Source organism: Pyrus communis, chromosome 1, assembly GCF_963583255.1.
Source record: "Pyrus communis chromosome 1, drPyrComm1.1, whole genome shotgun sequence".
Classification (NCBI taxonomy): Eukaryota; Viridiplantae; Streptophyta; class Magnoliopsida; order Rosales; family Rosaceae; genus Pyrus; species Pyrus communis.
The window spans coordinates 913,751-979,780 of record NC_084803.1 but is presented as its reverse complement, the minus strand read 5'-3'; the positions used below and the strand labels follow the sequence as shown (position 1 = coordinate 979,780).

The window sequence follows — 66,030 nt, the reverse complement described above, 5'->3', positions numbered from 1 at the left end:
GCCATGGGATCTTCTGCTTCTGAATCTGATGAGCAGTTGTCATCAAAATTCCTCATCAATGATCTGCCTGATGGCGTATTGGTCGAAATCCTTTGCCGACTTCCATACAAATACGCTCGTCTAAATAAGCGTGTGTGCAAGCGGTGGTTGGCTCTCATCTCTGATTCTTATTTTGCTGGCCGCTTTCTTTGCATGCAAATTGATAAGAACAAACCCATTACGCTGCTGCGTACTCTCTTGTTCTCGACCCCTACCGCTAAACCTTCCCCTGCCGGTTTCACCTATCGTCTTGCCGTCTCCGATGCTCTGCTTTGGAAAACAAGCATTATAGCTCTTCACTTCATCCCGCCGTTTGAAGACGTAAAAGAAAAGCTAGTGGTGGCCATGTATAATGACTTGGTTTTGTGCTGCCTGACCAAGGATGATCCACATAAATACTACATATGCAATCCAAACTCCATGCAATGTCTTGCTCTTCCTCCCGCCCCTCCACGCCACAAGATCGCACAAGTGGGATTCATCTGCCAATCCTACTATGCCAGCCAAGAACAAGTTAGCGGTGGCGGTACTAGTACTAGTATAACCATCAATGACGAGTATCGGTGCAGGGTTGTACGAATTATTCAACTTGGAGACAATTTATCTCAATTCAAGGTGGACATATTCTCTTCAGAAACTGGTGAATGGAGAGAATCAGTTGTATCATGTCCACAACAAAGTATTAGTTTTGGTTTCACTTTCAACCGTCCAGGCATTGCTTACAACGGCATGTTGTATTGGCCGAGTTACGGTGGCGTTATCGGGTTTGATCCGTTTGCACCCAACAGCAGTAACTATGGGTGTAGCTTCATTCAGTTTGATGAGCCTTTGGACCATACAACAACGGTTGCGTGTCTAGGGGTTTGCCGAGGGCGCCTGCGGATGTTCCAATTGCAGACGTGGATGCCACCGGAAACAGTTCGTAATCCCCATCATGACGGTCGCCCTCTCATTGTATGTGTTTCGGAGTTGAAAGAAGATGAGGCAGCTGGAGGAGGAAGAGTTAAATGGTGTTTGATACACAAGGCTTCCTTGGACGAAATGGATGTGGGGAAATATGATTTCATCAACGATTGTATAAGGTTGCGCTACAAGATTCGGGTGCTAGCAGTGGACCCGAATGCTGGTGATATTTTATACTTGGAGATGGGTGGATACATAATCAAGTGCAACATTCAAGCAAGAACATTAGAGAAATCTGAAAATCAAATGCATGCTCGTACCACACGTGATTTTTGGCCTTGGAAAGACGTCTGGACATATGTGATTCCATGTTGGCCAACGCCATTACCTAGAGTTGGACTGCCGCCGCTGTCAGAAAAAGAAGAAGGGAGGAAAAATAGACTGCCATAGTTTCCTAGCTAATTTATTTTGATAACTGTATTTTCTGCCAAGTGATTTTGATTTGGTCTTTTCAATTTTTCGGTCACATCATCACGTATTAAACTAAACTGTTTTTGTTGGATTGTGTTGGAATGATTTGTTTGTCTACTTGTGCTATTTTGTTAAACATGTTTTGGCCATTCTCGTTCGTAGGGATTCGATGAACACTAAGATTATGCTTATTTCAACATCTTGTAAGTGTAAAGTTGAAAACCCGGGTCAACAATCTCTTTCAGTTTTTGATCCATTCTAATCATAAGTTTTTGATCCTACTACGAATAAAGATTTGTATGACACGAGTACATCATAATTATAATGTTTAAATAACATAATGTCATGTGTAAATTTCTCTCTGCAAAATAATGTATCGATAGCACCAATATTGTATTAAACGGTGTACTGTATTACGGAAGCTGCTCTAGTGTATTTGGTTTCTGACCCTCATTTCACTTAATTCCATTACTAAAATATCAATGCTTTACTGAGTTCATATCTATGATATAGCAAGCTAATTTTCAAAGGGAGCAGAATACTCTCTTCCTTTTTCTTTTGTTTTCTGTGTGTGAGAGAGAGAGGACTCAGTGGAGTATGCAAAGTATACCAATAACTGCAAACCACTGCAGCAAACACCAACTCCGATGCTGCCACGACAATGAGATGGCGTGTAACTCCGCCTCTTCTTTCTCACTCATCTTCTCTCTCACGTCGCCCAATGGATACACGGAGACTTGAAGACTTGAAGTCCACCTTTGACAGCAATTCTTTTCTCCCATATTCTCTCCTCTCTTCTTTCTCTTTCTCTGTAACTCCTCCTCTTCCTTCTCACTCATCTTCTCTCTCACGTTGCCCAGTGGATACGCGTAGACTTGGAGTCCACCTTTGATAGCAATTCAACATGGATTGATCATTGAATCTGCACCTTTTGATCGATCTGCCACAAATTGCGCTCGATCTACTTCCCACAACTTTAGCTTTATTTTTTTGCGTTCTGCGGCTGGTGAACAAATTGCTTCGCATTCTGCTGTTGGACCTCATTATGTTGTTTGGAGTTCCCACAACTTTGCCATGTCCGCATTCTCGCCGCCATCACCTTTGAAAATGATTTCCACCGCATTATCCGTCTGACAACCTCTACTAGAAGGTAACGAATACCCCCAAAGTGGAACTGCCGGTATCTCACAACTTCCTACCTCTAATCAGATGGGGAGAACCCGTTGCAATTGCTATTGATATCTACATTTTAGTATTTTAGTGAGAAGAAGTAAGCTAAGTTTCACAATGGACAAGTAATAATATGGTTTAAATTCGTTTTTAGCGAGAATCGAATCTAGACCTCTTACTTACAAGTGCAAAGAAATATCATTAGACTGTAGTACCAAGTAATAGATATCATGCATTGTTAATATAACTATATATCATTATGCGTTGGTTTTTTTCATTCAAACCTATAAATTACTATCCGTCAGTTTGTAAGCATACGTTGATTAAGTAATAGATATCATGCACTGTTAATATAACCATATATCATTATGCGTTGGTTTTTTCATTCAAACCTATAAATTACTATCCGTTAATTTGTAAGCATATGTTGATTAATGTAAAAGGAATTTTAATGAAAAACTCTCGGTACTGTTACTTTAACAAAAAATTACATTTTTATACTAAAAAGTCAATCCTGGTAGACCTAGCATTTTGGACCCGACCCATTAACCTGACCCGTTAACAACTCGTTAAATAACGGGTCACTTTGGGTCAACCCGTTAGACCAGTTAGTTGATGATGTTTTAGTAATTTTAGTCAAGTCTTAACAACAAAAAATAAACTCTATGCAAAAAAAAAAAATAATAATAATAATTGTTAACGGATGAAACGGGTGACCCGTTAGCTTAATGGGTCGGGTTCGGATGACCCGTTAACTTAACGGGTCGGGTTTAACCCGACCTATTTACATGTCTAAATCCTGATACTATTTATTTTACCTTTTATTTTGTTTTTGTCGTTAAAACTTAAAGTTTTCAAACTTTTTTCATTAGTTTTTCTTAATGTAAAAGGACATACACTTTGTGTTCAGAATTTACTAATTAGATCAATAAATTACTAAGAGTCACGCACAACGTTTATGGTAGAAAAAGGCATAGACGAGTCTGAGAAAAACTCAAATGAAATATGAAAAAGTGAAACAATCCGCATAAATAAATTGATTTAGGATTAATTTCAATTTACTATTTTCAAATTTCTTATTTTTCAACATTTCATATATCAAGTATTTTTTTAATCCTAATCTGGTACCTGAAGTTGTACTTTTGAGACAATTTCATACTTATGTGAGTTTGACCGTTAACTTTTCTGTTAACCGATGATGTGGCGTCTATGTAGATAATAACAAGACGCCACATGTCAATTTGGCTTCACATAGATATTAAAAAATTTAAAAAATTCTATAAACTAAAAATTTGAAAAAATAAAAAGTTAAAAAAATTAAACAATCAAAAAACCAAACCCTAAAAGCTCAAGCTTGCTGCCGACATTCAAGCAGCTCAGAACTTGCTGAACCACACTCAACAACAAATCCTCAAACCAACCTTCACGTCCTCCTTCCCGAGCCCAGGCATTTCGAATCGGAGATGCAGAGCTTCCTCTCCCGCGCCGAGATCCGCAATTCGTTCAAATCCTCCTCCATAGCCTCCCTCAAGTCCTTCAAATCCTTCAAATACTCCTCCATAGCCTCCCCCAAATCCTTCAAACGCTCCTCCATACCCACCGCCTCCTCGGCCACCGACATCCTCCTCGACGGTGTAGTCGACCGTCTCACCTACTCCGAGAGTGCGGAAACCTTCGAATCGGATCGAGGACTGACGAACAGATTCTCTCCGCCGTCGTTGGGGGTAATGAAGCCGACCCCCTTCTGGCCGTTGAATCACTTGTTGGTGCCGCTCAGTCTCTCACTCATCTCTCTCTCAATCGCAAATTTCAAAACCCTAACCCGAGAAATTGCCCTTTCTCTCTACCTCTGTAAATTTGTTTCTTGAGTTCAATGTTGAAGCAATTGCAGGTGCCTGATTGCTCGGCGGTTCGATTTTAGTGTTAGATTCGTGGGATTTAGCTAGAAATTAGAGTTATTTTTGTTTTTGTTTTTTTTTTTTTAATTTTTTTTTTTAGTTTTTTAATTTTAATTTTTTAATGTCCACGAGGGCATAAATTGACATGGGATCCGGTCATTATCCACTTAGACGTCATGTCATCGATTAACAGAAAATTTAACGGTCAAACTTACAGAAGTATGAAAGTGTCATATAATTATAATTTCAGGTATCAAACTGGGATACTTGATGTATGAAATGTTGAAAATTAACAATCTTCCTAGTAGTAAACTGTGATTAATCTATTTATTTAATGTGAGAATTTTTTGGTCAATTATTTCTTTCTATTAAGATCACTAAACATATAAAACTAAATCTTAAACAGTATTTTAAAAATCGACCTAGGCGCTCGACGGTGGAGTCTCGATCCGATTTGGGCTAAATTGTTCAGGTAAAGCGGGAAGGATTTAGGAGGCTGCCTAGGCGTCTCTAGGCGCTCAAGGCGGCCTAGGCGGCGGCGGTTGATGCTTTGCAAATCTCCCCTCGTATCCGCACGATCCACAACCCACAACCCAAATCTTCAAATCTGCGCTCTTGCACTCAACATCAATCGATGAACCCAAGTAGATTGAGAATATACAGGGATGAACAATACACATAATCTGTCCGTTGGATTTTACTGTAGAGAGAGAAGGGGATCTGTTGAAGAGATTCGTCTGTTCTGTTGAAGAGAAGAGAGAGAGAGAGAGAGAGAGAGAGAGAGAGTTGAAAGAAAAACTGAAAATGGGAGGAAAAGAAAGGCATAACTAAAGACTAAAGAAAGAGTGACAAAAAAAAAAGACTAAAGAGAGAGAAGGGGATCTCTCTGCAGAGAGAGAAAGCAGAGGATATTTGTTGATAATAAATGCAAGCCTAGAACCACTAAACAAGTGATGGTTGATTGAGATTAGCATTGAAGAAACTGGAAAAGCTGTCGGTTTAATTGAAAAAAAAAAAGAAAAGAGCTTTTCTTTCAAGTTGGGTTCATTTTGTGGCCCATTATTTTGTTAAAAGAAAAAACAAACTAGGCCCAATATTCTTTGTATAAAATTAGAAGAAAAAAAAAGTCCTAAAATTATACACACATATTTTATAATACATATAGTGTAAATTTATGTAAATCCGCCTAGGCGCTAGTCCACCGCCCGACTAGCGCCTAACGTTTTTTAGAACCTTGATCTTATACAAACTATGTCTCCAAAAAAAAAAAGTCTCAAACATACTATTTGGATCAATGAAATAGAAAAATAAGGGATGATAACCTAATTTCTCAATTTTAATATCCATGCGGTACTAGGTAGACTCTCAGAGCAGAAACACAAAGACAAGCCAACTAAACAGGAAACCAAAATATTTAAAAGACTGCAGCCACCTTGCTAGCAAGCGCACGGTCCCGCATTTCGATGTAATTAAATGGGAACCAACCGGCTTTTCCCTTGCATTCACCTTCAGCCCAACCATTGTTTGATACCTGCTCAAGAGCATGAACAATTAACATCGATACAAGAAAAATAAATCCGAGCATGAATATAACATGACAGCATAAAGCAGGAAAGATGGCAGAACCTTCCGGACAACGACATAATCCCCAAAAGACAAGCTTAACTCCACATCAGTTACAGCTTGAAACGTGTACATAACCTGCAGTAGGCGAAAAGGAGCAATTAGTAGAAACTAACGAGTCCAACATACGAAAACTTAGCTACAACCACATTTAGCATAAAGTCACCTCTCCTAAGAAATAGTCCCTCGTGTCTGTCAATTCATCATAGGCTTCAGAAGCAAAGCTATGTCCGAGATCCTCATACGATGGTGGCGGAGGCATAGAGTTCTCTGTAGCTGGACTAGGCGATGCTTCAATTCGCTGGTTTTCTGACAACATCTGTCCCAACAAATAGTGTCAATCATCACTGCTTAATGTTGCAAGAGACTAGAATGATATACAACCTAATGAATTGGAAAAATTGTCTTGCCGATAAGGAAGATTCCAGGATATTTCATACCTCGCCTTCAAGCTGATCAAGTATCTGAAGAACGTTCTGATGATAATTGCGCTCTGCTTCAACCTTGAATGGAGATGGAAATTGACAAACTTACAAAATTAATTTTCTTTCAATCTTGTAACTAGAACAAGCCAAAGCCTCAATGCTTCAACAGGAAGGGAAGGGAAATGCTTTACCATCACAAGAAGACGCTGAAGAGTCAATCTTTGTTGTTGACCTTCAACAGCAGCCATTGCTGCACCAGCCTCTTTTCCCAATATTGCAACGTTATACTGTAGCTCCTGAAGCTTGGCTTCAGCAGCTTCTAGTTTCATAATAATATCAGCATTACCTGCAGATTCCCGTACTTTGGCTTGGCGTCTGGAAACATCTATAGCCTATCCAGGTGCAAGTCAGTATACATCGACAAAAGCTCATGGAGTGAAAAAAACAAGTTCCAAGTTACCAAACGAAAAAAAGCTTCTCAACTCGTTTATGTTAAAAACATCTTAAGATTTTTCATATTCCATATATATATATCAACGAATGAATCTCTCAAAATGGACAACAAGAATTGGTAAAAGCAAAAGAAACAGCTCACCTAGAAAAAAATACATTCACTAAGGAACACATAAATTCAATGTAGTAAAACATTGGTAAAAACTGAAGAAACTGCACGTACCTGAGCTTCAGCATCTTGCCGCATTCTAGCATATCGTTGAGCAAGATGTCGAGCATCCTCCAAGGGCGCTCCTACTACCATTGCTCTCAAAGGCTCTGCAACCTAGACAGGCAAATTGATAACCACAGAAACAGTTACTATGTAAACCTATAGAAAGAAATGGTGAACCATTTTATCATATGATGCATAAAAACACAGAATAGTAGTCCAGTTCTTGAACCACTGCGAGGAAATGGAAACAATTTTTTCTGTAAATTTATTTCGAAATAATCAAATGGACACCAAATTTGTCAGTTGAAATTTCATTTTTACGAAATCGGCCCTGCAATATATTGCATTTGGTTTCACTTAATGAGTCATAGTAATAATATGACTTAAACCTGTGTGCCAAGAGCTCTCAGTAGAACTCCACGCTCCTTTTCCATTTGGGCACGAGCTCTTCCAAAACTCAGTGCAGCTCTCGACAATGTGTTACCACTGGTGCAAGTTTTTTCAGCACCATATTTCCTGCTATCTTCTGATAATTTGGTACCTGTTGAAATAGTATTATGTAAACTAACTGATAAAACTCACACGAATTCATATCCAAACTCCCAAAAAAAAGGACAACGCATATCAAGCAACGCACCTATTTCAACTTGCTTTGAACCAGCAACAACATAACCTTCCACACCACGGACAATTTCCTTTTGGTAATGCTGTTAAATAAAACAAAGTAGATTAAGATACAGGTAACAAAAGTATTGTGATGTCATAATAACTGAATGAACATACAGAAATGAGTAGCAACCTTGGCAGAACGAGTTGATATGTACAACTTCTCGATTTTCTGATGCTGTTCATTTTCATCTGCGGCAACATTATCCGATCCCCCAAATATGCCACCAGAAAATTGTTTGAATACAGCCTGACAGTGTTACAATAAATCAAAAGAAAATTCGATAAACCTTCGAGCTACGCATCAATGAAGCATAAAACGTTGAATTAGATGTCATTTCCGCTTTAAGTTTTCGGAAAACGTAAAAATTAAGCATTTCATTACATCCTGAAAAATGATGAAGTAATCAGCCACACCTGGTTCAAAATGTTACAAATTCACCAACAGGACGCTCAGAAATAGTGAAATTCGATTCGATTCGATTCAATTCAACTCGATTCGATTCAATTCAATTCGTTTCAGTTCAACAATTATAATCATTATTATTATATTGGAACTAAATTGATTGATAGCACACCTTTAAAATCATAAATCTGATAAGCAATCTCACAATCTCACAATTAACGCAGATTATGTTCATATCAAAATCCATACAGAAATACAAATTCGGAAACAGATGTAATTCCATCAAACACGAAGAGAGAGAGAGAGAGAGAGAGAGAGAGAGAGAGAGTACCTGCTGTTGCTTGGCGACCTGATCTCTGAGCTTCCTGATTGCCTCCATTGCAGCTCAGCTGTAGGTAGTCTCGATTTTTCAAAGTTGTGCTTCAAGACTTCATCTAGAGGCTGATTTGTCTGTTATTTTCCGTTAATTGACCGCCACGTCGCCGCCGTCGTGGTGCGATTACCTTTCTTTCTTTAACTTTAATTAAACTCTTGCTTCTACTATTCATTTTATTCTTTTTTTGTATTAGTCTACGTACAGCTGTTCTTTGCTCTCTTTCTTTTACTTAAAAAAATAAAATAAAAGAACGAACAATTTTATGTGGATCCATTGGGCTTGTTAGGCCTCGTAGCTTTAAGAAGCCCTGCTTTTAACTCACTTATTAGGCCCAATCTTGTTTCAATTTGTTGAAAGCCCATTTTAACTCTTTGATTGCATAAACACAATAAGTCTAATATAGACGCAGTTTGATAACCATTTCGTTTTCAATTTTCAGTTGTAAAAACACAAGGTTAAATTTTGAAAACTCAAGAAGTAGCTTTCAGTTTTTTATTTTCATTTTCATTTTTTTTTTGAAAAAAGTAGTTATCAAACAAGATTTTAGTTTTTTTTTTTTTTTTTTTAAACTACCTCTTAATTTATAGTGAATAAGATTGGAACTTGCGTCTAAAGAGAAGAACATGACGCTCTAACAGCCTAGAACTGCATGGCAAGTTGGGGTAAATTAACATGTAAACAAAAAAAAAAAGGGGTAATGCTAGGGATATCAAGTTTTTAAACCAAATGATATGTCACTAATAAGAAATAAACATGTTAATTGACACTTAGTTATTAATTCAATCATCTACAAGACTACAACCACATCATTTGGTTTAAAAAATTTAGTGTGCCTAGCATTACCCAAAAAAAATGAAATAGATCGAATTTGGCCTAGATTGGTTCGATTCTCAGCTTGTGCCTCTTACAAACTAAATTGGACCGTTTATATATTCCTTTCATTTGTTTCCATACGTATATATCTTTCTTATTAGACATTCTATGCAAATCATGGAACTGGTTGCACATAAAATTTATCTCTTCAACAAATGGATCGACATCAACAATCACGTCATATAATTTGCAAAATATAACTTAAATAGATAATCTCTCCAGCATTACACTTATTTGTACGGTCAAAGTTGACCGTAATTTGACATAAAAAAAGCATAATAAATTGAACGATATTCTCTTGAGTCATTACCACGTAAAACATTGCATGCATGCATGCATGCAGAATATACGTAGCGCACATAAAATTGAACAACGAAAAAAGGTTGAATGAAAAGAAGAAAAAAAACAGAAAAAAGGCGAATGGAAGCACAAACAACAAAAACAACAGATAGAGAACAATCTAACTATAATAAACCCTTAATCTCATCAGCCTTGCGTAATCATCGATCGGTCGACTAATGGGGTAATATGTGCTTCGGGATTAATGTGACTGTTAGAAATTAATGGCGCCTTAATTAATTCGGAAACATCAAACATTAGCAAGAGTAATGCATTTGCCAGTGATGATCAAGTACGACGTCGTCGGCAGTGAGCCTTGCACATGTGTTGGCAGTCGTAGAAGCAAGGCCCTCCGCAGTGAAGAGGGCAATCCAATCTCATGCCTTTGCATTGCCCCTTCCGCATGCATTGTGCATACTCTCCCATCACGTACTCTTCCTCGTCGAACCTCCTCTTCCGGCCGCTGTAGACATGGTTACTGTTTCTGCCGCCTCTTCCTCCTCGGCCTTTTCCTTTTCCACCACCACAACCCCATTTCCACCACCCTGCCCCTCCTCCTCCTCCGCCCCATCCCCACCCACCACCTCCTCCTTTTCCACCTCTACCTCCTCCTCCGCCACCTCCTCCGCCGCCACCACCACCCCAACCCCATGCATAGCCTCCTCCGCCTCCGCCTCCACCTCCACCTCGACCCCCATTACCACCTCCACCGCCGCCTCCCCCTCCTCCTCCTCCTCCTCCTCTGGACATCCAATTAGGTTGCTTCTTTTTGTTGGTGATATCAACTTCAGTGGTGTAGGAAGTAGTCACGTTCTTTACTTCTCCATTAATTCCTGCGGAAGGAATTTCAGCAACAGCTAGAAAAGAACTATTGCCTTGCTCGTGATGAGTACTATTAGCCATGCCATTTTCTAACTTACTACCGGCAGCTTCCGAACCAACAGTCGCCGTCACAATAAACAAGACGACCCATAACTTTCTCATCACTACTGCAGCCATATGCATTTGTATATTAATTTTAGAACGTTAGAATGAAAATCGATGCGCATATGCCGTCCGAAGCATGGCGATTGTCAACAGTGGTACCTTATATAGACATAAACTGGTTACGTAATTTAGCTGTTAAATGTAGTAATGTATTTACGGATGTATTCTAAATTTTTTTTCACAAGTCTTGCTGTTGACAACTAGACCTTGTCCCCACTTGACCCTAGATCTCTAAGAAAACCCTAATCGTGCTCCTCTTCATTTCAACAGAAGTGTGCCTTGTGTCTCACTTTTGTCCCCACCTATATGGATCTATAACTTTTTACAGTATAGGCTGTAAAAATTAGGTTAAATGGCAGTTGAGCGACATGCATGCTTCACTTCACAGCCTTCTCCAATGTCCCCACTCTCGCCCCACTTGTGGCACGCTCATCTGATCAGACTGCTCTCTTCTCGATCAGTAAATCCTACACAGCAGTACTGTTATTTCTATCTTAGCTTATCCATAGGACCCCTTATCAGTAGTTTTTTTTTAATATTTGACGAGAAATGATAATCACACATTTTTTTTTTTCACACATCATTATTTGAACGTATTTATTATTCATTTGATTTATTCAATCTAATGATTTTAAAATAATGACATGTATAACAAGAAAAACGACATGCGATTATCATTTCCATCTCCGAATCCATCGCTTTGAGTTAATTTGCAATATCTTCACAGAGTTGGATTAAATGAAATTGTACTTTTGTCATGTAACTTAAGCAATATATATACAATAATAACATGCAGTACGATCACATTCTCACCATAACTGTATAATTTCGAGGTCCACCTGCAATGTGATCAATACAATACTTATTGCCTTTGCTTCGCCTTTAAGCCTGGAATTTGGAGTATATATGTGTCACTACTAGCAAGCATGCGTAGAGATCACATTTCGTATTGTTAAATTAATACATCACATGGGTTTCATATATGTATATACATCATCATGCTTCAACCTCATTGGTGGGATTCATGCCCTCCTTGTGTTGTGTTGCAGCTGCTTATTCTCCTAATCTTTCTCAACTTTCCTGTTATAGGTTTTGCTAAAGGAGGTTTAACTTGTTTGTTATCAATTCTAATTAATGGTCAGGGTTTGGCTTCATGCCCCCCTTGATATATTGTATTTTTTTTTTAATAAATTATCCTCATAGTCGTTTCCTATAATAGCAATATTAGAATGAAATTGACTTTGCGGTCCAATTAAAAAATAAATAAATAATCATGATTCCGACTCCTCCATGTTAGCTAATAATTTATTATACAATAAAAGTAGAAATCTCATAAATACACCAAATGGATAAATATAAATATAATAAAGGAATGTGAGGGAAACCATATTTTGTACCACATTAGTGCAATACATAATGTAGTAAATGATAAATACAACCAATATCAAATTAAATAAATTCACTAATTAGCATGAAATATAAACATCACTTGACACATCTGATAGTACACCAATAATATAGCCCTTAGATTGTGCTCCATCCCTCTAGATACTACACGATCTCACTCAATAGGATAACTGCCCTAAATAGACCTATAGAATATCTCAAAAAAAAAAAAAAAAAAAAAAAAAAGTACACCAATAATATAGCCCTTAGATTTTGCTCCATCCCTCTAGATCCTACACGATCTCACTCAATAGGATAACTGCCCTAAATCGACCTATAGAACATCTCAAAGAAAGAAAAAAAAAAAAAAAAAAAAATCCACATGTTACACAAGGGTATGCCTAAACCCAACCCATTTAACAGCTGACATAATGGGCTCTAAAAAATTAGTCTATTTGGAGTAAGAAAACCCATGGTTTCTCAGCCCATGATAATTATGCCCATTCGTAGCCACCGGCCCTGCCCCTTGATGAGAAACAAAACAAAACGACTCTCGTGAAAGCCACGTGTCGGTCGCAGGAGTCATCACTCTACCGCGTGTCCCGCGAAAAAGAAGCCCTTACGGCAAAGTCGGTGTCTCGTTGAAAAGTTCTCAGCCCTGAGGGCCGAGCCTCTCAGTCGAGTTGCCGGATGATAGCGCACTGCAGAATTTTCCAAATCAGCAAAGTTTTAATAAGTTTAAGTTCGTTAATTACTGTTATTAATCTTAATTATCGAAGTAGTTAATTAGTCGTTAAGAGCAATAGGCGGGGGAACACTAGTATAAAGAACCGGTATCGTGTAATTTCAATCAATTTCCTTAAAATTACTTAATTTAATTATCTGCTAATACTGGATGTTAATTTATCGATTAATAAAACCAAAACTGCCGTTTTGGTCTGCAAATTCGAGCCAGTTGCTTTTCCGATGCTCTGCGAGCTTGAAAGGGGAATCGCCGCCGTCGAAAATGGAGGAGGCATTGATTCTGACGCCGACGCATAAGTACGCGGCGGGCGCTCTGTTCGCTCTGGCGCTCCACCAGTCGCAGGTCCACCAGACTCGCCAATCGACTCCTCCTTTGCCTTCCCTGAAAGAAGAGACCATCGGCGAAGGTGCCAGCGTCGGTAAGAGCGTTTCGGTTTCGGACAATGATGGCCTTTGGGTCCACGAGAATTCCGGTTTGCTTTATCCCATTTTCAGGTACTTTCTTTCAATTTAATTGGTCCCCTTATGCACTAAGTTGGATTCCTCTCATCGCAGTTTTGATTAATTTAAAGTAAAATATTAATTTTATCAATTTTTATTTTGGAAAAAAAATCAAATGCTCATTTGATTTCGTAAAGGTTTCATAGGAACAGAGTGTTGGCACACTGATAATAACACCGATATTGTCCGAACATGTGTTTACGTCACATCAGATTTTGGAGTTTTATCATAAATTGGCTTAGGTTTTGTTAGGAGTGGAACCACTCATATATTCTATTTGACTTTTGTCAAGTTTCCGATGTGGGATTTTTACATTCCTCAACATTACTGCGAGTCCACGTCCAGCTTCATGATTCCTTGGTTGGAATTTCAGATTTTTAGGAGTGGATGACCAATCCTGGAAGGGGCTAAAGGAAACGGCAGGATCTTCTTCACAAGTTAGGCATCATGTAGGAGCGGTGCGTTTTTCTTCGTCATATGAAATTTAGCGACATGAGTATTTTTGACACGTTGGAGCTTGAGAGGATTATCATTTGCTTTATGGCTCATATTTGATTCTTGGCTGCACCATTTATGTGTCTTTATAACTTTCTAGTAATATCTTGTTCGGTTTGATAGCTCTTTGGTAATTTTATTTTATTTCAGTTCTTGACATTACTCTCGGAGGAAGCTGATGTGCCTTCCGAGGAAAAAACTGACAAGGAACGCGCTTTGACAAAAACCGTTGATGCCATGTTACGTACTGAGGAAGACTCTCCTGCTTCTTCAGCAGAGAAACCTGTGAATGCTGAATATGAAGCTAAATGCCGCGAGAGATATGAAGTTACTGGGACAAAACCACCGTCTGAGGTAGAAGCAAAGCCTTTTGAGATTATAACAAGGACAAGTTCCGAGACATCCACTGAAGAAGAAGCATTAAATGTATCTGAACCCCTAGAGGAACCTGTGGAAGAGGGAAACCTGCTCAGTTACGAAAGGAAAATAACACTTCTTTATGCACTTCTTTCAGCTTGTGTGGTAGATAATATTGAAGATGGCGATAAATGTTCTCAAGTAAGGAAGGGTTATGATGCTCGGCACCGTGTAGCATTGCGGTTGCTGGCAGCATGGCTTGGGGTTGAATGGCGAAAAATGGTCCGTCTATTGAAAACATTTCTTGTTTTTTCTTTTTGTTACTTGATCCTATCAAAATAATAAGGCTATAATAGTGTCTGCTATTTGATGAATACCTACTCTTTATGCTTCAAATGAATAAATAAAAATAAGAAGAAGAAAGACAAAAGAACGAAACAAAAGCATATTGAGCCATCTATGAGGAAAATTCTACTCTGCAGGAAGTCATGGAGGTGATGGTTGCTTGTTCTTTTATGGCTTCAACAAAAGAAGTTACTGATGACAACAAAACAAAAACTTCAGAAATCTCATGGGAGGAAATGAAGCGGGGAGGTCTAATTGGTGCAGCTGCTTTAACAGGGGGAACCTTGATGGCTATCACTGGTGGTATGAAATCCACTTCAAAAAAGCAGATGTCATGCCTTTTGCGATAGAACTAGTAGTCTTTAATTTGTTGTTGACTTTTATTTTTTCACAGGCCTAGTCGCTCCTGCAATTGCACAGGGTTTAGGTGCTCTAGCTCCAACATTGGGTGGTATTATCCCTGCAATTGGAGCAGGTGGATTCGCTGCTGCTGCAACTGCCACTGGGTCTGTTACTGGTTCTGTTGCTGTTGCTGCATCATTTGGAGGTGCAAAAGTGGTTTTTTTTTTCTTCTAATATTTTCGTGCTTAGTTAGACTTATGAATATGACATCGTATATGTAACTGGAAGAAAAACCTAGTCTTGGCTAATAACAAGAGGGATGAACATGAATACTAGAAAGGCATGCGGTTGACTGAAAGCTGTGAATTAAGAGGACAGGTTACTTTTGACACAACTGCACACATGGATGCTTTCTCATTATGGTACCGTATATTCAACAATCAACAATCCCTCTTGTTCATTCAACAATATTATTAGTCTTAAACCTCCGAAAGATTAATACACTTAACCTCGGTTTTTACCAAGCATGTGGTCATTTTGAAAGCACATTCAAAAAGACCACCATTCCATACTCCATAGGTTCAATCTTTCAAATCTAATGAGAAAAAAGGGTATGTAGTGGATACTTACTCGCTCTTTCGGCATCTCAGCTGCTGGGGCTGGACTTACGGGGAGTAAAATGGCTAGAAGAACTGGCAACATTGAAGAATTTGAGTTTAGGACTGTTGGAAATTATGAGAAAGGGGTGAGTTCATTTTGACATTTTACAAATCCATATTTTTATTTTCGTGGGGACCGGGAGGTGTGAGCTGTTTCTGAGGGATTTCTATGGCTTGATGTTATAGTGGCAAATTGCACTTTATATTGAGCACCACCTTTTCTGTATAAATGACATTGCTGACCTTTTCAGAAAACCTCTTTTTCAGCGGCTAGCAGTGGGAATATTGGTTTCTGGACTTGTTTTCGAGGATGAAGACTTTATAAGGCCTTGGGAAGCTCATAATGAAAATTTGGAAAGGTAAGCAATGCAAATTGTGTTTCCCCAAGTAGTATGGTGAAAAAGATGATATGCCTTCTATTTAACTTGAAATTCTGTCGATTTTAGAAGCCTCGCATGGGTTCTGAATTATCATCACTGGCTTAGTAATTGATATTAATGTAGTGAATGCATAGGTATGCACTCTGGTGGGAGTCTAAGAATTTGATTGCATTGAGCACTGCAATCCAAGACTGGCTTACTTCACGTACGTCCTTAACGTTTTAAGTACTATCACTTTCTTTTATTTTTTTACTTTTGGCATATCTATGAGTCCATGACCAACATTGTTGCAAACTGTTACAGGAATTGCATTACAGTTGATGAAAGAAGGTGCCATGTTAACTGTATTAAACACACTTCTAGCAGCATTTGCTATGCCGACAACATTAGTTACGGCATCTGATCTTATAGATAGCAAATGGGCAGTTGCAGTGGACAGGTAATTTTCATTTGTTTGGAAGGAACTCTACGTGGATTGATAATGGAAAGATATTGGTTTCCATTGCGTTCATGTTTTGATTGCGAAAGTTTTGTTCTCATAATTTGCTCCCGAGGTGGTTCAGTTTTAAAGTATTTGAAACGCTATCTTGAGTGTTCATTACTTGCAGTGCATGACAAATATGAAATTGTAGCATTCCCTTTTCTTGGCCAGATCAGACAAAGCTGGGAAGATGCTCGCTGAAGTCCTGCTGAATGGACTGCAAGGGGGCAGGTAGAAGAATCTCATATTATAAAAGACATGTCCATCTTTCCCTTAAACATCATGTGCATAGTTGACTTATAATCCTCCGTGTGCGGTCCAGGCCAGTGACGCTCATAGGATTCTCGCTGGGGGCCAGAGTAATTTTCAAATGTCTTCAATGTTTGGCTGAAACAGAAGGGGATAACGGTAATCATCACAATCCATTTCATCCTATTGTGGACAAGTACAGTAGCACTATAATAAATAAAAATAATTGAATCCGGTTTATGCATTTCTATAGCTGGTCTGGTAGAAAGGGTTGTACTTCTGGGAGCGCCAGTTTCGGTTGAAGAAGAAAATTGGAGTGATGCTAGAAAGGTAGTTCAAAACTCTTCTCTTTTTTTTTGTCCTTTCCTTTTTGCATCTGTTATTTGGTTTCCTTTGCAAGTTTTGTTGTGCTGCTACTGTTCTTACATTTTAACACTGAAGGCTGAACCTATTTCTGCTCCACAGATGGTGGCCGGGAGATTCGTGAATGCCTATTCTATAAATGATTGGACACTGGGAGTCGCCTTTCGTGCAAGGTACGGGTCATTTATCCTTTGGTTTTAGCATTATGCATATCCGAGCCCGGGGGTGGTACATAAGTGTTCTTTCTAATCATATCAAAAAAAGCCATAAGTTATAAATCCATCGGACTAGGTGTTTTCTGTATACAGTTTACTTTCTCAAGGTTTAGGTGGAATTCAACCTGTTGATGGCCCTGGGATTGAAAATGTAAGATCTCCAACCTCCCAGTTTCTTTCGCATTTGCAACTTCGGTTGGTACTTGTGCTGCATTGTTTTGAAGTTTCGATTTCACTTCTCAGGTTGACGTGACGCAAATTGTCGAAGGCCACTCTTCGTATCTTTGGAAGACGAAACAGATCTTGGAGCAGCTCGAACTCGACTCCTACTACCCGGTTTTCAAAACAACAACGATGACACCCCCGGCGGAGGAAAATAGCTCTGTCAAACAGTTCTGAATCTTCCGATCGTCTTGGTCCTTCTCAGTTCCATTCTCTCTTGAGAAATGTATATTTTATTGAATATTTATGTTCGAAAACTAAAATAATCAATCAAAATGCGAGCGGTGCCTGGGCATAGCTAGGATAGAGTTACATCGAGTAGAACATATTTGAAATGCCCTCCATAAATTTCACGAAGCTTATGGTCCGATGAAAGTTTATAACCGATTAAAAACCATGTCTTACAGCTCACAACTTTTTTGGAAATGAAATGTTTTACTTTTATAGAGAAAATATTATAAGTTATGTTTTTTGGGGAAATGAGATGTTTTAGTTTTTACAATAGTATATAGAGAAAATATTATATGTAATGTAAAAGCGATTATACTATTTATCGAGTCATAAAGTAATGGTCAAATTTTTTTCTTGATCTTTGTGATGAAACACTATTTTTAAATCGATTCCTATGGTGAAAAAAGTGTTAATCTTAATCCTGTGATGAATTTCATTATCAATCGTAGTCCAAATTGTAATTCTTGTCAAAATCTCATCCACATGCAAGGGTAAAAAAGTCATTCCATTCTTTTTTCTTTTCTTTTTGGTAATTCCATTTTTTTTATAATCAACAAAAATAGAAGGAAAAAAAAAATCCTTCCCCAATCCCTACCCTTGTCAGCCACAGCTACAACAACTGTCATATCCCGGTCCGGGTCCCCACCACATCCTGGATTCAACTCCACCGTAGCACAATATTGTCCGCTTTAGACCCCGACCACGCCTTCACGGTTTTGTTTCTGGGAACTCACACGAGAACGTTTTAGTGGTTCACCCATCTTAGGATTGCTCTTATGCAAACTTGCTTAACTTCGGAATTCCGACGAAACCCCAAGCCAGTGAGCTCCCAAAAGGCCTTGTGCTAGGTAGAGATGATAATATACATATAAGGTTTATAGGATCCTCTCCAATGAGCGATGTGGGATGTTACAACAACCACCCACCACCTTCCCCCCTCTCTCTCACATAACCTTAGCCATCCCGTCCACCACTTTTCTTAAAATGAAACTAAATTCAATGTTTGTATAATAACTTATATTCTAATCTAAACGCGGTGAGGTACTTTGTGATTTTTTAAATCTTGAATTTGAAATCTTAGCTCTCTTGAAATGAGAAAATCTGATAATATGAATCTTGTAATTTTATTGTTTATTTATTCTTTTATTGTAGTTCCAAAAGTTAAAAAAAAAAAAAAATTATGTTCATATGGCGCTTTATGATTGGTTCATAGAATTAATAAAAAACAAAAATAACAATTTTACCCCTACAAATGACAGAAGAATGAGGAAAAATCCAATTTAGATTATGATTGATCACAAATTTCACCACAAAATTACAATTAATAGCTTTTTCACCACAGAAGTCTATTTAAAAGTAGAGTACCACCACAAGGATCACGAAAAAAATTTGGCCTAAAGTAATTTTTAAGCTTGAAAAAATAATTAATAAAAAATATTGGCGGAGTCGCAACATGGTTAGAATGAAATTTCGTAATGACATCTTTGAAATCCTTTAAATCGCAAAATCGATTGAAAACTGGGAGACTTTTGGTCTGGTCTCAAAATGAGGCCCAAATACATGAAGATTTTGAATTTTGGGCCATTCGGGTCGACTCAAGATTTTTTAGGGTTTAACACAGAAGACATTGATAGGGTTTTATCTCACGACTTCACCGTCTTTTAAGTCTCCATTGCCTCCTCTCTCTCTCTCTCTCTCTCTCAACCGTCTCTGATTTGGCGAAAAACAAAATGGGCAGAAAGAAGAAATTCATCGACAAGAAAAAATCAGCGACCTTCCAATTACTTGCCCGCGACTCGTCCGATCCCAACTACGACGACTCACCCGGCAACGATCGAGTCTTTGTCCGAGTAGACAACAGCAGCTACTCCGTCGACAGCTTATTCCCCGAAGATAACCCTGACCACCCCTCAGCTGCCGGCGGATACGACGACGATCCCAATTCGATATACGCCGATGCGCCTGAGGATGGCGGCTGCGGCGGGGGCTATGGCCATGGTTACGGGAGCTCGGCAGCGTCGTTGGCAGCTCAGCCTTTGCCTGACAACGTAAGGAAGGAGATTCTGGAGCTAGGGTTTCCCGACGACGGCTATAATTACTTGCTGCATATGAGGGAGATTCGGAATACTGGCGGCGGCTCTGCATTTTATCAGAATTCCAAGGCTAAGCTCGGTGAGCTCCCGCGCGATGAAAAGGTTGGTTTGCTAACTTTGCTAACTTAGCTTTTGATTGCTTAAATTCTATTTGGCTTCCGAGAAAATTGAGGAAAAAGAAAGAGTAAAGTAGAAAATTTCTGTCTTTTACATTTTGAGCTATAAAACAATAGCAATTTAGAAGATATTTGTTGTACTTAATAACTGTAGTGGATTTTTAGGCATATGATGCTTCGAGATTGCGCATTTCAGAAACTGAGGCACCCAATGAGAAGGTTATTTACAGTGTTGCTTCTAATACGGTTAATGTAAGGGTTCAGAAAGTGGTTGATCCAGAAGTATCTGCATTGCTTGATGATAGCGATTTATCGCGGTTTGGTTCTGATGTTGAGGACTTGGAAGAAGATTTTGTGGTTCAGGCTAACCTTCCCGAAGAAGGGAAGGAGGAGGAGGAGGATGGGGTTATAGATAATACACCAAGTTTTGTTGAGCAATCTGAGAATAAAAATGTGACCAATGAAGCAAATGGAGTGAGAACAAATAGCGTGGCAGAAGCAAAGGATGACTCTACAGTTGAAAAGCCACGAGTTCATCGTCTTTTGGACGAGCAATTTGATTTAGTGAGTTATTTTTTTTGGCATATTTAGTTATGTTACTTAAACTTTATAGTTTGAGGTGATTTTTCCTTTATACTTCATTATCTCACATTTTTATTATGAAAAAAACAGCTTGTAGGTCAGGAGTATGGTAGTTATGACAATGACGATGACGATGATTACTATATACCTGAAGAAGATGAGTCCCTTGCAGAGAAGCTCAAACATGCCACCCTTAATGAGCGTGTGATGGATGACTTAGAGCTCGATGGAAATTATAAGGCTCCTGCAGATATGTTGCGGGATAATGAGACAGTAAAAACGAAAGAGCTAGTGGAATCTGCTAATGTGCTTATTCGGCGTTGTGCAGAATATGGTGAGAAATATGAGAACGAAGATCAAGATGGAGACGTGGTCATTGTAGAGGAATCTAGCGATGAATCAGAAGTGTGGGATTGTGAGACCATTGTTACTACATATTCAAATCTCGATAACCACCCAGGGAAAATCGAAGCTCCAGGAGCAACTAGAAGGAAGAAGCTTTCTGAAACGGTTTCCGGAGCCTTGGGTTCCACCGATCATGTGATAACCCTTCGAGGTAAACAGAAGCTGCCTGTGGACTTCCTGCCTCATAGTAAAAAACCTACAACTGAGAAGGTGAAAGATACGGATGCCTTGAAAAATCAGCTGTTGAAAAGGAAGCAGCGTGGTCAGGAGTCAAAGGAGGAGAAGAAAGAGCGAAAGGTATCCATTTGCTGTTCTGCTATTCATTTTTGCTCGTCTTGAGCATGCCATTACATCCAACTTACCATACTTTTATAAAATCCGTAAACTAACAATTTAAGGGCAAAAACTGGAAGCAAATAACTCGCATCTACAATATCAAAGATACTCTTTTTGGCATTCGATAATGTGTGCAATTTTGTCCATTGTATTTTGCTTATGTTGTTTCGAAGTGTGTTTGTTCTTTTGATCATGACTCAAAGATATATGTATACAGGCTGCTGTCAAGGAAGAAAGGCGGGAAGCACGCCGCACTAAAAAGGAAATAAAGGAACTTTACAAGGGTGAAGCACAGCATGCTCAGAGAGTAGTTGCCATATCTGGCCCTTCTTCTTTTCATCTTATGTGATTGTGCTGATCGTTACACCTCCAGGTAATTGAAATTGCATCACTATTTCTTTGAAATCCGGCAGTTTGTGGAAGTATGGTTTATTTTAATTGATCTGTTTAATTATGTTCTTCTAGGTTAGACTAAAAAGAGAGTAGCGGATTATTGTCAAGACGGTGGTATCCCATGAGCTTCCACATTTCATAACACCACCAATATATGCAGTAATCTAGGACCAACCATGTTAAATGAGGTGCTGTATTCTCCATCCTCATTGCCTTGATTTTGAGAAGCGTAGAATACAAGTTAAATGACGATGGGATCGAGTAAAATTTATGTTCGGAAAGCTTGGTTTCTGATGTTTTTGGTTGGTCATAATAGATAGGACATGCCTCGAGTTCTTTGTTAGCATATGTAATGTAGCAAGAGGTGAAAGATCTGCTACAAAAGCATGGACAGTAAACTTTGTTTTTTCCATAGTTTTCTAGTGTATTTCTTTTGATTTATTCAATCCTCACTGTCGTGTGAGGGCTTACATCACTCGGGTACGCCGCTACTCCGACACAAGGACTTACATAGAAATATGAATACTTTGATTGAAGGAACGGCTTTGTTTAATACGGTGTTGGATCCCAAGTGCCGTAGTCTTGAAGACTTATTTCCGGCGTTTGCGCCTTGTAGCGGTGTATTCTTCCTCCCTGCTGCACCTGGTTGTTCTCTCGGCAGACAGACAGACAGAAATGATGGTGACAGGGCTGGGGCCGTGGCCGTGGCCGGTGATACCGGTGATGATGGCGGGGATACGGTTGCTCTCGTGGACGTAATCATCATAATAGACATGATCATGATTCATATCTACTGCTCCCATGTGTTAATTCATTGGGTCAAAACCCAATATTTATACAAAAACCATGTGGGTTAATGATGATAGGTAAACTAGCAAAATCAACTTACACAATTAAAGGGAGAAATCAGCTCACAAAAAGTCAAATAAGTTATTAAGCAATGATGATGGACGGAATTGGTCAAGGAGGTAACGGAGGTATTTTTTTGGGCAAATGGTAATGGAGGTTAAGGCTTTCGAATATCGCACCTCAAAGCTGCATTTGGTAACTCATATGTCACTTTGCTCGTTCCGTAAAAATCTGATATTAAATTTGAAAAGTGAGTACACATGGCACATATTCCGACACTAAAAAGTCATATTTGTACGCATGTGGTGAGTTTCAGAGAATTAAATGTTTAGTTTTGAATTTCAAAAGTTTGGTAAGACTCGAGTTGAGTTTAAGACTCATGTTGCCTGAAACTAATATGCATTGCTAAAGAAGCCTCAATCTCTAGTTGATGCACGGAAACATGAATAATTTGATTGAAATGTAAAACACTTGGTCATTAATTATACATTCATGATTTACTACAACGTGGCAGCAAGAAAATACTTCTCAGTGGGGAAGAGGAGCCATATCACCTCTACCAAAATAAGGTGTGGAACTCCAAATGCCATAGTCATTAAGAATTATTTCCGACGCTTCGGCCTCGTAGCGGTGTTCATCTTCTCGCCCTCCCTCTCCCTGCCGCACCTGGTTTTTCGTTTGGTCGGAAGGAAGAAATGATGGTGATGGGGCTGGGACCGCGGCTGGTGATATCGGTAATGATGACGATGGCGATGCTGTTGCCCTTGTGGGCGTAATCATCACAACAGACATGATCATCATGCATATCATGTGCTTCGCCGAGGTTACGGCTACTGCTCCCATGACGATTCTTCTTGGCTAGCTGCAAATGCAGGTTAGGGTTTTCGAATTTCGAACTTGAAGCTGCATTTGGCAACCGTCAGCCAAAAATCCTGATATAAAAGAAGCAGTAGTGTTTTGAGAAAAATTCGTTTCCTTTCTTTCTCACACCAGATGGATGACATAACCGTGCTTCTTGCATGCACCTAGTGCTTTGAACAGAATGGAAACCCTAACCGGCATTTCCGGGATTAATCTTCGAGGCAGAGGAGTAAAATCATCGTCGAATGAACAGAAAGAACGAATACAAGAAACCGAAGCACGTTATACAGATGATGATACGGCAGAGACATCCGAAACAAATGTATTATACAACGGCATAATGCCGACCGAAAACATTCGTGATCGATATATTTCACACTGAACTAGATTGCGACGAAGGAAATATACAGAAAGAACAGAAAAAGAGTCTAGCTATGGGGCCTTGTGGGATTGCAGTGTAAAGCACTTGCACTTGTCTTTCATGGCTTCAGCCTCGCTTCCGTATTCCCTGAATTTGTACTCTTCCTGCTTAGAGGTAGGAGGCACCTTTCCCTCGCTATAGCATTGATTACACAAACTGAAGTGAGATTTTACCTCCTTAAATCGGGATCCAATAATCGGATAGCGGCAGACCGAGCAAACATGGTTGCCGTGGCGGTTTCTGTCCCCAGTTTCAAGCTTCAACAGCGTGGACATGATACCAAAACCCCAATCTGGGTCGTCAAACATGACAAGAAACTCGGTGAAAGACATAGTGGAAAGATCCGCTTCTCCATGGAGTTCCAGCATCTCACTATCTCCATGGGAAGGGACATATATGGCTCTCAACAGTTTCATGTATTTAGTGGCATCAGCCTTTCTTATCTGAGAACCACCACCTTCGTTCACAGGACGCCATAAGAGCGCATCAAATGCAACTCTTTTGCGCTTTTCTGGCAAGCCACTGCAAATAGGGGCTAAAACAGCAAAAAACATTCCCAAATCCACTCTGCCTGAGCCTGTATCATCCATGACAGAGAGTATCCTCTCGTTTATGGCTTTAACAGCTCCTTGGAAAGTCTCTGGCTTTAGGAAATTAAGCAACCTGCGGAGGATTACTTCCAAATTAGGCTTGCGTATGGATCTCTGAGGAACACCAGTGCCTGAATATGAAAGAGGTACATCGCCATCATTCATTTCCTTCTTAAGCAGCTCCACATCACATCGACTCAACCTGGTAATCCTCTGAAAGGCCCTTATCTCAAGTGCATTGGCCATGTCCTGCCTCAAAGTAGCCTTCTCTCCAACTGTCTTAAATTTCGAAGGTTCCACAACGACGAAAGACCCCTCTCCATTGTTTGCCTTCACCTTCTTCTTCTGTAGCTGCTTCAAATGTGCAATGGCATCGTGCAATTCAACCCTGTTGGTCATTTTCAATGCTTCCTTCAAAGCCTTCTTAGCTTCCTCAGTTTCCCGGGCTCCCAACAAAGAGACAGCCTTGTTAAGCTGAGCACGCCAATGGTTAGGCCACACAGCTAAAACCCTAGTATACATCTCAGAAGCTCTCGGAAACCTACCTGAATCCATATACAGCCCTCCCAAATTATACAAAGCGTCCACATGACCAGGTTTCAAATCAATAGCTTTCTGAAATGTGGCAATTGCTCTCTCATCCTCCCCCATGGCATGCAAAGCCGAAGCCAAATCACAATGCGCATCGGCATAATCGGGTTTCATAAAAATGGCCTCATCCAAGGCCTTGACAGCCGCCCTATATTCCCCAACCCCGAAAAGAGCACTACCCAAAAGCTTCAAAGCTCTAAAATGGGTTGGACAACTAATTGCAGCTTCTCTATAATATTCACAAGCACTCATAACCATACCTTCACCTTCAAGCGCAATGCCGAGATTCACATAAATCTGTGGAAGCAGATAAGCCCACTGGTTGCCGCCGCCCTCCGCGGCCTCCAACGCCAGCAAAAACTCATCTTTCGCTTCGTTACACCTGCCAAGAACGTACAAGCAATTTCCAGCTCGGAAATGTGGCCTCACATCCACCGGCTGCAACTCACAAGCCCTCTTGAAGCTCACCAGTGCCTCCTTAAACAGCTGGTGCTCGGACAGCACCCTCCCAATCGCCATGTGCCCGTCGAAGGCCTGCTCACGTGACCTCGCTCCGTCGGAACGGCTCCTCAGCACCCCCAATTCTTTGACAAACAAAGCATAATCATGCCCATTCTCTTCCCAAAATACCCTTTTCTCAGAAATCTCCATCGACGGCCCCAATTCTCTCGACCATCCGGCGTCGGAGAGGGCGTCGATGTTGTCCGCCTTCAATTTCCCGTCTTTGCCCTGCTTCGCCTTCAACCGCTTCACCAGAATCTCCAAATCGTCCACAATCTTCCACGTGTCGTCGAACACGATCCCGTGGTTCGGCGACACCGCCCACGCCGCAGTCCTCTGCTTCTTCTGCGACTCCACCACCCTCTCATCGACAATCGCCGACGAGGACGCCTCTGAGTCCATGGAGGCCTTGTTCTCGTCCAACGTAAGCTCCAACCCGAGCGCGTCGAAGTCACGGTCCACATCACCGGCTCCGTCGTCGTAGGTCCGCAAAAGCCCCTCGTACGTCAGCCCCTTCTCGCCGTCGATGAAGTCACCGTACGTCCGAAATACCTCATCCAAAATGGCATTGATCTGCTCGTCGCTGAATTTAACCCTAGGGTTTACGGCGACGACAAGCGCCGCCATCTCGTCGCGGTTGAGGCCGCCGTCATGGTTGTCATCGAACTGGTGGAAAATCCGCTTCACCTTCTCCGATCTGCTCCCTCTCGTCGTCATTAAAACGCTTTAATTTCGGAATTAATTTTTCTGGAGGGTTTGGTGATAAATGGGTAAGTGAGTGAGGGGGACCGAAAAAAGAAGGTAGGGCAGGGGTACAGAGCTATATTAATACATCTTGTTCTGGGGGTGTTTAATTCGTGATTAGGCTAATAATCCTGTGATTAATGAGGTTTAATCTCTCGTTTGGGTGTACCAACTGTTTTCTCTGCTGGTTTTCATTGGATCTGAGCCGGGAAAAGGAGAGAGATGGGGAGAGAGAAGACAACTCTTGTTTTCTCTGTCTTTCGCTCTCTTGTTTAATTTAAATTTTCTATTTTTCTGAATTTTTATTACCTGGTTCTCACCCCTTTGCTTCTGTGATGATGATGATGGGTGGGTGGGCCCTGTTTGGGCCTAGTAGTGGGCCTGTTAAGTTTCCTTTTTCTTTTTCTTTTTCTTTTTAAGTATTTTGTTTTTCCTGACAAAAAAAAAAAAAAAAAATGTATTTCCGGTTTTTTAAGTTTTTATTTGTATGTGTTTTGTATTGGAATTGGAAGATTTGGTATTTGTATTGGTTGGCACTTTGACTAAGATAAACGCCAGCTTTACTTAAAGAAACATCTTCTCCAGCTGTCTGGGTTCTCGTGTTGATTAGAGTGCGTACATGTGGCATTTTGTATTAGCTAGAGTAATCGCGATGTAAAGGTGACGGTATTTTAAATCGATTGCTTATATTACGTGTCATTTTAGCGACAGTGTTTATATTGTTTTATTTTGTGTTTGTTTGAATTGTATCATTTTGTATATGTGTTAGACATTACTAAACTTTAATTTGTTACATTAAACGTTTTAGTTTAGCATTTAATGCAAGTTTCAACGTGTATCAATGAACAAGGATAAAAATTAATGGTAATATTCTCTTAAAATATTTGTGTATCAACACTAACTCAATTTGTTTATTATTTTAACATATACGACTAAAATTAAGATCTTCTTGGCATACATAATGATAATTAAACGAGTGTCGAAATTGAGTTACGCTATATTTAACATTAACTAATAAAATGTGGATTAGTTGATCAATATAGTGCATCCACTCTGTTAGGCTCGTCAATACTTGGCAAGCTGGAGGTCAAAATAGTAAGTTTATTAGTTTTTAGGAATTTTGGCGCGGTAGTTGTACATCAGAGGCAGACAGCAATCCAAATAAGAGCGAGAGAGAGAAAGGAGAGGGCAACGGTCTTCGCCAACCGTCCCTAATTCCTTCATTTCCCACAGCCCAGAACCCTCCTGGTTCTCACGGTTCGGCCAAATTTCTATCCTTTTTTGATAAGATTTTGACATCGTCGCAGCCGACGTTTTGGCCGTTCCGTCTTTCGCTTATTTTTTTTTTTTGGTTACGGTTTCGGACCGTGGTAAAAAGAAAAGGAAAAATAAAATATAGACATTATTTGTTTCGTGTAATCAGATATCTTTCCGTTTGTCTACATTGCCTCGCATTTTTCGTCGTTGTGGTTGCATTTGGTTGAAATTGTGTCTTCGGTTTGGATGTGCAACTGCCCAAGTTCGAAAATTTGGGGAATTTCTGCCAATTATTTATCGAGTTTGAAATTTTTTGTTCGTTCGACCTGCCTTGTGGGATTTGAGTGAAGAAAATTGAGCGGCGGCCCGCATTTGTGAACGGTGAAGTATTTCATCAGTGAATTTTTCCCTCAAATGATTTGACAATTGTGGCAGCACTCTCACATACATTCATGTGGGAGAGCGAAATTGGGGAATTTTGACGCTTTTGCGGGTTTTGTTTGTGCGCGAAGCAACTGTGTTTTCGGTAGGAAAAGAGAAGAAGTTGAGGCATCGATGTCTGTGGAGGAGAAAATCCTCGTTTCGGTTCGGCTGAGGCCATTGAACGACAAGGAGAAGGCCAAGAACGATGTTTCCGATTGGTGTGTCAAGAACAACACCGTCATGTACAACAACAGCCATCCTGATCGCCCCATGTCTCCCTCTGCTTATGGTTTTGGTATACGACAGGCATATCCATTCTTGTTTAATATTCAAAATTTTCTTTCGGGAGTTGTTATTAGCGCTCCAAAACCTTGCTAGGGAAGAAAAGAGAACTGTATTGGCCTTCCTCCCAATGTGAAAAATAAGTAGGGAAGAGTCTAAATGATTTTTTTGGAGCGTCAATAACAACTCTCTCTTCTTTGTTTTTATTATATTCGAAAACTTTGAATCTGTTTTGATGTCCTTTCTCTTTGTTTCCCTATCCTTTGGGGATAGACAGAGTATTTGGGTGGGACTGTCCCACGACGAAGGTGTACGATGAGGGAGCTAAAGAGGTTGTGCTTTCGGTCATCAACGGCATCAACTGTGAGTAGTCTTCTTATTAATCCTCGTTTTCAGATATTTAAGTGTGACAAAAATCTCATTTGTTTCGGTGATATATACGTGGTCAGCAACCATTTTTGCCTATGGACAAACAAGCAGTGGAAAAACATACACTATGAAAGGAATCACAGATTATGCAGTTGCAGACATCTATGATTACATTGAGAAAGTAAGTGATCATATATTGTCTTCAATTCCAATTTATACCAAGCTCACTATGTATTCTCCGACATGACATAACTTAAACCAATTTGTTGTGTTCCAGCATAGTGATAGGGAATTTGTGTTGAAGTTCTCTGCCATGGAGATCTACAACGAAGCTGTCAGAGACCTCCTCAGCTCCGAGAGTGCTCAACTTAGGCTCCTAGACGATCCAGAGGTGAATACTGTATTCTCTTTATAATACGTATAATTCAGATGAAGGTTTTCTCATAATGCTACTCCGACAGAAAGGAACTGTTGTCGAGAAACTTTCAGAAGAGATTTTGAGAGACCGGAACCACCTAGAGGAACTCCTTTCTGTCTGTGAAGGTAAACACACTTGCATTATGTTTGTCTCGCAGGATTACATGAACTACGTGTTAGTTTTGTTTTCACAGATGGTAAATATACTCTTAAATTGGTACTTGATTGTTGCAGCTCAGAGGAAGATCGGAGAGACCTCTCTGAACGAAACTAGCTCAAGATCTCATCAGATTTTGCGACTGGTATGCTTATCACTAAAGCGGTTACTTTCTATTTTGACATATGAACTTGTTTGTAAATGTTTTTTTGTTGAATTGACGGATTCAACAGACAATTGAAAGTTCCGCTCAAGAATATCTTGGCATTCAAAGTTCAAGCACACTTGCAGCTACTGTGGTAAGGAAGTATTTATCTTTCCTTGCGAAGAAACACTTCCTTCATGAGGATCTAATACAATGGTATTATTAGCACTAAAAAAATTGACTCTCTGCGCAGAATTTTGTTGATCTTGCGGGCAGTGAGCGTGTTTCTCAAGCGTTATCAGCTGGTGCGAGATTGAAAGAAGGTTGCCACATAAATCGAAGCTTACTGACCCTGGGAACTGTAATTCGCAAATTAAGGTTCAATATTTTTTCCATACACCAAGGGCTTGTTTTGTATAAATGTAAATTCCGCGTCATGTCTATTGATGACGTAGCAAATTATTTTCTCCTTTGGGGTGGTTTGTACCAGCCGATTAAAACGTTTTTTTTTCCTTATCTAACCTTGTTTAACCATTTTATGTTTTCTTAATCAATTTAATGTCGTGAATGGATGCAGCAAGGGAAAGAATGGGCACGTACCTTACAGAGATTCGAAGCTAACACGGATACTGCAAAACTCGTTGGGAGGCAATGCCAGGACAGCCATCATTTGCACTATGAGCCCTGCACGAAGTCATGTTGAGCAATCGAAAAACACACTCTTCTTTGCAAGTTGTGCAAAAGAGGTGACTACTAATGCAAAGGTCAATGTAGTAAGATCAGATAAGGCGTTGGTAAAGCAACTGCAGAAAGAATTAGCGAAAATGGAAGATGCGTTGAGGAGCTTAGCATCAAAGTCAATGCAAGAGAAAGAACTTCTGCTTGAACAGGTGTTGGAACTTCTGTGACTCATACATACACATAATTGCACATGCCACTTTCTCCTTTCCTAATCTTCTTATTAAATGTGAAATTTATGCAGATGAATAAAGAGATAAAAGAACTGACTCAGCAACGTGATCTTGCTCAATCTCGGGTTCAGAATTTGCTAGAATCAACTGGAGACAGCCAAGTTCCAAGAATAGGTGAAAATTCAGGAGCTGAGGAGTCATTGTCCGCCGGTGTAAAAGCAGATAACGCATCTGATATTACTGATAGACCTAGTTTTACTGGTTCCTACAAGCACAACCGTCCGCTTTCTGTTAGCTCTGAAGAAAATTTTCTGCTGGACAGTAGTGCTCCAGAGTTTGTTGGGCTTGATTCATTGCCGGATTGGGAGGATCTTGCAGAAAAATCTCTTGCAGAGTCTGCACATGTTGCGGAAAGATCTCATGCAGAATTTGAAGATATTGCACAAATATCGCACGCAGAATGTGAAGATACTGCACAAAGATCTCAGGTAGAACCTGAAGATAATACACAACCAGCGGAATCTGAAGATATTGTGCGAAGGTGTCATGCAGAACCTGAAGATATTGCACAAAGATGCCCAGCAGAAGCTGAAGTTATTGTACAAGGACATCAAGCAGAATCTGAAGTTATTGCAGAAGCATCTCACGCGGAATCTGAAGATAGCTGCAAGGAAATTAGATGCATATCAAGCATGGACCAGAACACCTTTGATTTGATTTTAAGCGGTTCTGAAGAAAATGGAGGAAACTTAGCCGCGACAGCTCCCATGCAGCAGACAGGAGATAGGGAGTTGAATAACGTTAATGCAGAGTATGAAGCGATGCGGAAAAAGATTCAGGAAATGCAAAGGACAATTAACAACCTTGTTAATCTTGCCCCAATGGAACAATCCCCTTCTTCCTCTGAATCTAGCTCTGCAAGTATGAATTTGTCTAGAAGTCGAAGCTGCAGAGCGGTTATCATGAGTCCATCTTCTTTTGTATCGCATGAGGCAGAACTAAACGAGAATACAACACCTGCTGAGGGTTTCCGACGGAGACCTTCCAGATCAAGGCAAGGTGCCCACAGTAGAAGTATATCTAGGGAAGATTTTCCAGCTTCTATTGGGAGTGTTCCAATGGACCTAGATGGTGCCAGAGATCAGCCGGACACAGAGGTTATTACACAGCAGGAATTTCCTCATAGGAAACCAAAAGTCCATCAGGGGGAGAACTCTCGATCCAAGTATGGTGGCTATGCCGGAAAGTTACCAAGAAGAGATTCTGATCAAGATTCTATTTTGAGCGTTCACGTAGAGGCAGAGGAAAGCACGGAGGCAGCTAGTGCACAGGACATTTCTGAAGGCTGGCCTAGAAGTTCAAAAGGTTTGCGTTGGAAGCTATTTCATAAATCGAAGCAAGGTTCCGAAATTGGAAGCTCAACCAGAGCTAGTTCTCAATTAGAGTCAGTTTTGAGTGCTCCAGTAGCTTGGAAAGTTATCCCCAATGTCTCGGAATCTGACGTAGAGGATAATATGAGTGTTCTCAATTTCGCCAATGAACGCAAGGAAGGAAAGTACGAGGTAACAGCTTCCCTCTCTCTCTCTAACACAATGGTGATTACTGGTTCTGGTTGGTTAGTGATTAATAAACATATCTTTCAAAGATACGAACTTTAATTGCGGGTGGTTATTGGTGACAGGCACAAAGAGGAGCAGGACGGAGGAGGCACATTCGTGCGGAACATCCTTTGAGAACCCCTTCCAATTGGCGCCTTGATTTCGAGACACAGAGAGGACTAATAATCGAGCTGTGGGAGGCTTGCTTTGTGCCATTGGTTCACAGGACACATTTCTTCATTCTTTACAAAGGTGATCCGTCTGATTTTCTCTACTTGGAGGTAGAGCTAAGAAGGTTGACGATTCTCAAGGACACCTTCTCCGAAGGAAGCAATCTAAAATCCCGCCAAGCTCTCACAGCGGCTGGAAGGTAGTACTTTGGATCATTTCAACAGCACACAAAATACACATTTGAAATTTTGATATTTCAAGCCTAACCGCATTAAAGCAGGAGATCTCCAACTTATATTTTGTTTTTCTTAATTTGTAATCTGAAACAGCATGAAGGCTCTTAAGCGAGAGAGAGAAATGTTAGCCAAGAAAGTGCCGAAGAGGTTTGCATCGACAAAGGAAAAAGAAAGGCTTTACCAGAAGTGGGGGATTAGGCTGAACACAAAGCAGAGGAGCCTGCAGTTGGCAAACTTGATATGGACGAGCACAATGGACACGGGGCACATCCGGGAGAGCGCCACCCTTGTTGCGAAGCTGGTTGGCCTTGTTGCGCCACTCGATGCTCCCAAGGAGATACTCGGGCTCAGCTTCTTATCTCGCCCTATAAACAAGAAATCCTCCATTTGGAGAGATTCCATGTCTACTCTGTAGAACTCGGCTCCAGTTAGACAAGGGTAACTCGTAGAAATATTTTGTACAGAATACGATGTCTCGCTCCAGCTCAGCTCGAATGGAGATACGCATTGTAAACCATCTGTAGCTTTACTACTATGTTGTTTGAATCCTTCCACTGTTAATATATGCTGGCAAACTGGAGGACGAGAAAAAGGAGGCAAGAGGGGTCTCCACGGCCATGGCGCAGTAAATTGCAGGCATAGAAACACGGGCAGGCTGGGCTAAGAATAAAGGTCGATTTCTGTAGCCAGGCCGACAAACTTGTACTGATTTTGACTGATTATACGAACTCATAAACATTTTAACAGTGAACTTATTCCTCTATTCTTTATTTATATGCTCTCCTCTTGCCAATCGCACCCAGAGAGCGTAAAACTTCAACAAAATAACACATTTGATTGGGATAAAAGATCTGAGATACTACGAGATTACAAGGAATAAACTTAAATAGAAAAACAAGACAGCATTTACACCCGCGTCATTGTACTTTACAACGTTCTTTTATGATTGGAGGACAGCTCCTTCAATGATCTTCCATCCAGAGCTTGAACAAGACATCTCGTATCTCGTTGTATACGTTCTTCTGTTTGAGTCATTGTGCTCCGGATGGAGCACATCGGTTAACTGGGCCATCTCTTCAAGAGTTGCTTCCACCACAGCACGCTGCCCGTCCAGCGATACAGTCACACTGTCGATGCTCAAGTTCAACAGGGTGTATCCATAGGACCAATTAAGCTGTGCAATCTCGGTTGCGCGATCTGTCCATATCTTCAACATCTCACCATCCAAAACCTGGCAGTTTTAACAATGTCAGGACATGCATCAAAACTGGTGACTAGCTCAATGACATCGTTATTCATCCACAAAAACTAAAGAATTCCCTACCTCAGATAATTTTTCCAGAGAATGATTAGGCCCGAAAGCCTGAGATTTTATGTTCTGCCATTTGCGAACAAGACCTTCAGCTATTCTTGCATCCATTTTTGGTATTTCCTCTGCAGATTTTTCATCTCCTGGTAGCCCTGGCATGGTTATATGAATTAATTTTCATCCCCTTGCATCAAGCGTAAAGCGGCAAGCTTACGAAGTGAATTGGACCGATTCAAAGGAAGAAGTATCCCTGCACTACTGGCTATTGGAAGATTCACCATAGCTCTTTGACAAATAGCTGGCGAAATACTACCAGGGGCTTTTACGTTGAGTGAAATAACATGTCATCAAGCATATTGAAGTGGAAAATGCCAAAATATAGATATTTTCATGTTTCATAACTTAGTTGATGGAAATAAGGCTTTGTGAATCATTTTATTAATACTCTAATAAATGGTTAAAATCATACCTGCACTTGTGACATCAGATGCAGTCGCTGAGCTAAGTTCTTTATGCAGGTTGGACGAGCCCCTCCTAGCAGGTAAATACCTCAATCCAATCAACGTTGTCAGTCCAATTACCACACCAGCACACATAATCTTAACAGTTGCGTCTTTGATTTTGTCAGTCATCAATTCTTCTTCACGTATTCCAACAGAACCATTTCTTCCAGAAACCTCAGCCACATGGACAGATTCATCTACATCAGATTCTTCCAGAAGCTCTCCATTTTCCACAGGAAGAAATGCATAATTCATTTCATTATCTTCTTGAGGTGTAAGATTCTCATCCCTGTGACCCGGAGGAAACACCTTCTGCAATGCCTGAATGGCACTTGCCTTGAAATTACCAAGAACTGCAGTAGCCTCAGCTCCAATATTCACAATGGCAGCAGCAGCAGCTAAGGGCGAACCATTAGTTCCGTCCAGCCTCTCTAAGTATCTCAAGACTGTAGGATCGTCATAGTAATCTCCAAGTCTGAACTCTATATCTTTGGTGTCTCTAAATCTGGGGAATACTACCTCCATCAACCATGTCTCCAATAGCTTACAAAGTCCAGGAAGATCATTTTCATCTTCGGCCTTTGAGTTCTCCAAGACAAATTCTACAACAGATGGATTTCTATATGGTGAATTATCATTGTCTAGGCCCAACCATGAGCGACACTCATCAAGATCCCCGATAAGAAGTGAACAGAGACCCCTCTCCAAAGCAAAGTCTACCTCACTATAGGTTTCGACAGAATGTCCTACAGCTGTTACTTTGGATTGCTGAAGTTTCTGGAATAGGTTATCAGCATCTTGAATGTGATGAGGCTTCTTACCAACAAAGGCTTGAGCAACAAGCGCAAGTGCCACTCCATAAACTTCGAAGCTTTCCGCTGGAATATTACTTGGGGTTGCGACAAATAAATCAACCTTTAGAAGAAAAAAAGAACAAACCAACAAAGAGATTAGACAATTGTGTGGAAAGCACACAGTAGGGGCATGGGAAGGAATTCACAGGAATAGCTACCTGCTCCGTTGCAGTCATATGTAAGAAGGCCTCGTTCATGAAATTTTCACGAGTGAAACCTCCCGCAATTGCAACTGCTCCCCCACCTCCAACAGACCACAGTATGTTGCGCACACCATGGAGGCCCTCTTCCCTTCTCGATCGGTACTCATCCCTGAGGGGTAAAGCTAGAAGTTCCAAAATGCAACGTGGGGTGATCTCTTCCAGTGTCTCGTCAATTTGCGATTGAAGATCAGGTGCAAGGCTACTCGCACCTTCCTCCTGCATGTTGAAGATCAGTCTTACACATCAAAATATTTAATACAACTGAAACAAACAAGATATTGCTTATGAGGACTCCATTACCTGCAAGAGTTTCAAAGCCCTCTCAAGCACTTCACAACCCCGAATAAAATCAGGCGGGGACAATTCCATTGCATCCCTCGACATGTCAACGTAAGCAAGTGCCATGACCAAAACGACATCTTGCTTGAACGACTTGGGCAGCCTCTCTCTTAGCAAACTCTCCCCAATTTGAAGAACCAGCTCAGTCTTCCCAGCTTCTTGCAGCACGCACAGAGCTCCAGGAACCTACAAATAGCTCAACACGATAAAATACAGCCGCATTCTGCTCGTTTACTGATCAAACGCAGTAATGCGGACAAAAGCCACTGAAAAAATTAAATTTTAATACCAAATTTTCCATTATTTTCTCTCAATTTTCACTTGGAAATCGTAGTAATGTAGATAAAACTAACTAGAATCATAATTCAATACCAGATTTTTTAGATTCTCAACAAATTCCATTACTTTCCTCTCATTTTTCTCAGCAACCAAACAGAATACAACGAATTGAAACCACACAATTACCTTATCCCAAGGAACTTGAGTGATGATGGTTCCATCTTCGTCTTCGGCAAGGCTCTGGTTGTACTCTCTTCTGGAGGCGGGGTCGGCTAGGGTTTCGCAAGCGGCTAGAAGGATCTGCCTCCGGCTGAACAGCGCCTCCTGGGTGAAGCCGTACTGAGGCGGCTTGGAAGCCCTAGCCTCGTACGCCCTCCTTATACCGTCCCCAAGGAAATGCTGCTGGGCGCCCAGCACCTGGTAGAAATCGATGGGGATGGACACGTGGCGCTCGGGGGGAGAAACTGCGGGAGGCAAGTGGGGAGGAGCGAGAGTGGCGGTGGCGGAGGAGAGGGAATGGTGGTCTGAGGAGGAGGAGGAGGAGGAGTCGCCGAGGAATTGGAAGTCGGCGAGGAGGCGCTCGGCCCATTTGCTGGCGAAACAGATAGTGGGAGGGAGCTTTTGGGGTTTCCGATGGTGGCGGAAAGGGAGGAGGCGGGGAGTGGAGAAGCCGATGCCGAAGTGTTTGAGGGTCTCCATTGGAGAGTTTGATGCCTCTGCTTAAACCCTGGCAGTCATTTCTGGGAGACTTTTATCCATGTTTCTTTCTCGCGTAATCTGTTGGCTTCAACTAAAGAAGAGTTTATAATTCTTTATTTCAATGATGTGAACGACAAATCAGTTGTAGTGTAGTTGGCTCTCACCCAAAAGACCCGGGTTCAAGTCCCGGCAACGGATTTCTTTTTTGTGGTTTTTATTTCATATGGGCTTCAGTTAAAGGCTCATTTGCAACGCTGATCTCATTACTCTAGCCCAAAAAAATGTTGTGGATATAGGCCCAACATCAAACATTGTCAAGTTTTTTTTTCTTCTTAAAATACAAGTAATCTTCTATGTCAAATTGTACTGTATGGAAGAGAGATCCAAATTCGAGTGACATGAAGCCACTCTGTAACTGATGACGTATTTATTGGTTCATTATGTCAATGGTATAAAATTAGTTGATTAAGCTTCAATTACACAATATTTAACATTAATTAATAAACTATAAATTTAGTTGATCAAGATAAGTACGTCTACTTTGTTATGCTCGTTAATACTCGGCAAGCTGGAGGTCAAAATAGTAAGTTTATTAGTTTTTAGGAAATTTGCCGCGGTAGTTGTATATCAGAGGCAGCCAGCAATCCAAATAAGAGCGAGAGAGAGAGAGAGGGGACGGCAACGGTCTTCGCCAACCGTTCCTAATTCCTTCATTTCCCGCATCGCCAGAACCCTCCTGGTTCTCACGGTTCGGCCAAATTTCTCTCCACTCTCCATAAAATTTTGACATCGTCGCCGCCGACGTTTTGGCCGTTCCGTCTTTCCCTTTCTTTCGTGTTTTTTTGTTACGGTTTCGAACCGTGGTAAAAAGAAAAGGAAAAATAAAATATAGACATTATTTGTTTCGTATAATCGGATTTCTTTCAGTTTGTCTACATTGCCTCGTATCTGTTGTCGTTGTGGTTGGGTTTGGTTGAATTGCGCCTTCGATTTGGATGTGGAACTGCCCAGGGGAATTTATGCCATTTATTTATCAAGTTTGAATTTTTTTTTGTTCGTTCGACCTGCATTGTGGGATTTGAACGAAGGAATTTGAAAGGCGGCCCGCATTGCGAACGGTGAAGAATTTCATCAGTGAATTTCGCTCTCAAATGATTTGACCGCTGTGGCAGCACCCTCTCACGTACATGCATGTGGGAGAGCGAAATTGGGGAAGTTTGACGCTTTTGCGGGTTTTGTTTGTGCGTGAAGCAACCTGGGTTTTCGGTAGGAAAAGAGGAGAAGTTGAGGCATCGATGTCTGTGGAGGAGAAAATCCTCGTTTCGGTTCGGCTGAGGCCGTTGAACGACAAGGAGAAGGCAAAGAACGATGTTTCCGATTGGTTCGTCAAGGACAACACCGTCATGTACAACAACAGCCATCCTGATCGCCCCATGTCTCCCTCTGCTTATGGTTTTGGTATACGACATGCATGTCCATTCTTGTTTAATATTGAAAATTTTCTTTCGGGAATTGTTATTAGCGGTCCAGAATTTATATTTCTTGCTAGGGAAGAAAAGAGAACTGTATTGGCCTTCCTCACAATGTGAAAAATAAAGCAGGGAAGAGTAAATGTTTTTTTTTTTAGCATCAATAACAACTCTCTCTTCTTTTCCGTCATTTTATGAAGCAATTTTTCATTATGTTTGAAAACTTTGAATCTGTTTTGATGTCATTTCTCTTTGTTTCCCAATCCTTTGGGGATAGACAGAGTATTTGGGTGGGACTGTCCCACGACGAAGGTGTATGATGAGGGAGCTAAAGAGGTTGTGCTTTCGGTCATCAACGGCATCAATTGTGAGTAATCTCCTTATTATCCTCGTTTTTGGATATCTCTGACTAAAATCTTATTTGTTTCGGCGATATATACGTGTTCAGCAACCATTTTTGCCTATGGACAAACAAGCAGTGGAAAAACATACACTATGAAAGGAATCACAGATTATGCAGTTGCAGACATATACGACTACATTGAGAAAGTAAGTGATGTATTTTGAGTCTTCAATTCCAAATTATATCAAGCTGACTATGTTTTTTCGGACACTGACATAACTTGAACCATTTGTTGTGCTTCAGCATAGTGATAGGGAATTTGTGTTGAAGTTCTCCGCCATGGAGATCTACAACGAAGCTGTCAGAGACCTCCTCAGCTCCGAGAGTGCTCAACTTAGGCTCCTAGACGATCCAGAGGTGAATGATGTATTCTATTTATAATGTGTATAATTCAGATGAATGAGTAGGTTTTCTAATAATGCCACTCCGACAGAAAGGTACTGTTGTCGAGAAACTTTCAGAAGAGATTTTGAGAGACCGGAACCACCTAGAGGAGCTTCTTTCCGCCTGTGAAGGTAACCACACTTGCATTATGTTTGTCTCACAGGATTACATGGTATTCGTGTTAGTTTTATTTTCACAGATGGAATATATACTCTTATATTGGTCCTTGATTCTTGCAGCTCAGAGGAAGATCGGAGAGACCTCTCTCAACGAAACTAGCTCAAGATCTCATCAGATTTTGCGACTGGTATGCTTGTCACTAAAGCATTTACATTCCATTTTGACTTAACAACTTGTTTGTAAATGTTTTTTTTTTTTTTTTTGAATTGACGGATCCAACAGACAATTGAAAGTTCCGCTCGAGAATACCTAGGCATTCAAAGTTCTAGCACACTTGCAGCTACTGTGGTAAGGAAGTACTTATCTTTCCTTGCGAAGAAACATTTCCTTCATGAGGATCTTATACAATGGTATTATTAGCAGTAAAAAATTTGACTCTCTGCGCAGAATTTTGTTGATCTTGCGGGCAGTGAGCGTGTTTCTCAAGCGTTATCAGCTGGTATGAGATTGAAAGAAGGCTGCCACATAAATCGAAGCTTACTGACCCTGGGAACTGTAATTCGCAAACTAAGGTTCAATATTTTTTCCCTATACTCCAGACAAGGGCTTATTTTATATAAATGTACACTCGGCGTCATGTCTATTGACGATGTGGCAAATTATTTTCTTCTTCGGGGTGCTTTGTACCAGCCGATAAAACTTGGCTTTTCTTATCTAACCTTGTTTAACCATTTTATGTTTTCTTAATCAATTTAATGTCATGAATGGATGCAGCAAGGGAAAGAATGGACACGTACCTTATAGAGATTCGAAGCTAACAAGAATACTGCAAAACTCGTTGGGAGGCAATGCCAGGACAGCCATCATTTGCACACTGAGCCCTGCACGAAGTCACGTTGAGCAATCGAAAAACACTCTCTTCTTTGCAAGTTGTGCGAAAGAGGTGACTACTAATGCAAAGGTCAACGTAGTAAGATCAGATAAGGCGTTGGTAAAGCAACTTCAGAAAGAACTAGCGAAAATGGAAGACGCGTTGAGGAGCTTAGCATCAAAGTCAATGCAAGAGAAAGAACTTTTGCTTGAACAGGTGATGAGACTTCTATGACTCATACATACACATAATTGCACATGACACTTTCTCACTTCCTAATCTTCTTATTGAATGTGAAATTTATGCAGATGGATAAAGAGATCAAAGAACTGACTCAGCAACGTGATCTTGCTCAGTCTCGGGTTCAGAATTTGCTAGAATCAACTGGAGACAGCCAAGTTCCAAGAATAGGTGAAAATTCAGGAGCTGAGTCATTATCCGTGGGTGTAAAAGCAGACAACGCATCTGATATTACTGATATACCTAGTTTTACTGGTTCCTACAAGCACAACCGTCAGCTTTCTGCCAGCTCTGAAGAAAACTTTCTGCTGGACAGTAGTGCTCCAGAGTTTGTTGGGCTTGATTCATTGCCGGATTGGGAGGATCTTGCAGAGTCTGCACATGTTGTGGAAAGATCTCATGCCGAATTTGAAGATATTGCACAAATATCTCACGCAGAATGTGAAGATACTGCACAAAGATCTCAGGCAGAACCTGAAGATAATACACAACCGACGGAATCTGAAGATATTGCAGGAAGATCTCATTCAGAACCAGAAGATATTGCACAAAGATGTCCAACAGAATCTGAAGATATTGCACAAAGAAATCGAGCAGAATCTGAAGTTATTGCACAAAGAAGTCAAGCAGAATCTGAAGTTATTGCAGAAGCATCTCGTGCGGAATCTGAAGATAGCTGCAAGGAAATTAGATGCATATCAAGCATGGACCAGAACACTTTTGATTTGATTTTAAGCGGTTCTAAAGAAAATGGAGAAAACTTAGCCGCGACCGCTCCCATGCAGCAGACAGGAGATAAGGAGTTGAATAACGTTAATGCAGAGTATGAAGCAATGCGGAAAAAGATTCAGGAAATGCAAAGGACAATTAACAACCTTGTTAATCTTCCCCCAATGGAACAATCTCCTTCTTCCTCTGAATCTAGCACTGCAAGTATGAATTTGTCTAGAAGCCGAAGTTGCAGGGCGGTTATCATGAGTCCATCTTCTTTTGCATTGCATGAGGCAGAACTAAACGAGAACACAACACCTGCTGAAGGTTTCCAACGGAGACCTTCCAGATCAAGGCAAGGTACCCACAGTAGAAGTATATCTAGGGAAGATTTTCCAGCTTCTGTTGCGAGTGTTCCAATGGACCTAGATGGTGCCAGAGATCAGCGGGACACAGAGGTTATTACACAGCAGGAATTTCCTCATAGGAAACCAAAAGTCCATCAGGGGGAGAACTCTCGATCCAAGTATGGTGGCTATGCCGGAAAGTTACCAAGAAGAGATTCTGATCAAGATTCTATTTTGAGCGTTCACGTAGAGGCAGAGGAAAGCACGGAGGCAGCTAATGCACAGGACATTTCAGAAGGCTGGCCTAGAAGTTCAAAAGGTTTGCGTTGGAAGCTATTTCATAAATCGAAGCAAGGTTCCGAAATTGGAAGCTCAACCAGAGCTAGTTCTCAATTAGAGTCAGTTTTGAGTGCTCCAGTGGCTTGGAAAGTTATCCCCAATGTCTCGGAGTCTGACGTAGAGGATAATATGAGTGTTCTCAATTTCGCCAATGAACGCAAGGAAGACAAGTACGAGGTAACAGCCTCCCTCTCTCTTTCTTATCCTCTCTCTCTCTCTCTCTAACACAATGGTGATTACTGGTTGGTTAGTAATTAATGAACATATATTTCAAAGACACGAACTTTAATCATGAGTGATTATTGGTGACAGGCACAAAGAGGAGCAGGACGGAGGAGGCACAATCGTGCAGAACATCCTTTGAGAACCCCTTCTAATTGGCGCCTTGATTTTGAGACACAGAGGGGACTAATAATCCAGCTGTGGGAGGCTTGCTTTGTGCCATTGGTTCACAGGACACATTTCTTCATTCTTTACAATGGTGATCCGTCTGATTTTCTGTACTTGGAGGTAGAGCTACGAAGGTTGACGATTCTCAAGGACACCTTCTCTGGAGGAAGCAATCTAAAATCCCGCCAAGCTCCCACACAGGCTGGAAGGTAGTTATTTCGGATCATTTCAACAGCACGAAACACACATTTGAAATTTTGATACTTTGAGCCTAACCGCGTTAAAGCGGGAGATCTCTAACATAAATTTTGTTTTTCTTAATTTGTAATCTGAAACAGCATGAAGGATCTTAAGCGAGAGAGAGAAATGTTAGCCAAGAAAGTGCCGAAGAGGTTTGCATCGACAAAGGAAAAGGAAAGGCTCTACCAGAAGTGGGGGATTAGGCTAAACACAAAGCAGAGGAGTCTGCAGTTGGCAAACTTGACATGGACGAGCACAATGGACATGGGGCACATCCGGGAGAGCGCCACCCTTGTTGCGAAGCTGGTTGGCCTTGTTGCACCACTCGATGCTCCCAAGGAGATACTCGGACTCAGCTTCTTATCTCACCCTATAAACAAGAAATCCTCCATTTGGAGAGATTCCATGTCTACTCTATAGAATTCGGCACCAGTTAGACGAAGGTAACTCGTAGAAATATTTTGTACAGAATATGATGTCTCGCTCCAGTTCAGCCGGAGTGGAGATGCGCATTGTAAACTAAACAGAAATCTGCAGCTGTACTGGAGGAGAAAAAGGAGGCAAGAGGGGCCTCCATGGCTGCGGCGGTAAATTGCAGGCACAGAAACAACGGTTATATCTCTCTGTTTCCGTGTTAAACATAATACGGCTCCAAAACCAGGCCGGACTAGGAAGAAATGTCCCCTTCTGTGGCCAGGTCGACAAACTTGTACTAATTTTGACTGATTATATGAACTCAAACATTTTACCAATGAACTTATTCTTCTATTCTTTATTTATATGATATATCTCTTGTTTTATACGCGTGGACTGGTAACAACACGTAAATCTTGCCAATCGCACCCAGAGAGCGTAAAACTTACAAAGAATAAACTTAAATAGAAAAACAAGACAGCATTTACACCCGCGTCATTGTACTTTACAACGTTCTTTTATGATTGGAGGACGGCTCCTTCACTGATCTTCCATCCTGAGCTCGAACAAGACATCTCGTATCTCGTGGTATACGCTCTGCTGTTTGAGTCATTGTGCTCCGGATGGAGCACATCAGTTAACTGGGCCATCTCTTCAAGAGTTGCTTCCACCACAGCACGCTGCCCGTCTAGCGATACAGTCACACTGTCGATGCTCAAGTTCAACAGGGTGTATTCATAGGACCAATTAAGCTGTGCAATCTCGGTTGCACGATCTGTCCATATCTTCAACATCTCACCATCCAAAACCTGGCAGTTTTAACAACGTCAGGATATGCATCAAAACTGGTGACTAGCTCAATGACATCTTTATTCAACCACAACAACTAAAGAATTCCCTACCTCAGATAATTTTTCCAGAGAATGATTAGGTCCGAAAGCCTGAGATTTTATGTTCTGCCATTTGCGAACAAGACCTTCAGCTATTCTTGCATCCATTTTGGGTATTTCCCGCAGATTTTTCATCTCCTGGTAGCCCTGGTATGGTTATATGAATTAATTTTCATCCCCTTGCATCAAGAGCAAAGCGGCAAGCTTAAGAAGTGAAATGGACCGACTCGAAGGAAGAAATATCCCAGTACTACTGGCTATTGAAAGATTCATCATAGCACTTTGACAAATAGCTAGCGAAATACTACCACTGACTTTTCTGGTTGAGTGAAATAACATGTCATCAAGCACATTGAAGTGGAAAATGCCAAGATATCATAAGTATTTTCATGTTTCATAACTTGACGAAAATAAGGCTTTGTTAATCATTTTATTAATACTCTAATGCACGGTTAAAATCATACCTGCACTTGTGACATCAGATGCAGTCGCTGAGCTAAGTTCTTTATGCAGGTTGGATGAGCTCCTCCTTGAGGGTAAATACCTCAATCCAATCAACGTCAGTCCAATTACTATACCAGCACACATAATCTTAACAGTTGCTTCTTTGATTTTGTCAGTCATCAATTCTTCTTCGCATATTCCAATAGAAGCATTTCTTCCAGAAACCTCACCTACATGGACAGATTCATCTCTATCAGATTCTTCCAGAGGCTCTCCATTTTCCACAGGAAGAAATGGATAATTCATTTTGTTATCTTCTTGAGGTGTAAGAATCTCATCCCTGTGATCTGGAGGAAACACCTTCTGCAATGCCTGAATTGCACTCGCCTTGAAATTACCAAGAACTGCAGTAGCCTCAGCTCCAATATTCACTATGGCAGCAGCTCCAGCTAAGGGCGAACCATTAGTTCCGTCCTGCCTCTCTAAGCATCTCAAGACTATAGGATCGTCATAGTAATCTCCAAGTCTGAACTCTATATCTTTTGTGTCTCTAAATCTGGGGAGTACCACCTCCATCAACCACGTCTCCAACAGCTTACAAAGTCCAGGAAGATCATTTTCATCTTCAGCCCTTGAGTTCTCCAAGACAAATTCTACAACAGATGGATTTCTATATGGTGAATTATCATTGTCTAGGCCCAACCATGAGCGACACTCATCAAGATCCCCGATAAGAAGTGAACAGAGACCCCTCTCCAAAGCAAAGTCTACCTCACTATAGGTTTCGACAGAATGTCCTACAGCTGTTACTTTGGATTGCTGAAGTTTCTGCAATAGGTTATCAGCATCTTGAATGTGATGAGGCTTCTTACCAACAAAGGCTTGAGCAACAAGCGCAAGTGCCACTCCATAAACTTCGAAGCTTTCCGCTGGGATATTACTTGGGGTTGCGACAAATAAATCAACCTTTAGAAGAAAAAAAGAACAAACCAACAAAGAGATTAGACAATTGCGCGGACAGCACACAGTAGGGGCATGGGAAGGAATTCACAGGAATAGCTACCTGCTCCGTTGCAGTCATATGTAAGAAGGCCTCGTTCATGAAATTTTCACGAGTGAAACCTCCAGCAATTGCAACTGCTCCCCCACCTCCAACAGACCACAGTATGTTGCGCACACCATGGAGGCCCTCTTCCCTTCTCGATCGGTACTCATCCCCAAGGGGTAAAGCTAGAAGTTCCAAAATGCGACGTGGGGTGATCTCTTCCAGTGTCTCGTCAATTTGCGATTGAAGATCAGGTGCAAGGCTACTCGCACCTTCCTCCTGCATGTTGAAGATCAGTCTTACGCATCAAAATATTTAATACAACTGAAACAAACAAGATATTGCTTATGAGGACTCCATTACCTGCAAGAGTTTCAAAGCCCTCTCAAGCACTTCACAACCCCGAATAAAATCAGGCGGGGACAATTCCATTGCATCCCTCGACATGTCAACGTAAGCAAGTGCCATGACCAAAACGACATCTTGCTTGAACGACTTGGGCAGCCTCTCTCTTAGCAAACTCTCCCCAATTTGAAGAACCAGCTCAGTCTTCCCAGCTTCTTGCAGCACGCACAGAACTCCAGGAACCTACAAATAGCTTAACACGATAAAATACAGCCGCTCTCTGTTTGTTTACTAATCCAACGCAGTAACGCGGAAAAAAGCCAATGAAAAAATTTAATTTTAACTCCAAATTTTCCTTTATTTTCTCTCAATTTTCACTTGGAAATCGTAGTAATGTAGATAAAACTAACTAGAATCAGAATTCAATACCACGTTTTCTTAATTTCTTCTCAGCAACCAAACAGAACACAATGAAGTGAAACCACACAATTACCTTATCCCAAGGAACTTGAGTGATGATGGTTCCATCTTCGTCTTCGGCAAGGCCCTGATTGTTCTCTCTTCTGAAGGCGGGGTCGGCTAGGGTTTCGCAGGCGGCTAGAAGAATCTGCCTCCGGCTGAACAGCGCCTCCTGGGTGAAGCCGTACTGAGGCGGCTTGGAAGTCCTAGCCTCGTACGCCCTCCTTATACCGTCCCCGAGGAAATGCTGCTGGGCGCCCAGCACCTGGTAGAAGTGGATGGGGATGGACACGTGGCGCTCGGGGGAAGAAATTGCGGGAGGCAGGTGGGAAGGAGCGAGAGTGGCGGTGGCGGAGGAGAGGGAATGGTGTTCTGAGGATGAGTCGCCGAGGAATTGGAAGTCGGCGAGGAGGCGCTCGGCCCATTTGCTGGCGAAGCAGGTGGTGGGATGGGACTGTTGAGGTTTTTGGTGGTGGCGGAAAGGGTGGAGGCGGGGAGTGGAGAAGCCGATGCCGAAGTGTTTGAGGGTCTCCATTGGACAGTTTGACGCGTCTGCTTAAACCCTCTGTCATTTCTGGGAGACTCTTATCTATGTTTTCTTTGTTTTCTGTTGGCTTCAAGTCAACATGTGGAAATTAACACTTCGTAAACAACGAATCCGTTGTAGTCTAGTTGGTCAGGATATTCGGCTCTCACCCGAAAGACCCGGGTTCAAGTCCCGGCAACGGAATTTTATTTATACACTTTTTGTTGTTTTTATTTTCATATGGGCTTCAGTTAAAGGCTCATTGAGACGCTGCTCTCATTTTTGTAGCCCAAAAAATTGTTGTGGATATAGGCCCAACTTCAAACATCAACATTTTTTTTCTTCTTCTTAAAATACAGGTAATCTTCTATGTTAAATTATAAGAAAAACTAATGAAAATGATTTGAGAACTTTGAGTTTTAACGATAAGGAAAAAATAAATGATAAAGTGAATAGTACCATGATTGACTTTTCAGTATAAAAATGTGATTTTTTGTCAAAGTAAACAGTACCGAGAGTTTTTCGTTAAAGTTCTTTAAATTATATTGTATGGAAGAAAGATTCGAATACGGATGACATGAAAGCGCGATTGTAACTAATGCAATACTAGTTAAAGCTTATTCCATATTCATAGCCGTGACGTATTTTTTGTCTGATTATGTGAATAATATAATATTAGTTTAATATATGAAAATTTATTCAATAATCTTAACTAAAATAAATAGGTCACGGTCACGGAATAAGCTGAAGAAGAAAAAAAATGCAAAGGCTACGAAGTAGGAAAAATACTTACTTTGTCCGTTTCTCTGGTGACGTGAATAAAGAAATTCATAACAGAAACGTTATCCTTAGGCCGTTATATAATTGGCGGGATTCCATGTCCACTTGGACAATAAAATAAATTAAAAATCGTTTTCCCAGGAAACCAGTCAACGTGTCTCTTGGGGTGAAATTATCAAACTCCACATTGACAAAAACTCAGAGAAGTTCGTGATTCAGGGGCCCATCATGGGCCATGGCCCATTAGAATTAAGAAAAAGCGCAGAAACAGAAAAACAGAAAGACCAATGAAAAGTGAGTTATTCCCTAAAAAAATGTGTAATGTGATATCATGACGTGTTAAAAATTTCAATGTGATTGATCACATTGTCCCGCTACACTCTTATCTTGTCAGTTATAATATCTGTGAGCGACATCGATAAATAAATACATGTAATAAGGCACACATCTCTCGCTTTTAAGTATAACGAGAAATGTTAAATATATTCTTTCAAAATATAACTTTTATGAACTATTTGTCATTTTACAGTTTATTGATAATTTTTATACCAACATTATAAAATATTATGTTAAAAACATGAGATTACAGTGAGTTCATGAAAAGTTATACTGTTAAGAGAGTCTCATTCATATTTCTCAAGTTACACATCACTCACTTTTATGCATGCATTAATAATTCTCTCATCTTAAGACTACTTTTCTAGAGATCACTTAATTCATAAGTGTTTTTGAGTAGAACGATATTATTATTGGATTAAATAATTAGTTATTAGGGAAAATAGATGGAGGGAATTAAATGTCATATGCATATGTGTTTTTATTATAAGTATTTTAATAGAAACATGTTGAAATTTTAAAACTAGTACTTTATGATAAAGCAAGTGCTCCTACGATAAGTGATTATACGACAGAAGAACGTTTTTAATTCTGCAATATAGTTACAAGCGTTTTAAGTTTTATGAAAAGTACAAAAAATTTCATAAATTTTCTCAAACAAACACATGAGAAGAATAATTTATTAATACTCCGTAGCTCTATGATAGTAAAACTAAGAAACTTATGTCAATAACAAAAATAGATTATGAGTTGCAAGACAAGTAAATAAATAACAATACGTGACGATACCATCATATAAATTTTTTGAGGAATTCTAATGCCTGTTTGCTGACTACGTGGCACGTCCGGCGCGAATTACCCAGTCGTCTCATATTTGGGTATTACCCGGCCTTGCAGGGGCTCCGTTTATGTGAGACAGTGCCGGCCCACGGCGGCCGTATATAAGAACCTCGCCGGAAAGAGACTTTCTGCGGTCACTTTCACAAATTAAAAAGGTTTAATATTTTTTGGTCAATAAAAAAAAGGCTTCTTTTAGATTATAGCTTTTGGGGAAACGGGAAAAACAAAAAATAAAAAATCCAGAGCGATAGTGGTAGGGAACACAAACGCAGACGCACAAATTAGTTGCCCTCCAAGCGCAGCATATGGCGTCGTTTCTCTCAAAACCCCTTTCCCTTCCGTTTCTTCACACGCTCCTCCCACCCCTCCACAAACCCAGCACTCCTCCCACTGCCACCAAAAACACCCAACAATTAACATAAAGTTGAAATTGTATACCCAGCACATTCTGCGTTCCACTACTCTCTCTGACCTCACCGCATACCCAGCACTACTCATGGCAACGGCTACTTTCTACTTCCTCCTCATCGTAGCATTTGCTGTTCCTATTTGCTTCGCCGCCGCTTTGACTCCCGCTCAACGGCAAGCATCATTACCGGAGATCCAAGCGTTAATGGCGTTTAAGCGCAACCTCTACGACCCGCTTGGCGCGCTGGACGGCTGGGATGCATCCACGCCGTCAGCCCCGTGCGACTGGCGTGGCGTTGGCTGTGACGATAACCGAGTTCAGGAGCTCCGCCTGCCTCGTCTCCACCTCGGCGGCCGAATTACTGACCACCTCGTCGACCTACGCGACCTCCGCAAGCTCAGCCTCCACAGCAACAACCTCAACGGCTCTATACCTTCCTCTCTCTCCCAATGCGCTTTGTTACGAGTTCTTTACTTGCACGGGAACTCCCTCTCCGGGACTCTCCCGCCGGCGATTTTCAACCTCACCAACCTCCAAATCCTCAACGTCGCTCACAACTTCCTCTCCGGAAAAATCTCCGGCGACATTCCGGTGAGCCTTCGGTTCCTCGACCTTTCATCGAACACATTCGCCGGGGAGATTCCGGCGAATTTCTCCCCCGACTCAAGCCTCCAGCTCGTCAACCTCTCGTTCAATCGGTTCTCCGGCGTGGTTCCGGCAACCATCGGAGGTCTCAAGAATCTTGAATATCTGTGGTTTGACTCGAACCAGCTGTATGGCACTCTGCCCTCAGCAATTTCCAACTGCTCCTCGCTCGTACATTTGAGCGCCGACGACAACTCGCTGAGAGGTCTGGTTCCGACGACGATCGGAGCGATGCCGAAGCTTCAGGTGGTGTCGCTGTCACGGAACGAGCTGTCAGGGTCTGTCCCCACGTCGTTGTTGTGCAATACTGCTAACAACGACTCGTCGATGAGGATCGTGGAGCTCGGATTCAATGCGCTCACGAGCATTGCTGAGCCGCCAGATATCTCAAAATGTTCGAGTGTATTGGGGGTTCTGGACTTAAAATCCAATCGGATAAGTGGACCGTTCCCTTCTTGGTTGACAAACGTGACAACAATTATGAGAGTTCTAGATCTTTCTGGAAACATGTTATCGGGTCAACTGCCGGCGGAGATTGGCAATCTTCTCCGGTTGGAGGAGTTTCGGGTGGCAAATAACTCGCTGACTGGTGAACTTCCCAGTGAGATTGTGAAATGTAGTTTGTTACAGGTCCTTGATGTTGAAGGAAACAGATTTTTGGGTCAAGTTCCTTTGTTTTTGGGAGGAATGAGTAGCTTGAAGGTGTTGTCTTTGGGTAGGAATTTATTCTCCGGCGACATTCCGGCAAGTTTAGGAGCGCTTTCGCAGCTCGAATCCTTGAATTTGAGCAACAATAATCTGACCGGGAAAGTTCCAGATGAGCTCATGATGCAGCTAAGCAACTTGACCAGTTTGAATCTGAGTAACAACAGATTTTCTGGTGAGCTTATTAATGTTGGAGATTTGAAGAGCTTGCAGGTTTTGATTTTGAGCAATTGCGGGTTTTCGGGGAGTGTTCCTGCGAGCATTGGTGGTTTGATGAAGCTTGAAACACTGGATTTGAGTAAGCAGAAGCTTTCCGGGGAGTTGCCGGTTCAGATTTTCGGGTTGCCAAATTTACAAGTGGTTGCTCTGCAGGAAAATCACTTATCTGGAGATGTCCCTCAAGGTTTTAGTAGCTTGATTAGTTTGATCTATCTAAACATGTCTTCCAATGCCTTTACTGGTGTTATTCCCACCACTTATGGATTTCTCAACTCATTACTTGTTCTATCATTGTCTGGAAATCGCATTTCGGGCACAATCCCACAAGAGCTTGGAGATGGTTTGAATCTTCGAGTGCTCGAGCTTCGTTCTAATCAATTAGGAGGCAAAATTCCAGCCGATATCTCTCTCCTCTCCAATTTGAAAGAGCTCAATGTAGGTCACAATAAGTTGACAGGTGAAATCCCAGAGGAGATTTCCAACTGCTCCTCCCTGACTTCTCTGTTGTTGGATGGCAATCAACTTTCGGGTCAAATACCAAACTCATTGCCTAAGTTATTGAACCTCACAGTGTTAGATCTTTCCTCTAACAGGCTGAGCGGCACCATCCCAGATAATCTTTCGCTCCTCGTCCCTCACTTGAAATGCCTGAATTTGTCAAACAACAACCTTTCTGGAGAGATTCCAAAGCCGCTGGGTTCCCAGTTCAACGATCCTTCTGTGTTTGCAATGAACAGAGATTTATGTGGGAAGCCGTTGAGTAGAGAATGTGCAGTTGTGAGAAGGAGAAAAAGGAATAGGTTGATATTATTAATTGGGGTGGCTGTGGCAGGAGCTTTGCTTCTGGCATTGTGTTGTTGTGGCTACGTTTACAGCCTCTTGCGATGGCGGAAAAAGCTTAGAGAAATGGTAACGGGGCCCCAAAAGAAGCGAACAAGCCCACGAGGAAGCTCAGGAGACAGGAGCCGGGGAAGTGGAGAAAATGGAGGGCCAAAACTGGTAATGTTCACCAGCAAGATCACGTATGCGGAGGCATTAGAAGCAACAAGACAATTTGATGAGGAAAATGTGCTAAGCAGGGGAAGATATGGACCTGTATTCAAGGCTACATTCCAAGATGGAATGGTGCTCTCAATTCGGCGTCTTCCCGATGGATTCCTCGATGAAGGTGGTTTTCGCAAAGAAGCTGAAGCTCTCGGCAAGGTGAAGCATCGAAACCTAACAGTCCTCCGAGGCTACTACGCAGGTCCTCCCGACGTGAGGCTCCTCGTGTACGATTACATGCCAAATGGAAACTTAGGCACTCTTCTCCAAGAGGCATCTCACCAAGACGGGCACGTACTAAATTGGCCAATGCGGCACCTCATTGCGCTCGGCATTGCCCGCGGATTAGCATTCCTCCACTCCATGTCAATCGTACACGGCGACGTAAAGCCTCAAAACGTTCTTTTCGATGCTGATTTCGAAGCGCATTTGTCCGAATTCGGACTAGACCGGCTAACCATAGCCACACCAGCAGAAGCTTCATCGTCTACTACGCCGATCGGGTCCTTAGGCTACGTGTCCCCTGAAGCTGCATTGACGGGGCAAGCGACGAAAGAAGCCGACGTGTATAGTTTCGGGATTATATTGTTGGAGATTTTAACCGGGAGGAAGCCGGTGATGTTTACACAAGACGAAGACATTGTCAAGTGGGTGAAGAAGCAGCTGCAGAGTGGTCAAGTTTCCGAGCTGCTCGAGCCCGGGCTGCTCGAAATTGACCCCGAATCGTCGGATTGGGAAGAGTTCTTGCTCGGAGTGAAAGTGGGGCTTCTTTGCACGGCTCCTGATCCGCTTGATCGGCCGCTGATTGCCGACATTGTGTTCATGCTTGAAGGTTGCAGGGTCGCACAGGATATTCCGTCCTCAGCTGATCCCACCTCTCTGCCTTCACCGGTCTAATTTTTAATTTAATTTTTTAATTTTAACAAAATCACTATCCTCAATCATCATCGTCTTCATTTCTGCAGTTGTATGTACTTATTGGTTTGCCCTTTATTCCTCCTTTTTCCTGCTTTTGCTCAATTTCATAACTTGCACCTGACAGCGCCGAAAGACTTAAACTAAGTTCTCTTGAATCATGGACGTTAAAGAATGTTAAGGCGACAGTGTTCGTAACTATTATGCATCGCTAAGTGCTTAACCTTGCGTCGCATGGTTTATTTGAGACGGTATCACTTTAACGTCTTTGTTTTCTCGTATGTTTTGAGACAGTTATTTCTGGCAAACAAATATTACTGCGTAAGGGGAGAATTTGACTACAACGGATATGCTACGGTGGCGAAATCTAAGTTAGTTTTTAATGACCACTTCAAATATTTAAGCAGAACATCATCGTTCAATTTCATTTTAGTGGTTTGGTGTAGGTTAAGGTTTATTTCTTAAGAAAACTAACGAAAAGTTCAAAAAAGTTTTAGTTTTAATGAAAAATAACAAATAAAGTTGTACTACATAGTACCAGAAAAATGTAAAAATGTGATTTTTCGTTAAAAATAAACAGTACCGAAAGTGTTTCGTTAAAACTCATTTGTTTCTTTTGTTCAATTATTCTAATTCCCGCCAAGTGACAAATTCTCAATCGGGATGGGCCACGTGGCGAGCTCTGAAGACAGGGGAAAGTAGCCGTTAAGATACGACGTCTCCCTCCAGGGCATAGGCGTCTTTATCGGAAAAAGAGTTGCAGAGGCGTCGGGACCCACGGAAGCGTCGGACCCCTACGCTAATCAAGATTCTTTGGGCATTGCACGTCGGATTTTAGTCGAGAAAGTGTTGACCATCACGTGGTCCCTGACCGGTCCAAAGAGCATTCGATGTGAACCGACACTGACCTTTTCCTTCAATTTTTATTATTATACTTTATTTCTTAAATTTTTTGCGACTTTATATCAAACGAATTCATCGTAAGGAAACATATTTTATGTAAGTTATTGTCCGGTAAAATGCTCTAGTCTATAATTCATCCCATGCAACAAACAACTAATGTACATGTGTGACTTTAACGCTAATGAGATCTTGTTTGCAAGAGAAAATTTCTCGTGATTAAAACGGTTGTAAACAATAATAGGACTGGCACATTGAAAACTGTGTAGTTGTTGTGGATCCCACAACTGCATCAGACTGAGACATCACCACTGAGTAATAAGAACAAGAACAGAGATGATAATAGAAAGGTTGCAGAGTACGTGACCAAGTGAAAAAAAAAGTGGAAAAGTGAAAAGTTTAGGTGGTTAAAATGAAGGTGAATTTTACTGAGGATGGGCATGCACGATGGATGTATAACAAATATCAAATGAAGGTCGACAACACATTTAATCGGGTCATGAAAAACGAACAGACTATCAATAAAGGAACAAACTATTCACTGTATTCAATTGCATGACATGTCGTTCTCACTTCCATTGTCATTGCATGCATTTCATAATTCGCTCGGGCCATACACAAGCTACCAATACCACCCTCTATTACGAGATAAACTTTCATGTATCACTCGTTGTATACATTTTATGTCTTCTGTCGTTTGTATAACGGAAGCGATTTGAATGGCATGAATGATTTTGTGTAAGTTATTGCCCCCTTCTAGGTCATTATTGGCCTCTAATTCACAAATGCATTGTAATCGGGTATTGACCCAACATGACTATGTGAAGTATGACTAAATACGAAAACACATTAAGCGAGTGTTGACTTCATATTTATAATCCCATCTTTTGAAGAAAAAAAACTTGAGCACGGGAGCTTGACTAGCTAGAACCGTCTGCATTGAAAATTGCAGCCTATTTGAAGTCGAAAGGTAACAAAATACGTGAAAGGATCCTCACTGAATCTTTTCCTAAGGATTCTGTGATCGTGCGGTCAGAAATCATTTCAAAATTTAAAATTTAAAATTAAGTATGAATAATACTTAACGAAAACTGACCGCATAATATACGATGAACATATGAGATCACGGGATTCCTAGGAAAAGTATTTGGCGAGGATCCTTTTCCACAAAATACAACCTACGTGCAATGTTTGTATTAGCAAACCATGGTGTAAATCAGCCCTCAGTTTTTCCTATAGGCATTTTAAGCATACAAGTGTAACAAAGATACACTTCAAAAATTCAAAGATTTGATCCATGAGGACTCCTACTGATTACTGAACTATTTATAATTTATGCGTGCAACACACATCAACAATCCGTTGTAGTCTAGTTGGTCAGGATATTCGGCTCTCACCCGAAAGACCCGGGTTCAAGTCCCGGCAACGGAATGATTACTTTTTATAATTTTTTGCTTTTGGGTGTTTAATTTCATATGGGCCTATGCCAATGGCCCAATTTCTTACATTACCAAGCCCTTACTTTTATCTTTGGTTTCATAATTTCATACGGGCTTATGCCAAAGGCCCAACAAATGTAGGCGTGATTGAAATAGAGGCAAATAAGGGTAAAGTCTATGAGAGTGACATGTCTTTGCAATTGAATAGTGAGAGGTACTTCCTGCTCCTTTACTCTGGTGGTCTGTGTCGTTTTCATGATATTTTATAGGGTCCATGAGCACATTGAACTAACTTGCTAATAGAAATAAAACCGTTTTTTTTTTCTTTTAAATTTCAAAAGAAGATCAGCTGATAATTTTGTCATGTTTGTATATTCTTTTAAAGATAAAAAAGACTCGCAAAAGATTTCAGTTTACGTGGCCACTAAAATAAGGGAAAGGATCCTCTCCGAATCCCTTCCAGTCGGACCCTCAGGATCTCGAAAATTACTTGCAAGGCTTGCCTCCAACAGAGTCAGAGCAGCTTCTTCTCCTTCCTTGAATAAGGCCACGAAGCCATGATCGCAACCTTGCCTCGGAATAAGACCGCAAAGCCATCAATCCTAACTACAATTCCAACAACACCGTCTTCTCCTCCACATCCGCGCCCCTCTCAACCCTCTGCCGTCAACATCATCGTCGTTGCTGCCATCACAGCTTCTTCTCAGTCCGATGGCGTCAAAGATGTTTGAATGTTTTTGGCCATTTGATTTTCTTTTGAACGGATAGAATTGAATGATCCTCTAAATTTAGGTGGAAGAGATTCGGAGATAATCCTTTTCCCCAAAATAAAACCCTTTTTTTTTCTTTTTTTTTTTGTCAAACAATAGATTTTGTTATATTAGATATTAGATTAGTTACTGATAAAGTTTGAACTCACACAATAATATAAGGACTCAATTCATTTCTACCACTATAGTAAAATATCATTTGACAAAATAAAACCTACTTGGTTCACATCATTTGACAAAATAAAACCTACTTGGTTCACATCAATGGGGTTGGCAAGGGACCACGTGCTGGTAGCTACCTAAGAAGAAAAAAAAAAAAAAAAAAAGACCGCGTGCTGGTTAACAAGCAAGGCCCAAAGAATCTGATTAAGGGACCACGTGCCTAGCGAACGTTCTATCTTAACGGCTACTTTCCCCTCTATAGGACTAGCCACGTGCTTCACCCCAAATGAGCTTTAGCTATTTGGCGAGACTAGGATCATTTTTTTAGAAATTCTGAAATCGTTCTCGTTCATCATACATTATATGGTCAGTTTTTATTAAATATTATTTATATTTAATTTTAAATTTTAAATTTTAAAAATGATTTCTAATAACACGATATACGATAAACGATCACGATCGTAAGATCCTAGAAAAAAGATATGACCAGGATCCTTTTCCTATTAGGAGAGCAACCTACATCCAAGATACACAGCTTCGGTGATTCCCATGCCAATATTGTTCTACACCAATAATACACGTTGTGTGTAGCATACAATGTAATACCAACACTAACAGTATTACCTGTGACATGTAAATTACTCTCATGTTTAAAATAAAAATTTTACCACTGTTAGCATCAGGAAAGTTGGTGACTTCACTACAATAGTCCACTTCTTCAAGAACAGGGAAGCCTTGTAGAGGAATTTCAACCTCTCTTATACCACCATCGTTTGATTCACCAACGCTCATAACTTGTGTGAATACTGGGAATAAATCTATTCCTTTAAAAATTTGAAATCTGACCGTTTGGATCTAAGCTCAATAGAATTTAAAAAAAAAAAAATTAATGGAATCCCATGGCGCAGTTAGGTCAAAGTTAATTGAGCAAAATTAGGAAAAACACAAGAATAAAGGCCAAACCAATGGTAGAAAATGAATTAATCAAAAACCTAAAACTGCTGGAACGAAGATAATGTAGTCTTTTTTAAATAAAACAGAGATTAAAAATTAGGCTGGTGAAGGCAGAGAGGTTGGATCAGCTGAGGACGGGATGTCGGGTCCGACTCTGCAACCTTCAAGCATGAACACAATGTCGGCAATGGATGGTCGATCAAGCGGATCAGGAGCCGTGCAAAGAAGCCCCACTTTCACTCCCAACAAGAACTCTTCCCAATCCGAAGATTCCGGGTCTAGTTCCAGCAGCCCGGGCTCCAGCAGCTCAGAAACTTGACCTCTCTGAAGTTGCTTCTTCACCCACTTCACAATGTCTTCGTCTTGAGTAAATGTCACCGGATTCCTCCCGGTCAATATCTCCAGCAATACGATCCCAAAACTATACACATCGGCTTCCTTCGTTGCTTGCCCTGTTAATGCAGCTTCGGGGGACACATAGCCTAGGGAGCCAATCGTGGTTGAAGACGAGGAAGCTTTTGCTGGTGTGGCTATGGTTAGCCGGTCTAGACCAAATTCGGATAAATGGGCTTCAAAATCAGCATCAAAAAGAACGTTTTGAGGCTTTACATCGCCGTGTACCATTGAGGCAGAGTGCAGGTAGGCTAATCCACGAGCAATGCCGAGTGCTATGAGGTGCCGCATTGGCCAATTTAATACATGCCCGTCTTGGTGAGATGCCTCTTGTAGAAGAGCGCCTAAGTTTCCATTCGGCATGTAATCGTACACAAGGAGCCTCACGTCAGGAGCACCGGCATAATAGCCTCGTAGAACTGTCAAGTTTCGATGCTTCACCTTGCCAAGATCTTCAGCTTCTTTGCGGAAGCCACCTTCATCAAGAAAACCATCAGTAAGACGTCGAATTGCGAGCACCATTCCATCTTGAAACATAGCCTTGAATACCAATCCATATCTTCCTCTGCTAAGCACATTTTCCTCATCGAATTGTCTTGTAGCTTCTAATGCCTCTGCATACGTGATCTTGCTATTAAACATCACGAGTTTTGGCCCTCCATTAGCGCCACTTCCCCGGCTGCTTTTATCCCCTGAGCTTGTTCGAGGGCTGGTTCGCTTCTTCTGCACCCCAATTACTGTTTCTCTGAGCTTTTTCCGCCATCGCAGTAGGCTGTAAATATAGCCACAACAACACAATGCCAGCAGGAAAGCTCCACCCACAGCCACCGCAATTAATAAAGTCAACCTGTTTCTTTTTCTCCTTCTCACATCTGCACATTCTCTATCCAATGGCTTCCCACATAAGTCTCCATTCCTTGCAAACACGGAAGGATCATTGAACTGAGAACCGAGTGGCTTCGGTATCTCTCCAGCAAGGTTGTTGTATGACAAATTCAGGTATTTCAAGTTAGGGACGAGGAACGACAGACTTTCAGGGATGGTGCCACTCAGATTGTTAGAAGAAAGATCTAACGCTGTGAGGTTCAATAACTTAGGCAATGAGTTTGGTATGTGACCTGAAAGTCGATTCCCATCTAACAACAGAGAAGTCAGAGAAGAGCATTTTGAAATCTCCTCTGGGATTTCACCGGTCAGCTTATTCTGACCTACATTGAGTTCTTTCAAATTGGATAGGCGAGATATATCACCTGGGATTTTGCCTTCTAATTGATTAGAGCGAAGCTCAAGGACTTGAAGATTCAAACAATCTCCAAGCTCTTGTGGGATTGTACCCGAAATACGATTTCCAGACAAAGATAGAACAAGTAAAGAGTTGAGAAATCCATAAGTGGTAGGAATATCACCAGTAAAAGAATTGGAAGATAGGTTAAGATAGATCAAACTAATCAAGCTACTAAAACCTTGAGGGACATCTCCTGATAAGTGATTTTCCTGCACAGCAACAACTTGTAAATTTGGCAACCCGAAAATCTGAATCGGCAACTCCCCAGAAAGCTTCTGTTTACTCAAATCCAGTGTTTCAAGCTTCATCAAACCGCCAATGCTCGCAGGAACACTTCCAGAAAACTCACAATTGCTCAAATTCAAAACTTGCAAGCTTTTCAGCTCTCCAACATTAATAATCTCACCGGAAAACTTGTTATTACTCAGATTCAAACTAGTCAAGTTGCTTAGCTGCATCATGAGCTCATCTGGAACTTTCCCAGTCAGATTATTGTTGCTCAAATCCAAAGATTCGAGCTTTGAAAGTGCCCCTAAATTTGACGGAATGGTACCAGAGAATAAATTCCCACCCAAAGACAACACCTTCAAGCTCCTCATTCCTCCTAAAAAAGAAGGAACTTGACCCAAAAATCTGTTTCCTTCAACATCAAGGACCTGTAACAAACTACATTTCACAATCTCACGGGGAATTTCACCACTCAGCGAATTATTCGCCGCCCAAAACTCCTGCAACTGGAGAAGATTGCCAATCTTTGCCGGCAATTGACCCGAAAACATGTTTCCAGAAAGATCTAGAATTCTCATAATTGTTGTCACGTTTGTCAACCAAGATGGGAAGGGGCCACTTATCCGATTGGATTTTAAGTCCAAAACCCCCATTGCACTCGAACATTTTGAGATATCTGGCGGCTGAGCCATGCTCGTGAGTGCATTGAATCCGAGCTCCACAATCCTCAACGAGGAGTCGTTGTTTGCAGTACTGCACAACAACGACGCGGGGACCGCCCCTGACAGGTTGTTCCGCGACAGCGACAACACCTGAAGCTTCGGCATCGCTCCGATCGTCGTCGGAATCAGACCTCTCAGCTCGTTGTCGTCCGCGCTCAAATGCACTAGCGACGAGCAATTGGAAATCGCCGACGGCAGAGTACCGTGCAGCTGGTTCGAGTCCAGCCACAGATACTCAAGATTCTTGAGCCCTCCGATGGTCGCCGGAACCCTGCCGGAGAACCGATTGAACGAGAGATTGATCAGCTGGAGGCTTGATTCGGCAGATAAGTTCGCCGGAATTTCACCGGAGAATGTGTTCGAGGAAAGGTCAAGGTACCAGAGGCTCACCGGAATGTCACCGGATATTTTTCCGGAGAGGAAATTATGGGCGACATTAAGGATTTGGAGGTTGGTGAGGTTCAAAATCGCCGGCGGAAGAGTCCCGGTGAGCGAGTTGCCATGCAGGTAAATGGCCCGTAACAGAGCGCATTGGGAGAGAGAGGGAGGTATAGAGCCGTTGAAGTTGTTGCTGTAGAGGCTGAGCTTGCGGAGGTCGCGGAGGCTGGCGAGGTGGTCAGTGATTCTTCCGCCGAGGTGGAGACGAGGCAGGCGGAGTTCCTGAACTCCGTTGTTGAAACAGACGACGCCGCGCCAGTCGCACGGGGCTGACGGCGTGGACGAATCCCAGCCGTCGAGAGCGCCAAGAGGGTCGTGGAGGTTACGCTTAAACGCCGTTAACGCTTGGATCTCGGAGAGTGCCGTCTCTGGACTCGGCCGTTGAGCCGCCGTTAAGGCGGCGGGGAAATAAATTGTAGGAATAACAATTGGTATGAGGAAAAGGAAGAAGTAAGTGGCCGTCGCCATGAGAGAGGTCAGAGAGAGAGCACTGGAAAGCAAAATGTGCTAGGTTTATAAACTAATTATGCTGGGTGTGGGGTGCATGCTGCTGGGTTTGCGGCGGGGTTTTGTGGCGGTGGTGGGAGGAGCTAGATCGAGAAAGACGGAGTCGGATCGAGAGGCCGCCATTGCCGCAGATGAGAAGGCGAAGAAGATCTGCTCTGAGGAAAGAAATGGCGGAGTGAAAGAGGGACAGATTTAGGGTTTCTAACTGCCGTGTGAGCTCCTGAGTGATGCTGACATACTGATGACTGAAGTGGTGGTGTGTTATGGTGTGGCCAGATGTATGGGAAGTTCATAACCACGCAAATGAACTGATGCCACGTGGAAAGGTACGTACTTGTTCGCTGTTAGAGTCAAAAAGTTTCAATCTTGAACAAGCTGATAGTCTCTTTTGGGTGAAGTCTTTCGTACTTTTGGACGAAGATTGCGACAAAAAAAGGGAAAAGCAAATCTCAGGACTCCCCTTTTTATTTATTTATTTATTTTCTATTTAGTTTGAATAAAAAATGAGGAGAGAGAAAAATGGGTGTAATAATTGGAGGAGGCCCCCCACAAAAAGGTCAATGATGCTGTCCATGACGACTCTGGGGAAAAGATGGGGGAGATTGCGATTGGCGGGAGAAAATTTCAAACGTATACACAACCGAAAGTCATTGCGATGGTATTTCAACTCAATCAAATAGTATCTTCTATGTTGACTTACAACATGGCAACCGATATGGTGGGTTTTAAGAAGAAATGATGTACGCTCTCTCTATTCTTCAGACACCTCCTTGCGTTTCTACTTCTAGTCGCTTCATCGAATAACTTAACTTTGAAATAAAAGATAAGAACAAATAGAATAATACGAGAATCATTTCTGCTCTTGATTGGTTTAGAATACCATCACAATTGCTTCGCTGTTAGAGGTAAGTTGGAATATATGGCCTTTAACTCTCTGAATCCCACCGTGATGAAAGCAGCAGAATACAGGTTAAAAAAATGGTGGTAAAAGTAAATCTGTCCTCTCGGTTTCCTTTATTAATGTGAACTGCGGATCTTACACTAAGAGGTAGGAACTTATGCATACAAAGAGTATCAAAGATACAGAGACTACTAGTTGGACTGTCTAATTTGTACCCAAAAAAAAAAAAAAAAAAAAAAAAAAAAAGGGAAACTAAGTACACTTTTCAGGCAGCTGTCAAACCTTCGGGAAAGGATTCAACCTCAGGGTCCTGCGAAAGAAATCTACGGCAAGCGTAAAAAACAGCTGAATGGAATCGTTCGGGTTGGTCTATGAATACAAAGTGCCCAGCCTGCAATATTTTATCAGGAAAACCTTATTCATCGAGATCAAAAAATTAATTAATGACAACTGCGTGGATAAATAGAAGGCAGAGAGAAACATACTTCCGGAATCCTAATGATCTCACATGGGACCTTCATTTTTTTGCCAGCTTCTTGAGCCCCTTGGTAGTTCATCCAGTCTTGATATCCGTAAATAAAAGTAGTCGGCACTTTCCACTCCGATGCACTGTACATAAAAGAAAAGGACTCCGTGTAAATGATTCGCTCAAAGCAACTTTATTACAACAAACTTCCAACTATTCTTTGATGTTCAGTAAAGAGATTAGTATCATCAGACCTCTGTATAAGGGGACTCCTAGCAAATGCTCCGAAAGAAAATATGTACTTTAAGCACAGCTCCCCACTAGCTTTGGCTGCTAAAGTATGGTACACATAATCTGCAATTATAAAAAAGCAACCATCAAGATCTTAAAAGTTGGATAAGTGTGTTCTGTGCACAAATAAATTGACCTTACATTACCTGTTAGAAGTCGGGATTCCTCTTCAGTTAGTGCGGTCCCTGTCGAATAAGAACCAAATCTGGCAGTTGTGTAACTCCGAACGAGATTTGGACCCAAAGGCCCTAGCCCTCTGCAAAAATAAGGTAAACATACACAAACATAAGATCTAAGGAAAGCACAACATGAACCACCTCTTTCTCTCTTTCATCTCTGATCCATCACTAATCTTTGGAAGAAATGGATTTCAAAGTGCACCAATGGCTCAAAATGCGCATGGTATGAATGGGAAAAAGTACTTCGTGTCCAAACTGACAATTTGAACAAAAGCACCACACAACTTGAAATCATAATTTAAAAAAACAAACAGAAACGTGCGCATGCCTCCGTGCTTCCTCTGGTCTATTCCTCTCAGGAGAAGGATGAGAGAGGAGGGGAAGCACAGGAAATCAGTATGAGTGGAGGTGGGAAGCTCAAGTTGTTTCAAATAAATGCAAAAGAATAATATTTCCAAAGAATTAGTATTAGAGGTTCATAGAACATGTTGCAACCTGCATCTGTAAAGTGCGCAACTACCATATCAGAAACCTACAAAAATGATTGAAATGGATAATATGTACCATGCATGATATGATTTTGCAAATCGTATTGACATTTGTATGAGGACGGAAAATATGTATCTACCTGACTAACTTCTGTGGAGTAAAATTAGACTCCCACAAATAGTTGAAAATTGCTCCTTTCCATGTTGCTTTGAATTGGTTAAGCCTCTCATACGATGCATCTGACTCCGATGAAAACCCGGCAGGTCCCACTAAAATCAAATGCTTAACGTGCTCTGGATGCTATCATATTAAAATAATTACGACCATGAATACCAGACCTACCACCATTATCCCTAGATTCAACTAAATATATGGGATAGCAAATACCTTCAGAGTGTACTTTGATGCAACATACCCACCAACTGAATGCCCAAGTAATATAAAGTTGCTGAGGTTTTTGGCTTTTCGCCATTCCTCAAAGGAATCGATGAACCATGCCTCAGTTTCTGCATTACCAGTTGCTAGTTAATTACTCTGGAAAAGTTATATTGTCCATTTTACAGATTAATAGTGAAAAAAACTCTTGACCACTGTCAAAATAAGTTATAACTTGCGGCACAAAGATTAATATATAACGCCAGAGTAAAATTACCTTCAGTGCTTTTACATGTAAAATCAGGCCTGCTTGATCCGCCCCAACTGTAAATAACATTAAACCAAGGATTTGAGAACAAAATATATTACAGAAATAAACCCCGAAAAGCACCATCTAACATGGAACTACAAAAGGTTAAAAATGTTTGGCATCAAACATGAAAGGGAAGTTGTGTGTCTTTAAAAAGTTTTCGACACCAGAAGGAAAAGAAACCAAGTGCACAGTAGAACTACAATGGAGAACACCAAAATAAAAGCCTGCGGACTCAGAGCTAGAAAAATTTGTATCCCAACAAAGCCTGTAGTAATTATTTAAGAAATGTTTCCGGAGCACCAGACACCAAAAATAGAAAAGAAGAGAGTTTAATCTTGAACCAAGACTAAGCATCTGGTACAAAAACACAACTACTTAAGCATCAGTTAGACTACTTAAGAGTTGTAAAATTATGTTCGTTCATCGCTGTGGTGTACATGTACAAGTTTTAACATTACAACTGAAAACAAAAGAATATCTTATTATCTTCACAAAGTAGTTAGAATGGGTTGCACACCAAGGAATAACTTAAAGCATGTAAAAGTTAATAACTTCCAAGAGGGGTTAAAAACCTAAGCAAACAAAGAATAAATTCAACAATCAACGTTAAGAATCTGCTCACCCTATTTGATCAATGGCAATGACCCTGAACCGACTGGCAAGGCCATCGAAATTTCTAAAGAAGAAACCTTGAGAAGCACCGTATCCGTGAATCATAACAATAGTAGGAGAATTCTCTTTGCTGTCAAATGAAACCGTGTTGATTAGCCTTTCTTCATTGCTTTCGGATCGAAACCACCTGACTTTAGAGCCCGGTGGTCCAGATCCTATATTCACCAGTTCTTGAACATAAGGAGTCCTGCGAAATTCAAGCAATTCCCATTATTTTGTCAGAATTCAACCTTTTCAACCGTTCAGTAAATTGAAGAAAGTTAAGAGTTGGGGTTTGAACACACAAAATTGATAAGAAATTTGAGAAATTAGCCAACTTCAGCTCCAAATTAAGGTTCTTACTACAATTGTAATTCAGAAAAATCCTAAAAATTAGAACTTCATGACGGCACAAACTAACAAATTCCCTAGTTTCCGTTTCAGTATTTGCTCAACAAATTAACACAACTCTGCAATCAAACGAAATGGAGAGAGAGTGAGAGAGAGGTGGATTACTTGACAAGAGAGAGCAGGCGCTTCTCGGCGGCGATGATCTTATCGGTGGATGTAGGGATCCAACGGAGGACAGAGGGCCAAAACGATTTGGACTTGGGATTAACCGCAGCAGCAACAGCATCGGATTCGTAGGCTGCAGCAACGGCGGCAGGGGAGGTTCGTTGCTCGGCGGACCTGCTGACTTCGCCGGCCATTCTCGACGAAATTCTACGCAGGTTCATACGCTTTCAAAACAAATGGAAAGTTTGATTTTTGGCTGCGACTAATAACGGACAGTTTATATATACGCCGATTCTTTGCCAATGTTTCGCGCTTTTTCGACTCCGACGGAAGGAGGCAAAAGAGCTTCGTTTCTTCGAAGCTGATACGGGACACGTGTTAAATTCTGGATCAGTCGTCAGCATTGACGGTGATTCGAGTAAAGACGTTGGCGATGACGTAAATTTTAGCCTTGTTAGGCCCACATGAACAGGAACGAAAGCCTCCGAGTTCGCACACAATTTCTTGTTTGGTGGTGCTATGCCAAACATCAATTTTAACCTCCCAAAAGCCATTATTAATTTTTAACTTTCGGATTAAATGAATTGAATAATATTAAAAGACATAAATCAGCATAGTATGTGAAAGATAAAAATAAAAGTGTGAAAAATACCATCCATTCTTGTTTTTATTGTAGAATCACGTCTAACTTTTGATTTATTCGGTATTAGTATGTTATATCTTATGGTAAGAATCGAAATAAACACTTGTATTCCTATTAAGTAGACATGTTATGGACTCATATTTATATAAAGTCTTTTATTATACATGGTCGTTCAGTGAATAGAATAGAATAATATTGATGGGCAAAGAACCCATTGTATATGAAAACAAAGGTAAAGCCATCTACAACCAAATAGAATAGAATAATATTGATGGGCAAAGAACCCATTGTATATGAAAACAAAGGTAAAGCCATCTACAACCAAAGGATGGCCAAATGACTCCCTTTAACCCTATAGCCATGCAATAAATTATATTTTAATAAACATCGCTAAGCCATATTTTATACCATCTCCAACTGAGGAGGTCATAGGCCAAACATAACCCTTTAACAAAAAATCATCTTCAATCAAGGGGGTCAAAGGGTCATAAACCAAATATAATTTATTATTTTAATTAAATTAACATGGTTAATTAAATTAAACTACCATATTAAAATAATATTTTCGAACATATTTAGAGTGTCACTTGTCGCCAAATGAATAAGCATTCGGATTTCTTATCTTTATATAATCACAATAATTTTTTGGATATAATTTCAAGTGATACGTGTTGCTAACATGAGTATCTCTCAAGATTTCTTATCTTTATGTAATCTCAATAATTTTTCGGATAGGATTTCGAGTGACATGTGTCGTTAAAGTGAGTAACTCTCCAGATTTCTTATCTTTATGTAATCTTAATAATTTTTCAGATAAGATTTCGAGTGTCACGTGTCAAAATGTAATTGGTTGTGCAAATTTTAGATAAAATTCTTATATACGTAGCACTTCTTATATTCAGCTTTCAATGGTGAAGGAATGATGTAGGTAAATATAAGAACAAAAAAAATTAGAATTTTTTTTTTAAATCGTCAAAAAAAAAAAAAAAAAAAAAAATCAAATTCCAATGGTAACCTGACAGCAGCATAACGTTAGCTAGCTAGAGTCATGCTGATGCCAAGTAGCCGTTGGCATTCAATGGGACGAGTTCTAGGGCGGGCAAAATGTCAAGCTTGACATTCTGGTGCTGGAGGGTTGGCAAAATGTCAAGCTTGACATTCTAAAGCTAGATGGCTAGCAAAATGTCAAGTTTAACATTCTGGCGCTGGAGGACGTGCTGGCTAGAAATGGCCAGCTTGCTGGCCTGATTTGGGGGTTTTGGCCCGATGGGGCCCACAAGTCATTTGACCTAGCCCTCTGTTAGAGACCGTTTTTGTGTCTTTCTTAGCTATTTTCAGACCTATGACCCCTTGACCGGGTCGGTTGGAGATGACCTAAAAATTAATCCAAGAAACTAAACATGAAAGAAACTTACCCATTATAATTCTTTC

At 41.0% G+C, this 66,030-nt stretch overlaps 12 protein-coding genes and 2 non-coding genes across 17 annotated transcripts; 7 read left to right on the top strand and 7 right to left on the bottom strand.

Moving 5' to 3' along the window:
- Positions 1–5,772: 5,772 nt before the first annotated feature.
- On the bottom strand, positions 5,773–8,800 carry LOC137743364 (SH3 domain-containing protein 2-like). The gene is made up of 10 exons (XM_068483251.1): positions 8,600–8,800; positions 7,996–8,112; positions 7,834–7,903; positions 7,586–7,737; positions 7,206–7,307; positions 6,721–6,921; positions 6,545–6,607; positions 6,271–6,423; positions 6,108–6,182; positions 5,773–6,012 (listed from the first exon to the last, which is right to left on the bottom strand). Exons 1-10 carry the CDS (start codon positions 8,645–8,647, stop codon positions 5,896–5,898), a joined length of 1,098 nt encoding a protein of 365 aa, XP_068339352.1. The 5' UTR covers positions 8,648–8,800; the 3' UTR covers positions 5,773–5,895.
- A 940-nt stretch (positions 8,801–9,740) lies between these two features.
- On the bottom strand, positions 9,741–10,855 carry LOC137744361 (uncharacterized). Its single transcript, XM_068484195.1, has 2 exons — positions 10,345–10,855; positions 9,741–10,290 (listed from the first exon to the last, which is right to left on the bottom strand). The coding sequence occupies exons 1-2, from the start codon at positions 10,853–10,855 to the stop codon at positions 10,145–10,147; spliced, it is 657 nt and encodes a 218-aa protein (XP_068340296.1). The 3' UTR covers positions 9,741–10,144.
- Positions 10,856–12,828: 1,973 nt separating this feature from the next.
- LOC137715215 (uncharacterized) lies at positions 12,829–17,974 on the top strand. The gene is made up of 15 exons (XM_068454463.1): positions 12,829–13,468; positions 13,848–13,932; positions 14,120–14,608; positions 14,809–14,974; positions 15,066–15,218; positions 15,664–15,758; positions 15,940–16,031; positions 16,187–16,257; positions 16,356–16,491; positions 16,705–16,764; positions 16,856–16,941; positions 17,036–17,112; positions 17,248–17,318; positions 17,454–17,511; positions 17,604–17,974. Exons 1-15 carry the CDS (start codon positions 13,125–13,127, stop codon positions 17,757–17,759), a joined length of 2,139 nt encoding a protein of 712 aa, XP_068310564.1. The 5' UTR covers positions 12,829–13,124; the 3' UTR covers positions 17,760–17,974.
- Positions 17,975–19,473: 1,499 nt separating this feature from the next.
- LOC137740058 (uncharacterized) lies at positions 19,474–22,179 on the top strand. 2 transcript variants are annotated; one of them, XM_068479859.1, is made up of 5 exons: positions 19,474–20,008; positions 20,188–20,586; positions 20,695–21,306; positions 21,563–21,718; positions 21,816–22,179. In XM_068479859.1, the coding sequence occupies exons 1-4, from the start codon at positions 19,544–19,546 to the stop codon at positions 21,692–21,694; spliced, it is 1,608 nt and encodes a 535-aa protein (XP_068335960.1). In that variant the 5' UTR covers positions 19,474–19,543; the 3' UTR covers positions 21,695–21,718; positions 21,816–22,179. The 2 variants fall into 2 exon arrangements, with proteins under 2 accessions (XP_068335960.1, XP_068335950.1); XM_068479849.1 differs by having other exon boundaries at positions 21,811–22,179.
- Positions 22,180–23,711: 1,532 nt separating this feature from the next.
- On the bottom strand, positions 23,712–26,552 carry LOC137746878 (uncharacterized TPR repeat-containing protein At1g05150-like). The gene has a single exon (XM_068486897.1). It carries the CDS (start codon positions 26,266–26,268, stop codon positions 23,881–23,883), a length of 2,388 nt encoding a protein of 795 aa, XP_068342998.1. The 5' UTR covers positions 26,269–26,552; the 3' UTR covers positions 23,712–23,880.
- Positions 26,553–27,563: 1,011 nt separating this feature from the next.
- Positions 27,564–32,770, top strand: LOC137742839 (kinesin-like protein KIN-7E). The gene is made up of 12 exons (XM_068482789.1): positions 27,564–28,270; positions 28,531–28,620; positions 28,707–28,807; positions 28,904–29,017; positions 29,088–29,169; positions 29,278–29,345; positions 29,434–29,499; positions 29,599–29,723; positions 29,923–30,235; positions 30,328–31,818; positions 31,938–32,224; positions 32,355–32,770. Exons 1-12 carry the CDS (start codon positions 28,108–28,110, stop codon positions 32,674–32,676), a joined length of 3,222 nt encoding a protein of 1,073 aa, XP_068338890.1. The 5' UTR covers positions 27,564–28,107; the 3' UTR covers positions 32,677–32,770.
- A 229-nt stretch (positions 32,771–32,999) lies between these two features.
- Positions 33,000–36,531, bottom strand: LOC137742829 (protein ACCUMULATION AND REPLICATION OF CHLOROPLASTS 6, chloroplastic-like). Its single transcript, XM_068482782.1, has 6 exons — positions 35,935–36,531; positions 35,431–35,655; positions 35,086–35,346; positions 34,040–34,988; positions 33,586–33,722; positions 33,000–33,492 (listed from the first exon to the last, which is right to left on the bottom strand). Exons 1-6 carry the CDS (start codon positions 36,445–36,447, stop codon positions 33,202–33,204), a joined length of 2,376 nt encoding a protein of 791 aa, XP_068338883.1. The 5' UTR covers positions 36,448–36,531; the 3' UTR covers positions 33,000–33,201.
- A 595-nt stretch (positions 36,532–37,126) lies between these two features.
- LOC137714476 (kinesin-like protein KIN-7E) lies at positions 37,127–42,499 on the top strand. Its single transcript, XM_068453684.1, has 12 exons — positions 37,127–37,905; positions 38,194–38,283; positions 38,365–38,465; positions 38,563–38,676; positions 38,753–38,834; positions 38,943–39,010; positions 39,106–39,171; positions 39,271–39,395; positions 39,598–39,910; positions 40,003–41,508; positions 41,644–41,930; positions 42,060–42,499. Exons 1-12 carry the CDS (start codon positions 37,635–37,637, stop codon positions 42,379–42,381), a joined length of 3,345 nt encoding a protein of 1,114 aa, XP_068309785.1. The 5' UTR covers positions 37,127–37,634; the 3' UTR covers positions 42,382–42,499.
- Positions 42,500–42,710: 211 nt separating this feature from the next.
- LOC137714484 (protein ACCUMULATION AND REPLICATION OF CHLOROPLASTS 6, chloroplastic-like) lies at positions 42,711–46,118 on the bottom strand. 3 transcript variants are annotated; one of them, XM_068453696.1, is made up of 6 exons: positions 45,593–46,118; positions 45,118–45,342; positions 44,773–45,033; positions 43,716–44,675; positions 43,278–43,403; positions 42,711–43,184 (listed from the first exon to the last, which is right to left on the bottom strand). In XM_068453696.1, the coding sequence occupies exons 1-6, from the start codon at positions 46,091–46,093 to the stop codon at positions 42,894–42,896; spliced, it is 2,364 nt and encodes a 787-aa protein (XP_068309797.1). In that variant the 5' UTR covers positions 46,094–46,118; the 3' UTR covers positions 42,711–42,893. The 3 variants fall into 3 exon arrangements, 2 of the variants coding, with proteins under 2 accessions (XP_068309797.1, XP_068309792.1); XR_011065425.1 differs by having other exon boundaries at positions 43,047–43,184; positions 43,278–43,412; positions 43,730–44,675; XM_068453691.1 differs by lacking the exon at positions 42,711–43,184 and having other exon boundaries at positions 43,308–43,444; positions 43,730–44,675.
- A 97-nt stretch (positions 46,119–46,215) lies between these two features.
- Positions 46,216–46,288, top strand: TRNAE-CUC (transfer RNA glutamic acid (anticodon CUC)). The gene has a single exon. It is a non-coding gene; the product is annotated as a tRNA-Glu (tRNA).
- Positions 46,289–48,397: 2,109 nt separating this feature from the next.
- LOC137719219 (probable LRR receptor-like serine/threonine-protein kinase At4g36180) lies at positions 48,398–52,135 on the top strand. Its single transcript, XM_068458407.1, has one exon. The coding sequence runs from the start codon at positions 48,537–48,539 to the stop codon at positions 51,957–51,959; it is 3,423 nt and encodes a 1,140-aa protein (XP_068314508.1). The 5' UTR covers positions 48,398–48,536; the 3' UTR covers positions 51,960–52,135.
- Positions 52,136–54,235: 2,100 nt separating this feature from the next.
- TRNAE-CUC (transfer RNA glutamic acid (anticodon CUC)) lies at positions 54,236–54,308 on the top strand. Its single transcript has one exon. It is a non-coding gene; the product is annotated as a tRNA-Glu (tRNA).
- Positions 54,309–56,151: 1,843 nt separating this feature from the next.
- Positions 56,152–60,399, bottom strand: LOC137748823 (probable LRR receptor-like serine/threonine-protein kinase At4g36180). Its single transcript, XM_068489015.1, has one exon. The coding sequence runs from the start codon at positions 59,734–59,736 to the stop codon at positions 56,299–56,301; it is 3,438 nt and encodes a 1,145-aa protein (XP_068345116.1). The 5' UTR covers positions 59,737–60,399; the 3' UTR covers positions 56,152–56,298.
- Positions 60,400–60,760: 361 nt separating this feature from the next.
- Positions 60,761–64,293, bottom strand: LOC137743910 (1-acylglycerol-3-phosphate O-acyltransferase-like). Its single transcript, XM_068483842.1, has 9 exons — positions 63,957–64,293; positions 63,412–63,648; positions 62,754–62,800; positions 62,489–62,607; positions 62,241–62,401; positions 61,580–61,689; positions 61,397–61,496; positions 61,162–61,285; positions 60,761–61,067 (listed from the first exon to the last, which is right to left on the bottom strand). The coding sequence occupies exons 1-9, from the start codon at positions 64,175–64,177 to the stop codon at positions 60,942–60,944; spliced, it is 1,245 nt and encodes a 414-aa protein (XP_068339943.1). The 5' UTR covers positions 64,178–64,293; the 3' UTR covers positions 60,761–60,941.
- Positions 64,294–66,030: the final 1,737 nt, after the last annotated feature.

Excerpts from the sequence above, each read along its gene's own strand:
- LOC137742829 (XM_068482782.1), bottom strand. The coding sequence starts at position 36,447 with ATGGAGACCCTCAAACACTTCGGCATCGGCTTCTCCACTCCCCGCCTC. Across the intron at positions 35,347-35,430 it reads GGGCTTTGAAACTCTTGCAG|GAGGAAGGTGCGAGTAGCCT; the intron begins GTAATGGAGTCC and ends TTCAACATGCAG. Across the intron at positions 33,723-34,039 it reads ATCTGATGTCACAAGTGCAG|GGCTACCAGGAGATGAAAAA; the intron begins GTATGATTTTAA and ends TAACCATGCCAG.
- LOC137715215 (XM_068454463.1), top strand. The coding sequence starts at position 13,125 with ATGTTAATTTATCGATTAATAAAACCAAAACTGCCGTTTTGGTCTGCA. Across the intron at positions 15,219-15,663 it reads TGTTGCTGCATCATTTGGAG|CTGCTGGGGCTGGACTTACG; the intron begins GTGCAAAAGTGG and ends TCGGCATCTCAG. Across the intron at positions 16,032-16,186 it reads CATAATGAAAATTTGGAAAG|GTATGCACTCTGGTGGGAGT; the intron begins GTAAGCAATGCA and ends GTGAATGCATAG.
- LOC137740058 (XM_068479859.1), top strand. The coding sequence starts at position 19,544 with ATGGGCAGAAAGAAGAAATTCATCGACAAGAAAAAATCAGCGACCTTC. Across the intron at positions 20,587-20,694 it reads TGGACGAGCAATTTGATTTA|CTTGTAGGTCAGGAGTATGG; the intron begins GTGAGTTATTTT and ends TGAAAAAAACAG. Across the intron at positions 21,307-21,562 it reads AGGAGAAGAAAGAGCGAAAG|GCTGCTGTCAAGGAAGAAAG; the intron begins GTATCCATTTGC and ends ATATGTATACAG.
- LOC137748823 (XM_068489015.1), bottom strand. The coding sequence starts at position 59,736 with ATGGCGACGGCCACTTACTTCTTCCTTTTCCTCATACCAATTGTTATT.
- LOC137743364 (XM_068483251.1), bottom strand. The coding sequence starts at position 8,647 with ATGGAGGCAATCAGGAAGCTCAGAGATCAGGTCGCCAAGCAACAGCAG. Across the intron at positions 6,922-7,205 it reads GGCAAGATGCTGAAGCTCAG|GCTATAGATGTTTCCAGACG; the intron begins GTACGTGCAGTT and ends GCACCTGGATAG. Across the intron at positions 6,183-6,270 it reads GGGACTATTTCTTAGGAGAG|GTTATGTACACGTTTCAAGC; the intron begins GTGACTTTATGC and ends CGCCTACTGCAG.
- LOC137744361 (XM_068484195.1), bottom strand. The coding sequence starts at position 10,855 with ATGGCTGCAGTAGTGATGAGAAAGTTATGGGTCGTCTTGTTTATTGTG. Across the intron at positions 10,291-10,344 it reads AGGCCGAGGAGGAAGAGGCG|AGTACGTGATGGGAGAGTAT; the intron begins GCAGAAACAGTA and ends TCGACGAGGAAG.
- LOC137742839 (XM_068482789.1), top strand. The coding sequence starts at position 28,108 with ATGTCTGTGGAGGAGAAAATCCTCGTTTCGGTTCGGCTGAGGCCATTG. Across the intron at positions 28,271-28,530 it reads TCCCTCTGCTTATGGTTTTG|ACAGAGTATTTGGGTGGGAC; the intron begins GTATACGACAGG and ends CTTTGGGGATAG. Across the intron at positions 29,018-29,087 it reads GGCTCCTAGACGATCCAGAG|AAAGGAACTGTTGTCGAGAA; the intron begins GTGAATACTGTA and ends CTACTCCGACAG.
- LOC137719219 (XM_068458407.1), top strand. The coding sequence starts at position 48,537 with ATGGCAACGGCTACTTTCTACTTCCTCCTCATCGTAGCATTTGCTGTT.
- LOC137746878 (XM_068486897.1), bottom strand. The coding sequence starts at position 26,268 with ATGACGACGAGAGGGAGCAGATCGGAGAAGGTGAAGCGGATTTTCCAC.
- LOC137714476 (XM_068453684.1), top strand. The coding sequence starts at position 37,635 with ATGCATGTGGGAGAGCGAAATTGGGGAAGTTTGACGCTTTTGCGGGTT. Across the intron at positions 39,396-39,597 it reads ACTGTAATTCGCAAACTAAG|CAAGGGAAAGAATGGACACG; the intron begins GTTCAATATTTT and ends GAATGGATGCAG. Across the intron at positions 41,509-41,643 it reads GCAAGGAAGACAAGTACGAG|GCACAAAGAGGAGCAGGACG; the intron begins GTAACAGCCTCC and ends TATTGGTGACAG.
- LOC137743910 (XM_068483842.1), bottom strand. The coding sequence starts at position 64,177 with ATGAACCTGCGTAGAATTTCGTCGAGAATGGCCGGCGAAGTCAGCAGG. Across the intron at positions 63,649-63,956 it reads CGCCTGCTCTCTCTTGTCAA|GACTCCTTATGTTCAAGAAC; the intron begins GTAATCCACCTC and ends TGAATTTCGCAG. Across the intron at positions 62,402-62,488 it reads CATCAAAGTACACTCTGAAG|CATCCAGAGCACGTTAAGCA; the intron begins GTATTTGCTATC and ends TTAATATGATAG.
- LOC137714484 (XM_068453696.1), bottom strand. The coding sequence starts at position 46,093 with ATGGAGACCCTCAAACACTTCGGCATCGGCTTCTCCACTCCCCGCCTC. Across the intron at positions 45,034-45,117 it reads GGGCTTTGAAACTCTTGCAG|GAGGAAGGTGCGAGTAGCCT; the intron begins GTAATGGAGTCC and ends TTCAACATGCAG. Across the intron at positions 43,404-43,715 it reads GTGCAGGTATGATTTTAACC|GAGATGAAAAATCTGCGGGA; the intron begins GTGCATTAGAGT and ends CAGGGCTACCAG.